At 46.1% G+C, this 71,925-nt stretch overlaps 2 protein-coding genes and 1 long non-coding RNA gene across 4 annotated transcripts; all 3 read right to left on the bottom strand.

The window, feature by feature from the left end:
• Positions 1-38,836: 38,836 nt before the first annotated feature.
• LOC123094810 (uncharacterized) lies at positions 38,837-42,427 on the bottom strand. Its single transcript, XR_006445987.1, has 3 exons — positions 41,797-42,427; positions 41,500-41,594; positions 38,837-41,409 (listed from the first exon to the last, which is right to left on the bottom strand). It is a non-coding gene; the product is annotated as an uncharacterized lncRNA (long non-coding RNA).
• Positions 42,428-44,930: 2,503 nt separating this feature from the next.
• On the bottom strand, positions 44,931-67,294 carry LOC123092101 (arabinosyltransferase XEG113). The gene is made up of 10 exons (XM_044513782.1): positions 66,467-67,294; positions 65,329-65,585; positions 65,027-65,162; positions 55,248-55,342; positions 55,090-55,143; positions 54,821-54,934; positions 47,653-47,751; positions 47,443-47,562; positions 45,618-45,704; positions 44,931-45,529 (listed from the first exon to the last, which is right to left on the bottom strand). Exons 1-10 carry the CDS (start codon positions 67,182-67,184, stop codon positions 45,359-45,361), a joined length of 1,851 nt encoding a protein of 616 aa, XP_044369717.1. The 5' UTR covers positions 67,185-67,294; the 3' UTR covers positions 44,931-45,358.
• Positions 67,295-68,320: 1,026 nt separating this feature from the next.
• Positions 68,321-70,282, bottom strand: LOC123094809 (uncharacterized). 2 transcript variants are annotated; one of them, XM_044516702.1, is made up of 4 exons: positions 70,021-70,282; positions 69,721-69,927; positions 69,338-69,415; positions 68,321-68,970 (listed from the first exon to the last, which is right to left on the bottom strand). In XM_044516702.1, exons 1-4 carry the CDS (start codon positions 70,047-70,049, stop codon positions 68,871-68,873), a joined length of 414 nt encoding a protein of 137 aa, XP_044372637.1. In that variant the 5' UTR covers positions 70,050-70,282; the 3' UTR covers positions 68,321-68,870. The 2 variants fall into 2 exon arrangements, with proteins under 2 accessions (XP_044372637.1, XP_044372638.1); XM_044516703.1 differs by having other exon boundaries at positions 68,321-68,939.
• Between the last annotated feature and the right edge of the window lie 1,643 nt (positions 70,283-71,925).

Below are 71,925 nucleotides of genomic sequence, written 5' to 3'. Positions count from 1 at the left end.
ATCATAGATATTTGAATTTGGGCATTTAAAATAATATAAAATATTTAAATGCTCAAATATCTCCAAACTAAAAGGTTTCATGTTGGAAATAATCCAACTATGAGCCAGGAGTAGTTTGGTGATTTTTGGAATTGCCTAGGTATTTTATTTAATTCAACAAAGTTGCAGATATATTAAATAAAACAGAAAACAGAAAAGAAAGGGGAAAGACTTACCTGCGCGGCCCAGCCAGCTGGCCGGCCCAGCTAGCAGCCGACCCAGCCCAACACTGTAGCTCCCCGTCGTCTTCCTCCCCACGCCCCGAAGCTGCTGCGTGCTCGCGCGCGCGCGGCCGCGCGGCCACCTCCTGCTTGTCGACGCCCTCCTGGCCGCGTGGACGACGTCCGCAACCCGTCCCGATCCCCCCTGCTCTCGCTCACTCTCCCTCGTTTCTCCCTCGCTCTCTCTCGCTCTCGGCCGAAGATCACCGTCGCCGCCGTTCGCCGTAGCCACTGTCTCCGGCCACCCCTCGCTCCCCCGAGTAGCTCAGAAGCTCCGCCACAACTCCCTCTTCCTCCCCACCGCTCCACGAGTCCCCGGAAGCCCTGCATCGTCGCCACGTCGCTGTTCCCCTCTTCGGGCTCCGACCACCGTCGCCGACGAATTCGCCGTCTCCAGCGCGTCCCCGAGCCCGCTTCGACGCCCACTGCAACCGCGGTGAGCCCCCGAGTCGTTTCCCCCTCTCCTTCCCCTCGTTCCCTCACCGTAGCTGCATCCCCACCACGGCCGAACCTCCGCCGTCGCCGAGCTCGCCGTCGACGCAGCTCCGGTGACCATTTGGTCACCCCGGCGAGTCCAACGCGTTCACAGAACCCAGTAGAGCATCCCTAGCGCCTCACTTTGCTCGACTTCGAGCTCCAGCACCACTCCCGTGCACGACCGAACCCCGGCGGCCGCAGCCGAGCTCGCCGCCGTCGACTCCGGCCACCCCGACCCCAACTGACTCCGCCAAGAGCCGCGGGTCGTCCTCAGCTTCACTCCGGTGGTCGCCGCGTTCCATTTGGTGGCCGAAACGACCAAAACCACTATCGCCGCCGCACTGTTGGTCGCCGCCGGCCAGAACTCCGGCGAGCTGACGTGGCCTAGTTGATTAACCACTAATCCACCACCTACTGACGCTGACAAGTGGGCCCCAGGGCATAGTCAAAGCTAACCAGCCCGGGGTCAACGCGGGATTAGCCCCTGTGACACTGACGTGTGGACCCCACACGTCAGGTTTGACCCGAGCCAGCCCTGTTGACCTGCTGATGTCACTGTGATGTCAGACTGACGCAGTAATTGAATTTCTGGATTTAAATTAAATCAGGAAATTCCAGAATATTATTTAAACTTCAAAAATTCATAACTTTTATTCTGTAACTCCAAATTGGACAAATTATATATGAAAAATGATCAGAAAAATCCAATCTATCCATCTGTACTATTTTCATGCATGATCAAACAAGTTAACTTGATGTTTTAATCAGAATAAGAAAAGGCACTTTAAAAGGCCATATTTGAATTTGGAATTTGAATCTTTGATTCAAATTTTCTCAAACCCTACTGGCTTTAGTTGCATTAGCCCAACACACTCATATTGCCATGTTTCATGCATGCATCATATTGTTGCACATTGTTTGGTGATGCCTGTGTATCGTTATCCTTTGCGACAGGATCTGTCCCCGAGGAGTATCGTGATTACCCTAACGAAGAGTCGTATCCGTGCAACGAATCATCAGGCAAGCAACCAACCATTTGATCATATCGATACAATCCCATGTTCTCGCTCCTGCTCTATTTTACTGCATTAAGACAACGCGATTCAAACTGCTGTGTGCTACGGTAGTTGAACCCATTTCCTCTGCATGACCTGTCATTGCCACAGTAACTAGATGAAACCCACTAGCATGTGTAGGAGTTGATTGAGCCATATGTATGTGTTGTTCCTACCTTGCTATGCCTGCTATGCTTAGAGTTGTGTCAGGTCTGGTTCATCTGGGTGATGGGCTAGAGTGAAATGATTATGTCGGTAATGGGAGTGGTGTGGTGAACACGATTTGGTAAAGGTATCGATGAGAGGCCATGTAGGAGTACATGGTGGGTTGTTTCATTGAAGCCGACCTTAAGCACTGAGATCTGTATGTGTGATTTAAGAATCAGCTACTACCATACATTGGGCCCTGAAATATGACCCCGCTCGACTTCTTATTCACCCTAGCTCTCTGTCCAGGAGTTGCAAGTAGTTTCTGGTGTTTGTAGCCTACTGGAGGCCGTGGACAGCGCTGACCGTAGGGGTGGGCTGTGATGCGGTAGGTACATGGCACGGTGTACCGAATACCCGTTAGGTATCTCGGGAACCCTGTTCACATCGTTCGGGGCCGTATGGGAAACCTCGGCCGGACTCCCTGCGGATGGAACCTGAATAGGCGATAAACCTGGACTAGAGGCTTAAGTGTTTAGGTAGGTCGTGGTCTACACCCACGTCGGCTTTCGCTTGAAGTCTGCCGAGCACATGTCGTGTGCAGACGCTAAGTGGTGGAAACATGTATGAAGAAGTACACCCCTGCAGGGTCAACATGATCTATTCGAATAGCCGCGTCCGCGGTAAAGGACTACTTGGTTGCCTATACAGTTCATAGACAAGTAAATGGAAACTACTAAAAGCCTCAAGATAAGTGTGAGTGCCGAGGATGGCTCTTCCGTAGGAAGACGGAGGTGGATCCTCGGTAGTGTATTGAAGTGGTGAATAGTGGACTCATGTGCGCAAAACTATTTCAAACTGGAGTATCGTAGGATAGTCTAGCCAAGAGTCAAAGCTGGCTTGCTGCAATAACTCCACCAACCCTTCTTGATACTATGCATGTATGTAGGATCTGATGTAAGTCTTGCTGAGTACCTTTGTACTCATGTTGCTATAATCTACATTTTACAGAAGACCCTGCAACCCCTTCTGATGGGTTCTATGTAGACGTTGACATCAACGAGTAGGCTAAAGACCCAGGTGGTGACCCTGAGCTTGTGAAGGACCACATAGTATAGCCAGGCTTTCCAAGAGCCCGCTTAGACGCCCACTGCAACCGCGGTGAGCCCCCGAGCCGTTTCCCCCTCTCCTTCCCCTCGTTCCCTCACCATAGCTGCATCTCCACCACGGCCGAACCTCCGCCGTCGCCGAGCTCGCCGTCGACGCAGCTCCGGTGACCATTTGGTCACCCCGGCGAGTCCAACGCGTTCACAGAACCCAGTAGAGCATCCCTAGCGCCTCACTTTGCTCGACTTCGAGCTCCAGCACCAATCCCGCGCACGACCGAAACCCGGCGGCCGCAGCCGAGCTCACCGCCGTCAACTCCGGCCACCCCGACCCCAACGGACTCCGCCAAGAGCCGCGGGTCGTCCTCAGCTTCACTCCGGTGGTCGCCGCGTTCCATTTGGTGGCCGAAACGACCAAAACCACTATCGCCGCCGCACTGTTGGTCGCCGCCGGCCAGAACTCCGGCGAGCTGACGTGGCCCAGTTAATTAGCCACTAACCCACCACCTACTGACGCTGACAAGTGGGCCCCAGGGCTTAGTCAAAGCTAACCAGCCCGGGGTCAACGCGGGATTAGCCCTGTGACACTGACGTGTGGACCCCACACGTCAGGTTTGACCCGAGCCAGCCCTGTTGACCTGCTGATGTCACTGTGATGTCAGGCTGACGCAGTAATTGAATTTCTGGATTTAAATTAAATCAGGAAATTCCAGAATATTATTTAAACTTCAAAAACTCATAACTTTTATTCTGTTACTCCAAATTGGACAAATAATATATGAAAAATGATCAGAAAAATCCAATCTATCCATCTGTACTATTTTCATGCATGATCAAACAAGTTAACTTGATGTTTTAATCAGAACAAGAAAAGGCACTTTAAAAGGCCATATTTGAATTTGGAATTTGAATCTTTGATTCAAATTTGCTCAAACACATCTGGTTTTAGTTGCATTAGCCCAACACACTCATATTGCCATGTTTCATGCATGCATCATATTGTTGCACATTGTTTGGTGATGCCTGTGTATCGTTACCCTTTGCGACAGGATCTGTCCCCGAGGAGTACCGTGATTACCCTAACGAAGAATCGTATCCGTGCATCGAACCATCAGGCAAGCAACCAACCATTTGATCATATCGATACAATCCCATGTTCTCGCTCCTGCTCTCTTTTACTGCATTAAGACAACGCGATTCAAACTGCTGTGTGCTACGGTAGTTGAACCCATTTCCTCTGCATGACCTGTCATTGCCACAGTAACTAGATGAAACCCACTAGCATGTGTAGGAGTTGTTTGAGCCATATGTTTGTGTTGTTCCTACCTTGCTATGCCTGCTATGCTTAGAGTCGTGTCAGGTCTGGTTCATCTGGGTGATGGGCTAGAGTGAAATGATTACGTCGGTAATGAGAGTGGTGTGGTGAACACGATTTGGTAAAGGTATCGATGAGAGGCCATGTAGGAGTACATGGTGGGTTGTTTCATTGAAGCCGACCTTAAGCACTGAGATCTGTATGCGTGATTTAAGAATCAGCTACTACCATACATTGGGCCCTGAAATATGACCCCGCTCGACTTCTTATTCACCCTAGCTCTCTGTTCAGGAGTTGCAAGTAGTTTCTGGTGTTTGTAGCCTACTGGAGGCCGTGGACAGCGCTGACCGTAGGGGTGGGCTGTGATGCGGTAGGTACGTGGCCGGGTGTACCGAATACCCGTTAGGTATCTCGGGAACCCTGTTCACATCGTTCGGGGCCGTATGGGAAACCTCGGCCGGACTCCCTGCGGATGGAACCTGAATAGGCGATAAACCTGGACTAGAGGCTTAAGTGTTTAGGTAGGTCGTGGTCTACACCCACGTCGGCTTTCGCTTGAAGTCTGCCGAGCACATGTCGTGTGCAGACGCTAAGTGGTGGAAACATGTATGAAGAAGTACACCCCTGCAGGGTTATCATGATCTATTCGAATAGCCGCGTCCGCGGTAAAGGACTACTTGGTTGCCTATACAGTTCATAGACAAGTAAATGGAAACTGTTAAAAGCCTCAAGATAAGTGTGAGTGTCGAGGATGGCTCTTCCGTAGGAAGACGGATGTGGATCCTCGGTAGTGTATTGAAGTGGTGAATAGTGGACTCGTGTGCGCAAAACCATTTCAAGTTGGAGTATCGTAGGATAGCCTAGCCAAGAGTCAAAGCTGGCTTGCTGCAATAACTCCACCAACCCTTCTTGATACTATGCATGTATGTAGGATCTGATGTAAGTCTTGCTGAGTACCTTTGTACTCATGTTGCTATAATCTACATTTTTACAGAAGACGCTGCAACCCCTTCTGATGGGTTCTATGTAGACGTTGACATCAACGAGTAGGCTAAAGACCCAGGTGGTGACCCTGAGCTTGTGAAGGACCACGTAGTATAGCCAGGCTTTCCAAGCCTCTTTTGTTTTACTAGTTGTCTGTACCCAGACAAGTTACTTCCGCTGCTGGCTTGTATGACTGCATGACTTGTATGTTGGGTCGTGAGACCCGTACCTTTGTGTATGATATGTATGGCTCCCTGAGCCTTAAATAAAGTACTTGTGTCGTAGAGTCATGTTGTGATGCTTCGTTGTATTTGCACATATCGAGCATATTGTGTGTATGATTGAAATGCTTGGTATGTGTGGGATCTGACTATCTAGTTGTTTATCTTTAGTAGCCTCTCTTACCGGGAAATGTCTCCTAGTGTTACCGCTGAGCCATGGTAGCTTGCTACTGCTCTGGAACATCTAGGCTGGCCGGCATGTGTCCTTCTTCGTTCCTGTGTCTGTCCCTTCGGGGAAATGTCACGCTTTGAGTACCGGAGTCCTGTTAGCCCGCTACAGCCCGGTTTACCGGAGTCCTGCTAGCCCAGTGCTACAGCCCGGACCCACTTGCTGATGACCGACACGTTCGAAGCTGGGTCATGGATGCCTGTCCCTGTAAGTCTGTGCCACTTTGGGTTTACGACTAGTCATGTCAGCCCGGGCTCTTTATCATATGGATGCTAGCGACACTATCATATACGTGAGCCAAAAGGCGCAAACGGTCCCGGGAAAAGGTAAGACGACACCCGTGGGGATACCGTGCGTGAGGCCGCAAAGTGATATGAGGTGTTACCAGCTAGATCGATGTGACATCGAGTCGGGGTCCTGACAAGCAGCGACAGCGGCAGCAGGGGCAGGAGGCCTTGTGCACCCACCGGTTCAAGTTCTGTCTGGCCTGTTTGATGCACTAGCTGTACTTATGGCAGAGGCCAATCCGACGGATCAGGAGGCCCATGACGCAGAGGTTGCAAAGGTGAGAGAGCAGATCGCACAAGCCAAAGCCGACCTGGCAGCAGAGAAGGACAGGATGGCCGCAGAGCGGGCCGCTTTGGACGCCCAGGCCTATAAGCTCATGCTCGACCAGAACGCATCACAGGAGGTCTTGAAGCGGAAGCACAGATCACGCATGTCGTTAGGGTTCGACCCTCGAAATCTCTTTCACACTCCGGGAGCTAGAACCAGTAATCCGCCGGGGCACCTGGAGGTAAACCGGGTCGAGGCACCAGGGCCAGGAGCGACGGTCCAACCCTGCCTGATGGAACCTCCTCGGCAGAACATTGCGATTCCTCCGCCGGTCCAGACACCTCCGGGTCATTATTCTAATCCTATGGACAATCTTGTCGCAGCTGCTGCGCGATTAGAAGCTATCCCGGTCGAAGGAGACTCTCCGCAAGCAATAGAGACGCGCCGGGTTAAGGAACTTCTCCGGAGCGCTTTGATTCAACAGGAGGCATATTCATACAGCCGCGATCGGATTCATTCCACACCTCGTCCAAGCCGGAGCTATAGTAGGTGCCTAGATGAACCGGCCATATCAAGCAATGCGCGGGGCCGTGAAGCGGCCCGTGGCAATAACCCGGCCGGTGGTGTTCACGATACTCAGGATGTAGTGGACCGGGCCCGGGCACGAAGGGAGGCCGAGTTAGCAGCACAGAACGAGGCGGATCAGCTTACACACGTTCGTCCTACCACCTCTGCCGGGCCAGGGGTCACATCTAGCTTGGGAGTGCCCTGTTTAGTCCCCGCTTTACGCAATGTACGCCTGCCCAAGGACTTCAAGGGCCCACGCAAGGTGCCAAATTACACCGCTGATTTATCTCCAGAAGCGTGGGTAGAGAGTTATGAGATGGCAATGGAGATGCTGGATGTGGATGAGACCGCGTGTGCAAAGTACTTCACCATGATGCTTGAAGGCACAGCCCGTACTTGGTTGAAGAGCCTGCCGCCTAATTCTATCAGTTCATGGGCCCAGTTGCGGACCCGGTTTATCCAGAATTTCAAAGATACGTGTAAGCAGCCTAAGTCCATAGTAGACTTGGCGGCTTGTGTTTAGGAGGACGGAGAGTCAACAACCCATTGGGTACGCCGCGTTTCTGAAGTCTTGCACTTGTCTGACAGGATCAATGCTGACTCTGCGATCTTAACCCTGGAGGGCAACTGCCGGTTTAAGCCTCTAAAGCAGAAGTTGGGGCGTATGAAGCGGTTCTGTAATGACATGGGAACTCTCATGGCCGCTTTAGTGAAGTATGCTGATTCTGATAGTACCAAGGATCCCGAGACTGACGATGACGAAGCAGGGAAGGGGAAAAAGAATAGCAACTCTAAGGGGCATCAATACAAACCGGCGGGCCATGGAAACGGAGGCAAGCGTAAGGCGGATGGCAGCATGGACTTTGTGGCTAACACTAATGCGCAGGACAAGGGTCAGCGGCGCAGAGGTAAAGCGGCGAATCGTAATGGGCTCCAAATCCTAACCCGGATCGCTTAAACTATTTGCTGAATCAGCCTTGACCAAAACACGGGACGAAGGAGGCGCCGGCTAACCACCTTTGGAAGGATTGTTACATTATGCAGGAATTTAAAAACTCTAATGCCTTCCGGTATGATCGTGGGTCAGGTGGTGGCTCAAGATCCGGTTTCCATGGGCCGGGTCACGATGGAGCTTCCGGTTCAGGTTTCAATCAGGGCGGTAATAATAACCAGGATAATCAGAACGGTCAAGGGGGTTACAACCAACAGCAGCAGCAGCAGCGGTCGGGTTATCAGAGCCAGCCAAAACAGTTGAACAATGGGCAGTATCACGTTTTCACAACTAGCTCGGATAAGCGCGACCGGAAACTTCATAAGCGAGCAGTGAACTCTGTTGAACCGGACGTACCGCGTTATTTACGCTGGTCGGAGCAGCCTATCGTGTGGAGCAGGGAGGATCACCCCCCCCCCCCCGGGTTGACAATCCGGGCCAGTTGGCATTAGTGGTAGACCCTTAGGTGGGAGGTTATAAATTCACCAAGGTGCTCATGGATGGAGGGAGCAGTATTAACATCCTGTACTATGAGACATTCCGCCGCATGGGGCTAACAGACAAGGATCTCAGACTGTCTAATACGGTGTTCCATGGTGTGGTGCCTGGCAAATCAGCATATCCTGTTGGTAAGATAGCCCTGGAGGTGGCTTTTGGGGACGAGCATGATTCCCGATCCGAGACACTAACCTTTGAGGTGGTGAAGATCCGGAGCCCGTATCATGCCTTGTTTGGGCGGCCGGCTTATGCCAAATTCATGGCACGGCCCTGTTATATCTATTTACAGCTCAAGATGCCGGGTCACAAAGGGACAATAACGGTTCATGGGAGCCGCAAGATTGCTTTGGAATGTGAGGAAGGTGATGCGGCCTATGCAGAGTCGGTTTGTGCCACGGAGGAGTTGAAATATTATAGGGACAATGTTGATCCGGCGGACATGACCCCTTTGAAGAAGCCAACTACGGAGCATGATTCAGATCTGAAGTTCAAATCAGCGGCTGAGACCAAGCTTGTTGACTTCGTGCCCTGCGATTCGTCCAAGCAGTTCACTGTCAGTGCCAACTTGGACCCTAAATAGGAAAGCGCGCTCATCGAGTTCATCCGTGAGAATCGGGACATTTTTGCATGGAAGCCTTCTGACATGCCAGGTGTACCGAGGGACTCGCTGAGCACACTCTTGATGTTGATCCCAAGTATAAACCGGTAAAGCAATTTCTCCGCCGGTTTAACGAAGAGAGGCGCAAAGCTATTGGGGAGGAGGTGGCCAGGCTCTTAGCAGCTGGTTTTATCATTGAAGTGTTCCATCCAGAGTGGCTTGCTAATCCGGTGTTGGTTCTTAAGAAAAATGGCACTTGGCGTATGTGTGTGGATTACATGGATCTTAACTAGGCTTGTCCAGCGGATCCTTTTGCCCTCCCTCGCATTGACCAGATTATTGACGCCACGGCGGGTTGTGAGCGTTTGAGTTTTTTGGATGCGTATTCTGGGTATCATCGGATCAAAATGGCGGTTAAGGACCAGGAGAAGATGGCGTTTATTACTCCCTTTGGAGCCTTCTGCTATGTATCTATGCCTTTTGGGCTCAAGAGCGCCCAAGCCACTTATCAAAGGTGTGTACAGAATTGCCTGCATAAACAGATCGGCCGCAATGTGCACGCCTATGTGGATGATATTGTAGTCAAGTCAAGGCAGAAGGAGACGCTGGTTGATGATTTAAAGGAAACCTTTGACAACTTGCGGGTTTATAAGATGATGCTTAACCCTGCCAAATGTGTCTTTGGTGTTCCGGCAGGCAAGTTACTGGGCTTTCTTGTGTCCAACAGAGGAATTGAGGCTAATCCGGAGAAGATTACGGCTATCACCTCCCTGGCTAAACCGAAGTGTATCAACGATGTTCAGCGGTTGGCGGGTCGGATCGCTGCACTGAGCCGGTTTATCAGCCGCCTCGGAGAGAGGGCCATCCCTTTATACCAGATGTTGAGAAAGACAGATCAGTTCATCTGGAGTCTAGTTGCTGATGAAGCGTTGGAGGACTTGAAGCGGCAATTAGCCAATCCGCCCGTTCTTGCAGCTCCGGTCGACAAGGAGCCGTTATTGTTATACGTAGCGGCCAATGCTTGCGCAGTTAGCGTGGCTATTGTAGTAGAACACAAGGAGGCGGGCAAGGAGTATCCGGTTCAGCGGCCGGTTTACTATATTAGCGAGGTGCTTATTGAATCCAAGCAAAGATATCCGCATTGGCAGAAGCTGGTATATGGAGTTTTCATGGCAAGCCGGAAGTTGAAGCAGTATTTCCAAGGGCACCCTATCACAGTGGTCAGTTCAGCTCCCTTGGGCGATATCATACAGAACCGGGAGGCGACCGGCCGGATTGCCAAGTGGGCTATAGAACTTGGGCCGCACGGATTGAAGTACGTACCCCGGACGGCGGTGAAGTCTCAAGCACTTGTTGATTTCATCAATGATTGGACTGAGTTGCAAGCACCAGAGGAGAAGCCGGATCACACATATTGGACTATCCATTTTGATGGATCCAGGCAATTGGAAGGCTCGGGGGCTGGAGTCGTGCTAACTTCCCCACGAGGTGATAAGTTTTGTTATGTTCTCCGCTTAATGTTCCCTTGTACTAATAATGCAGCTGAGTATGAAGCCTTGCTCCATGGTCTCCGGATGGCTAAAGAGATGAATCTAAGTCGGGTTAAGTGCTTCGGTGACTCGGACCTTGTAGCTCAACAGGTGTCTGGCACTTGGGATTCTAAAGACCCACTCATGGCTGCATATCGTCGTGAGGTGGATATTGTTGCAGGTCACTTCAAGGGTTATCAGGTGGATCACGTGGATCGTCGAAAAAATGAAGCGGTGGACGCTTTAAGCCGGTTGGGCTCTCAGCATAAACCGGTCCCGCCTAATGTCTTTCTTGATGTGTTGCACAATCCGTCAGTCAAGCTCCTAGGTGAAGCGGATTTGGCTATTCCTGATCCGGAGGCTCAATTGGTGGCAGCCATGCATGTTATACCGGATTTGATAGTTCCTTATCTTGCGTACATGAACCGAGGAGAGTTGCCAGAGGATGAGACTCTAGCCAGGCAGATAGTCCGGCGATCCAAATCTATGACAATTATCAATGGCGAATTGCATCATTGCAGTGTATCAGGGGCGTTTCAACGCTGCGTCTCTCCTGAGGAAGGTTGTGAAATTTTATGCGAAATCCATGAAGGGGATTGTGGTCACCACGCCGGTTCAAAGTCTCTGGTGGCTAAGGCGTTTCGTCACGGGTTTTACTGGTTGACAGCTCATGCTGATGCGGAGGACTTGGTTAAACTGTGTGATGGCTGTCAGAAATTTTCAAGGCGTGCTCATGTGCCGGCTCAAGAATTGAGGATGATTCCAATTACTTGGCCATTTGCAACATGGGGGCTAGATATGGTCGGACCTTTTAAAAGATCCAAGGATAAGAAAACCCACCTTTTGGTGGCAGTTGACAAGTTTACCAAGTGGGTTGAAGCGGAGCCTGTCAGCAAGTGTGATGCAGCTACAGCGGTGCAGTTCATTAAAAAGGTGATTTTCCGGTTTGGCTTTCCACACAGTATCATTACCGACAATGGTACCAATTTATCCAAGGGTGCTATGAAGGAATTCTGTGAACGTGAGCACATCAGACTTGATGTATCATCAGTGGCTCACCCCCAGTCCAATGGGCAGGCAGAACGAGCTAATCAAGAGATCTTGCGAGGCATCAAACCCCGGCTTATGGTTCCATTGCAAAGAACACCGGGATGTTGGGTTGAAGAGCTACCATCTGTGCTATGGAGTATCAACACTACGCCCAACCGATCTACAGGATACACACCGTTTTTTATGGTCTACGGAGAAGAGGCGGTTCTCCCTAGTGATATCCGGCACGATTCGCCTCGTGTGGCGGCTTATGTTGAAGCAGACAATGAGACAGCACGGCAAGATGCTTTGGACCTATTAGATGAGGAGCGTGACATAGCGGCTGCCCGCTCGGTGATTTATCAACAAGATCTTCGTCGCTATCACAGTCGCCGGGTCAGAACCAGAACTTTTCAAGAAGGAGATTTGGTGCTTCGGCTCATCCAAGATCAGACGGATATGCACAAGTTATCCCCACCTTGGGAGGGACCTTTCGTGGTCAGCAAGAATCTGCACAATGGGTCGTACTATTTGATTGAGATTCGAGAGCATAAAGACTCACGCACATCAGAGGAGGAGACCAACAGGCCGTGGAATATAGCTCATCTTCGGCCTCTTGAGCCATCGGCTCTATCTATGTACATATTATGGCAGTGTATATATTATTATTGATATAATAAAACCGGAACCTCAGCTAAAGCGGGGTCTCTGTCCTTTCATATCATGTGTGGTTACATGGAGTGGTTCTGTTTTAAAGCGGCCTCCGGTTTACCCCTTGAAGTTCGCTTTTCAAAAAAGCTTTGTGATATCACTTCGGGCTTTGGTCGTGTCCGAACCAATGCAACACCTTTTGATAGGCGAAAGCCACCAGATCACTTGGGGACATGGTCAAGTCTGAACCAGTCACGCCTCTTGATCGGCCTAAGGCCACAGAATCACTTGGGGGCTTGGTCGAACCCGAACCATTGCCACGCCTTTTGATCGGCATATATGCCACGGTTTCATTTGGGGACCTGGCTGACTTGAACCATTGTCACTCCTATTGGGGGCTTGGTCCTGTCCGACCGTGGTAACACCATCTGATCAGCTCAGTAAAGCATGTTTTTGCAAACGGTTTTTATCATTGCCTTTGCTTCCATATTTCTTTTATGACTATTCTTCAATTTTTGTTGTGTTTCCCTTAAACCAACAACACTTTTTTACCGGTTCAGCTGACGGAAATCGGTTCATTTGACTCCGGAGAAATATGCCCGGTTTAACTTTCTTGTTAACATCATGAAGTAGCAGGGGGGCTCATAATGACCCAGCACGGTTTACATGGGAGTTGTTTTCTCCCCTTTGATTGTAACGGTTTATAAAACCTCCGTTTCAAGCATGGCTAAGCCAACTTTATGCCCAGCGATGGCAGCTATTCTGTATCGCATATTTGATTATATGTTTTAAATACATTGATATATATATATATATATATATATCAAGGTTATAAACCGGTTGGCGGTATAACCGCCACCGCAGTTCAAGATTTTCTGATTGCAGGAAATATAAATTGAGGATTTCAAGCAAAAGCATCAAGTACGTATGCACGAAGGCATATTTAAAGTAGAAGTATTGGCTATTCTATTACAAGGCAACGCGGTGCCCAAATAAAGATCATTGTTATTTTGGCAAATCATAATAAGGCAGTTGTTTAAACCGGCTTCCGGTTCAAGCCTGCTCATCAAACCGGTCTGATGGTTGTGGGTCGTCCCGCGCCGCTTCAGCTTCCTCATCTCTATCCATTGGCTGGAAATCAACAGTGGTCCAGTCGATTCCCATTAAAGCTTGAAAGACAGCCTCTTCATGGATCAGAGAAGACGGTTCAATATCAGGAGCGTAAGTATGCTTACGGATTGGAGGAATCAGATTCTCCGCTTCAGGAGTTGGTGCAGGCACTCGTTTGTTCTGATCATTGTACTGAGCTCGATAATGCGACAAGTCGGCCTCTTCAGCCAATTGACAAGCCAGAGGGCGTACTGCACGGTTTATCGCCCTCAAATCATCTTCATTGAACTCTGAGCCATCTTCCTTCAAGCTGGGATAGCCTTGAGCTGCTTCAACAGGATCGAAATCCGGCACCCATGCTTTTGCCCGGATTAAGGCGTTAATGGCTCCGGTTCGAGCAGCAGATTTTTTCAGTTCTTCAATCCGAGCAGGAAGCATTGACAACCTATTCAGAGTATCTTGGATTAAAGTGGGTGCCGGATTGTTATGAGATGCAGTGGTGATGATCCGCTGCGCTCCGGTGTACAGCTGTTCAATTAAAGTATAGGCAGCCTTCAACTTCTTCCGAACATCTGACCCTAAGTGACCAATGCGTGTACCTGCAACAATACAGGAAAGATCACAAACCGGATCTATTATAAGCAGGCCAGAGTTGTCCAGGAAACCAAAAGGAGCTTACCAAAGATAGCAGCGGTCAGCTCATCTACCACCGGTTTAAGGGCAGCTTCAGCGTTTTTAGCTCTTTTTATTAAAGCGGCCTTTTCAGTGGCCCAATCAGCCCGCTCCTCCTTGAAGCCCTCCTTCAGCTGCTCTGTGATGCTCAAAGCGCTGGTTAACTCCTCCCTGGTTTTGTCGGTTTTGGCTTGTTGGGTTTTCAAAGCTTCCTGCAGATCAGTAATCCGGTCCTCTTTGATCCTCACTTCAGCCTGCATAAAGACAGTGCTTGGCTTTAAACAAACGGTACAAGAATTTGAAGTACCAACCACATAACAAGTTATACGCTTGATACTTGGGGGCTAATGCACCTTCAATTTTCATCTATTGCTAAATCGCAAAGTCCCAAGCTCAATACAGGTATTCAACTTGGCACTTGGGGGCTAATGGCTATTTGCTCGGTTATGTTCTGATGTTAGAATCTTTATTGGAGTCCCGGTTTAATTATACTAAGTTGAACCGGCCCTTGGGGGCTACATTGATGGATTTCAAAGTATTGAGGACTATATTCAAGTCCCGGCTTGAAGAAGGTTACAAACCGGCCCTTGGGGGCTAGGAGGATTAATACAGTGGCAGTAATTAAAGAAAGAAGAAGCACAAGGAAGTTACCTCAAATTTATCTCTCATCATCTTTATCATGCCAGCTTCATAGTCACGACTAGTATATAGCCGGTTCAAGTAACCAGAATGGAGATCTTGGGCACTCAGAGCAGCATATGTTTCCAGATCAACATCCCATTTGCCTTTGTTCATGGCAGAAAAATCTTCTTTCACAGTATGCTTGGCCAAAGTGACAGGATTCCCTGGTTCAAAGCGACCTACGTCGGTAATTACAACGTCATCATCCTTGGACTCGCCGGTTTGCGTTGGCGCGGTCGGTTTATCGGCAGGCTTTGAAAGACTGCGGGATCTATCAATCCGGGCGGAGCTGGCAGGCTGGTCAATAGGGACTGAAGTATTGGTAGGCCTTTTATCAGTAATAGCATCATCTTGCAAGGGAGGATCATTGGGAATATCTTCAGGAACGAATGCTTCAAGATCTGGTGCTTTATCATGTTCAGGGGCAGCATCTTCCTCGGCCGCTTTATCCAGGCAGGCTTTTTTGCTCGGTTTAGGTTTAGCCCTGAAAGAGAAACAAAGAGTCAAGGAACAGCATAAGTTATAACGTGGTATACCAGAAGCATATGTTCAGTCTAGCTTACCCAAGAACCGTTTTCAGTGGTGGCAGCTGAGTGGCCGACGATTCACCAGAGGAAGAATGGGAAGTAACCTGATAATAGGAGTCGAACGGATTAAGAGGTTGACGGATGAAACCCGCTTTAGGATGTAAATTAATAAAAAGGTCGGAGACCTCGGAGCGGCATTTTCGAACCGGACTGTTTGGTAAACCGGCGGAGGTAACTACCTGGCCGCTGTGCCGGGTTGTACGGAGAGCTTCATGTTGCTGAGTCTTCATAAGAAATTTGGGATCCAAGTAAGCAAGAGGATGAGAAAATTTAACTTTCCGGTTTGCCTGGCGAAATTTTGGCAAAGGCAAAGGATCTGAATCGGAAGAGAGAATAGTTACCTCAGCGACATCAGCATTACTGGCTTCAGCGTCGTCCTGACAAGTATCATCATCAATAAGGCGTGTAAAAAGTAAGCCTAGTGAATCGAGTTCTACCTCAAGGTCCGAGTTACCCACATCATCATCAACAGCCGGATCAGATGAAGCAGTGGTTTTCCTCTTTTTAGCAGGCTTCTTGATGACCTTGGTCTTTAGCCGGGTTGGCCGTTCTGTTTTCTCCGGTTTGTCTTGTGGAAGCTTCTTACTCCAAAACGGATTATCACCCTGGTTAAGCAGCAATTGATGTCAGACAGAGATAGCAATAACAGGTTCAGTAAAAAGTACAATCAAAGTCTTACAGCTGGCGGTTTGTTGGTAGCACAGAAAGGGGGTAGGCCGGTTTGAGCGCAGAGGTGCTCCGGTTCGTTCAGCATTTTCTTCACAGCCTCTGTGACTTCATCATCGGAGAGCTGGATGTTGGTGTGTCGGAGTGGGTCATCAACGCTACCAGTATACTTGCACATTAAACCGGAGCGCCGGCTGAGAGGCAGTATGCTCCATGATATCCAACAGCGTGCGAGATCTACTCCTGTTAAATTGTTGGCCATGAAGGCTCGGAGCTTGGATAATTGCGGAGCGTATTTACTCCTCTCCTTGGCACTTAACCTTTGTGGGAAGGGGTGTGTATTGCTGAGCCGCTCCAGACGAAAGCCAGGCAAAGGATTTTCATCATCAAGGGAAGTATCTTTGCAGTAAAACCATGTTGCATTCCACTCCTTGGGGTGACTCTGTAGTCTGGCATGGGGATAAGTGATTTCTTTCCTTTTCTGAATTACCATACCGCCCAATTAGGTATTGGGACCATCAGTGAATTCTGTGTGGCGGTTTAAGTGGAAGCAGTCTCTGAACAATTCAACTGTGGGTTTCTCTTGAAGGTATACCTCACAGAGCACTTGGAAGTGACATAAGTTGGTAACAGAATTGGGGCCAGTATCTTGCGGGCGGAGTTGAAAATTGGCTAACACATCCCGGTAAAATTTAGAGCCGGGCGGTTTGAAGCCCCGGGCTAAGTGATCCGCAAAAATCACAACCTCTCCCTCTTGAGGTGTGGGAGGGCATTCATCACCAGGAACCCTCCAGTGGATAGTATCTTTGCTGGCTAAAGCGCCAATCGAAACTAAATCATCCAGCTGAGTTTCTGTGACGCGAGAAGGAACCCAGTTGCACTCATATACTTGTTTGGCCATGATGAGATCTACAAGAAATAAGTGATTCCGGTTCAAGAATGCGCTGGTATGAACAATGTTAAACCAGAGGCAGTACATTTAAACCGGATTTCTATGAGGTAGCATAATAAGACTGAAGAAGTCTGGCGGTTCAACAAGGGGACTAATGGTATATACCGGTTTAATAAAATTTCCTATATTAAGTTAAACCGCCTGATCTAAACATTGAAAGCAATTGAGGTTTCGGATGGCTAAGTAGGCAGAAACAGGTTTCACAAGGTCCTATTGTAGTAATGGATCTGAAGTAAGTTCAGAAAAACAGAAAATATTCAAAAGATTATAGCAGAACGGAAGTGAATCAATGGGCAGGTATGTAGATGAGATCTATGGACTTGAGCGTGAAAACTACAGGTGGATGCTAAAAGGCTACTGCTAATCAGAGCAGGGTTTCACAGATCTATCCAGGAGTCTGGGTACGAGCATGAAAAAGTGAGGAACACGGCAAGAACACGAAACCCTAGAACAGATCTATGTTAAGAAGAGCAGAAGGCTTACCAGAGTCGAGGAAGACGCGGAAAGCTACCGCAGTGCTCTGGAGCGTTCAGGTTGATGCAGCGGCCCAAGACGGTGCAGAGGTCAATGGCGGTGGCGGAGCTCCGAGGCTGGCGACGCGAGGAAGACGAAGAGAAAGAGATGAAGGGGAGAAAAGGAAATGACCCTTCGGTCCTATTTATAAGGCAGGGGACGTGTGTCAGGCGCGCGAATCCAGGAGCCACAAGATTCAGAAGTGGAGCTGCTGCCTTGGGTATCGCAGATCTATTAATAAAAGAAGGCGTCATAAATGTTAACTTCATGATGACGTCATGCCGGTTTACAGCAACCAGAGATGATGACGACATGGCGGTTTACCAATTACCAGAAGATGTTGAAGACAAAGATTTTTGTGAAGGATTGACATGAACCAGTTCAAATCAATCTGGGGCCTAATGTTGGGGATATTACCACTGGGCGTGAACCGGCCTACTTGGGCCGGGTTAGCTTCATTAGTAGTTTAAAGGTGATTAAGCAGATGAAGGCCCAAGGCCTGTAGTCGGTCTAGAACCTGTAGCCGTAAACCGGCTTGATATGTAAACTTGCATTGTAAGTTAGGAATAGAGAGAGACCAACCGGGATACGAGTATGAACCGGTGTGGGACTCTGTGGACCGACGGGCGTCACCTGTGTATATAAGGGGACGACCCGGCGGCGGTTCAAGGACAGACAACAGCAACTCGAGCCTAGGCGAAGCTTGTTTGCTCCCTAGCCATCGAAACCACATCAATTCCATCACAACTAGACGTAGGATTTTACCTTCATCGAAGGGGCCGAACTAGTATAAACCCTTGTGTCTTTGTGTCCGCTTTAACCCCTTCAAGTTAACCCGTAGCGATGGCTCCACGACTAAGTCCTTTCACGAGGACATCTGCCGTGACAAATCCACGACAGTAGGGATGACATCCTCAGTAGCTTTGAACTTGATGGATTCCTCAAGTGACATTTCATCTAGCACAGGAGGTAGGTGCTCTCTTTGCGAGCCATTAGTTTCATAGAACCGCACATCTACAGTTTCAACAACCTTGTGATGATTGATGTTGAAGACTCTGTAGGTGTGTGAGTCCTTTCCATAACCAAGCATAAAACCCTCATGTGCTTTCGATGCAAATTTAGAGTGATGATGAGCATCTCTAATCCAGCATTTAGCACCGAAGACTTTGAAATAACTTACATTGGGTTTCTTGTCAGTGAGGAGTTCATATGAGGTCTTTTTGAAGAATTTGTGAAGATATACCCTGTTGATGATGTGGCACGTAGTATCAATTGCTTCAGTCCAGAAACGCTGAGGTGTCTTGTATTCATCAAGCATAGTGCGGGCATCTCAACAGGAGTCATGTTCTTGCGCTCCACGACGCCATTCTACTGGGGAGTATAAGGAGCAGACAATTCATGAGTAATACCAAGCATATCGAGATATTCATCGAGGCCAGTGTTCTTGAACTCGGTTCCATTATCACTCCTGATATGCTTGATCTTCACACCAAAGTTGGTGGAAGCCCTTCAAGAAAATCGTCTGAAGACTTCCTGCACTTCATTTTTGTAAGTGATGATATGCACCCATGTGTAACGAGAATAGTCATCAACTATGACAAAGCCATATAATGATGCAGAACTAGAGAACATGGCATAATGAGTAGGGCCAAATAGATCCATATGAAGTAATTAAAAGGGACGAGAAGTTTCATGATAGTCTTCGAGGGATGCTTGGCTCTGGTAATCTTTCCAGCCTCACAAGCCCCACAAAGATGATCTTTGAGGAAACTTGACACCCTTGATGCTGCTTCTTCTTCCCGAGTGTATGCAAGTTCCTCATCCCAGCATGACCAAGTCGTCAATGCCATAACCAGCATTCTGAAGCTTTTGCAAGTAGACATGTGGCAGGCTGTGGTCCTGCAGGGAAATCAACAATATACAAGTCTCCTTTCCTAAAGCCTTTGGAGACTTTGGAGTTGTCAGATTCCATTAGCACAAGGCAACGAAATTTGCCAAAGACAACAACCATATCAAGATCACAAAGCATTGAGATAGACATAAGATTGAATCCTAAGGACTCAACAAGCATGACCTTGTCCATGTATTTATCCTTTGAGGTTGCAACCTTACCTAGACCCAATACCTTGCTTTTGCCTTTGTCAATGTAGGTGATATGCTTCAGATGAGATGGTGACAAATCAGTGTCCATCAACAAGCTCCTGTCACCAGTCATATGATTTGTACATCCGCTGTTGACGACCCACTCAGTACCTTTGGGTTGTTCATCCTACAGATGAATTAGTGCAACTTACGAACCCATATACTTCGTCAGTGAAGAATATGATATCAATTTCATCAATAGTAATAGATATAGAAATATGAGGACGTGAGAAATGAATGATTCATTTCTTCATGATTAGCTTGTGTCCTTTCAAGCACATTCAAGTCTCCAGCAAATTCTTCAGAGGATTAAGCTCGTCTAGAGACCTGACCCTGCATAAGAGATTAGTTCTTTTTCTTCACCACCCACATCTGGAGGGGTGGCAAAGAGTTCATCATTCTACGAGCTCCATAAGAAAAAGATGACATAGAGGCCAGTGCACTTTGTTTCACAGAAAAGTGGTTAGGATAAGCATATGAATAAGCAAAAAAATTCTTCGAGGACTTATGAACATAATGGTTTGAAGAATAATGCACATATTCATAGCCTTTAGACTTTCCCTGCAAAACAGAAGTGTTAGCACGATGATGTTCACATGAGGATTTTGATCCATGTGAAGATTTTGATCCACATGAAGAATTTGGTCCATATGAGGACTTGGATCTATAAGAAGAATTTGGTCCATATGAAGAATTTGATCTGGGGTTCCTATTCTTAATTGGTGGTGTCATGATGACATTCACCTGAAGATTTTCAAGGCATCTTTTAGGAACCCAGATTTTCTTCATAGGGGGACCGTTCCTGTAGTTAGTTCCAACATATCGAGAAAATACTTCACCATTCTAATTCTTAAACAGTTTATAGTTGGAGTCAAATGACTCATCAGAGGAATATGAAGAATCAGAGGTAAAGCCAGATAAAGTGCATGGATCTACAGGAGGTCCTTTCGCAGCAACCCATGAGGTTTTGGGGTACTGCTCAGGTTTCCAGTAGGTCCCATCAGCATTGAGTTTCCTCTCAAGGGCAATACCCTCTTTCCTAGGGTTCCTGTTCAAGATTTTCTTTTTGAGCACATCACATAGAGTCTAATGCCCTTTGAGGCTTCTGTAAATGCATGTCTCCAGCCCTGCATTATCGTTAGTGATACATGTGGTATCCTCATATGAGGAATTTGTAACCACAAAGATAGTTGAAGAATTTGCAGCAATAGAAGCATTTGAACATTCAGGTGATGAATTAGCAGATTCACGCTCAATGCATTTCATACATGGTGGAACAAATTCTTCCTGAGCGGAACTGATCTGTTGAGCAAGCAATGAATCGTTTTCCTTCTGAAGATCTTCATAACTCACTTTTAACTTCTCAAGATCTTGCTTTCTCTAAAGAAATTCAGAAGAAAGTTTCTCATGATTAGTTAAGAGGGTGTTATGATGATTTTGAAGGTTATCAAACCAAGTTTGAAGTCTCTCAAGATTATCTGTCAGAGTCTTAGTTCGATTCAATTCCTCACCCAACATATCATCGCTTTCATCTAGCATGTTTTGAACTTTTTCAAGAGCTCTTTGTTATTTAGTGGCAAGGGAAGCAAGTTTGGCATAGCTGGGGCCAAATTCATCACCTGATTCATCATCACTAGATTCAGAAAGGTAGCATTCTGTTACCTTGGCACCCTTTGCCATAAGGCATGGTGAAGAGGATGATGATTAGGTGTGAAAGTCATCTCCTTGAGTGATTCCTTGAAATCCTCAAATTAAGGATCATGACGAGTAAGATGGCCTTCGTAGACCTCAGAGAGTCGGTCCTAGATTAGCTTCGCATGATTGAGATGCATGATGTTCCTGAACTGATTTTGGGACAAACAGGAGCAGATGACATCTTTCGCCGTGAGGTTGAGTAGAGTGTACTTGCAAATTTCATCAGCCTTCGTCATCTTGCAGAGATCGGCGAGACCAATCTCAGTGACGGTCCACATTTCACTATTCATCGCCATGAGTCGCTTCTTCATCATGGCCCTCCACTTGGGATACTCAGACCATCAAAGATGGGGCATGTCACTTTCTTCATTCCTGCAGTCGACATAACTAAACTCTAGGCAGTTAAACCAAAATCACATAGAACAAGGGAGTACCTTGCTCTGATACCAATTGAAAGTGCGTTATGTCGACTAGAGGGGGGGTGAATAGGCGATTTTTATGAATTCTTCACTGAGGAATTTCAGGGTGAGGAAATTCCTAAGCGAAGAACTACTTGTATTGGAATAGGTACTCAGGTATAAGCATAACAAAGCAACATCATAGTCATCATGATGAAAATGAAAGACAAACACAGAGTACAGAAAGCGTGAACACAGGATAAGCAGGACGAAGACAAACTGACTGAAGAAATAGGATTGAGGAATTAGAGAAAGTCTTCAGTCAAATTCTTCAAAACAGTAATGATCAGGTTCATCAACACATAACTGAGGAAATGAAAGGGTTGAGGAAATAGAACCAGTAGGCTTGGTGAAGAAAATAATTTGGTAGACCAGTTCCAACTGATGTGACAGTTGTACGTCTGGTTGGAGTGGCTGAGTATTTAAATTCGAGGACACACAGTCCCGGACACACAGTCCTCACCGTATTCTCCTTGAGCTAAGATCACACAGACCTCGCCCAACAGTAGTGGTAAGTCTTCACAGGTGACTTCCAAACCTTCACAGACTTGGTCACTCGGCAATCCACAATTCCTCTTGGATGCTTAGACCATGACGCCTAACCGTCTAGAGGATACACAGTCCTCAAAGGTAACAAGCGTCGGTTCCACACAGGAACAATCTCTTCAGTGATGCTCAATCACTTTGGGGTTTGTAGGTTTGGGTTTGGGATTTGGGTTTTCCTCACTTGATGATTTTCGCTCAAAGTCCTCGGAGGATGGGATGCTCTCAAATGACAAGTGTCAGTTTCTCTTGGAGCAGCCAACCAGCTAGTGGTTGTAGGGGGCGGCTATTTATAGCCTAGGGAGCAACCCGACATGATAAGACATAAATGCCCTTGTGTGATATGACTGTTAGGTGGTAGGATATTTTGGACAGCTGGCGCGTGGCACAGCAACAGTCGGATTTGAGGTTCGAATTCCTCAGGGCTATTGATGCGGAGCATCCCTTGGTCATCCCCATGGACCTACCATCGCCTCACCAAGCCTCAAGAGGACCCATGACTAGAGCACGTGCTAGAGCTCTCGAAACCGAGGTGACTTCTCTCCTAAGTGATATCTCATATGATCCTCTCGAGACATGGCTACCACCTAAGTCCGATATAATATGCATGATTAGGTGTCAAGAAGAACCTCCCAAGGATGCGCGTGAAGACGGACAAGCTGCCCACTCCGCGGATGAAGAGAACCAGCTGACACGGACAAGATCACCTTCCAGGCCCCGGACATCCGGCCCAGGCCCCGGACATCCGGCCCCTGGAGCTTCTCCATCAGCAACAGCCAAGTCTGTCAAGTCTCCAGGGCCCGGACATCCGGCGTCCAGCCCGGACATCCGGCCTCAGCCCGGAAATCCGGCCAAAGCCCCGGAAATCCGGCGCCTCGCACCAGGAACCACAGAAACCTGCACCTCCAGCCCGGACATCCGGCGTCTCGACCCGGACATCCGGTGCCTCCGGAAGCCCCGGACATCCGGCCCGACGCCCGGACATCCGGCTCTGCCTGTGTGTGAACAGTGAAGGGCCGAAGCCCATGTACCTCTTCGCCCCCCTAGACTATATATACTCCTTCCCCTTCCTCTTTCTAGGGTTAGCATTGGATTAGCTCATTTTGTGTGAGAGCCTTAGCTCATCCACTTGGATACTTCTCCTCAGAGTTCACGGCCTCTTCGGAGAAGATCCCCAAGCGGACTCAAGACCCCTTTCTAGGGAAGAACATCAAGGCATCCTCTTGGAGAAGAACGGTTCTGTTGTATCCTTTCCTTTGTTGATCTTGAACCTTGTGCTACCTTATGTGTGTGATGATCTAGCACTCGTGTGATTGATTCTATGTCGGTTTAGTGTTTTTCTCTTGTTTTCCCCGTGTTCCCCTTTGTGATTTCCGTGCGTTCTTCGTGTTCTCCCGTAGGATCCCCTCCAAACGTGAAAGATTGACGTTCTAGGATTCCACCCTACATCAGCTATCATGTTCCTCACTGTGTAGGCAATTCGCACTAGCGAATTCCTAACTCCTCAGTCAGAACAAATTCCTTAGAGAGCAGAAGATCTTTGTCTCTGTCACTGAAGAAATTGACTGAACTGATATGAGATTTTCAAATGCTTCACTCGAAGGATTGGGTAGGTGTAGGATTTTGAGATGTGCATCACTTAGTTTTACCTCGACCCCGTTTAACAGTACGGTGTTTCCTATGACTCAAGAAAGATAAAATGAAATTACGAAAACAAAAGTCTTCATGCTTCAGATTCCTCGCATGAATATTGAAGTCTTCAAGGTCACACCAATTTCTTCACTTTCAAAGTCTTCAGGAGAACCAAAGTCTTCAGCCGAAGACATTCATTTTTAAGGGTCGACTTTCACTGTAAATATCAAACTCCTCATTGACTTATAGAGCATGTGTACACTCAAAAAAATATTAGTTCCTTAACCTATAAGTCTTCAATACACCGAAATCACTAAGGGGCACTAGATGCACTTACACTTTGCATGATCATAAGATAGCTAGCATGATATTTTCATGGATTGTCCATTTTTTGATATCTTTGCTACACTAGATCATTGCACATCCTGGTACACTACCAGAGTCATTCATATAGAGTCATCATGTATTAGTTTTAACGAGTTGTAAGTAAATAAAATTGTGATGATCATCATTATTAGAGCATTGCCCCAGTGAGGAAAGGATGATAGAGACTATGATTCCCTGAGAAGTCGGTATGAGACTCCGGACAAAAGAAAAATAGGCCAAAAAGAGCCCAACAAAAAAATAAAGAAAAGAGAAAAAAACTAAAATGAGAGAAAAAGAGAGAAGGGGCAATGCTACTATCCTTTACCACACTTGTGCTTTAGAGTAGCACCATGTTTTTCCTATAGAGAGTCTCCTGTGATGTTACTTTCATATACTAGTGAGAATTTTTCATTGTAGAACTTGTCTTGTATATTTGGATGACGGGCTTCCTCAAATGTCTGAGGTCTTCATGAGCAAGCAAGTTGGATGCACACCCACTTAGTTTTCAATTTGAGATTTCATACACTTATAGCTCTCAGTGCATCTGTTGCATGGAAATCCCTACTCCTCACATTGACATCAATTGATGGGCATCTCCATAGCCCGTTGATTAGCCGCGTCGATGTGATACTTTCTTCCTTTTTTGTCTTCTCCATATTATCTCTATCACCATACTCTATTCCACCCAGAGTGCTATATCCATGGCTTGCGCTCATGTATTGTGTGGCAGTTGAAAAAGCTGAAGCGCGTCAAAAAGTATGAACCGATTGCTCGGCTTGTCATCGGGGTTGTGCATGATAAATACTTTGTGTTAATAAGATGGAGCATGACAAGGCTATATGATTTTGTAGGGATAACGTTATTTAGCATTGATATTTTGAAAGACATGATTGTTTGTTGGGATGCCTGAGTATTGATGTCTTCATGTCAAATGATAGACTATTGCTTTGAATCACTCGTGTCTTAATATTCATGCCATGATTAGATTATGTGATAAAGATTATGCTAGGTAGCATTCCACATCAAAAATTATTTTTTTATCATTTACCTACTCGAGGACGAGCAGGAATTAAGCTTGGGGATGCTGATACGTCTCCGTCGTATCTATAATTTTTAATTATTTCATGCCAATATTCTACAACTTTCATGTACTTTTGGCAACATTTTATATTATTTTTAGGACTAACATATTGATCCAGTGCCTAGTGACAGTTCTTGTTTGTTGCAAGTTTTTTGTTTCATAGAATACCCATACCAAACAAAGTCCAAACGTGATAAAAATTTACGGAGATTTATTTTGGAATATTTGTGATTTTGGGGAGAAAGAATCAATGTGAGACGATGCCCGAGGGGGCCACAAACCCTAGGGGCGCACCCCCTACCCAAGGCATGCCTGGCAGGCTTGTGGCCACCCGGTAAGGCGGTTGGTGCCCTTCTTTCGCCGCAAGAAAGATAATATCCGGATAAAAATTGTGTTAAATATTTAGCCCAATCAGAGTTAAGGATCTCTGAGAATTTAAGAAATGGTGATAGGCCAGAAAAAAGGAAAGCGAAATAGAAGAGAGAGAGAGAGAGAGAGAGAGAGAGAGAGAGATCGGAGGGGCTCTTTCCCCTCCGCCGCCATGGAGGCCATGGACCAGAGGAAAACCCTCCTCCCATCTTGGGGTGAGGTCAAGGAGAATAAGGAGAGGGCTCTCTTCCCCTCTCTCCCGTTGGCGCCGGAACACCGTCGGGGTCATCATCGTGATGGCGATCTACACCAACAACATCGCCGCCGTCATCACCAACTCTCTCCCCCTCTATGCTGCAGTGTAACCTCTCTTTTACCCGCTGTAATCTCTACTTAAATATGGTGCTCAACGCTATATATTATTTCCCAATGATGTATGGCTATCCTATGATGTTTGAGTAGATATGTTTTTTCTTATGGGTTGATTGATGATCATGATTGGTTTGAGTTGTATATTTTACTATTGGTGTTGTCCTATGGTGCTCTCCGTGTCGCGCAAGCGTGAGGGATCCCCACTGTAGGGTTTGCAATATGTTCATGATTCTCTTATGGTGGCTGGCATGAGTGAGTTAAGCACAGATCCGAGTAAGTAGGTTGTTTGCGTATGGGAGTAAAGAGGACTTGATACTTTAATGTTATGGTTGGGTTTTACCTTAATGATCTTTATTAGTTGCGGATGCTTGCTAGAGTTCCAATCATAAGTGCATATGATCCAAGTAGATAAAGTATGTTAACTTATGCCTCTCCCTCATATAAAATTGCAATAATGATTACTGGTCTAGTTATCGATTGCCTAGGGACAAATAACTTTCTTGTGACAAAACACTCTCTACTAAAACTAACTTAGTTGTTTCTTTATCTAAACAGCCCCTATATTTTATTTACGTGTTCTTTATTAGCTCGCAAACCTATCTCTTTACACCTACAAAGTGCTTCTAGTTTCATACTTGTTCTAGGTAAAGCGAACATTAAGCATGTGTAGAGTTGTATCAGTGGTCGATAGAACTTGAGGGAATATATTTTTTCTACCTTTAGCTCCATGTTGGGTTCGACACTCTTACTTCTCGATAAAGGCTATAATTGATCCCCTAAACTTGTGGGTTAGCAGTACATTGTTAGGAGAGTAACATGTGCCTCTTCACCCTGGGTCAGCAGGACCTTTAAGATAAGATACAACTAACTCAGTTATGTGCTCCAGTGGGGTTCTAGCAGCAGCAAAGTACTACTCTAAGTTCTGAATCCAAGAATCTAGGTCTATTCAACCTAATTCAGAGATGTTCAGCTTTGCAGATTTAACAGTTAACACATTTCTTCTGTTATCCACATGGGTAATTGGTCTCTGCCTTCTGTCATAGCCATCAGGCCATTCTTCTTCAGTAAGTCTTCTACTTGCACTTGTTGTTAAGCCACATGGGCCACTTCTTGAGGAGCATTAAATTTGGTGTTGCCAAAGTTAGGGTGCCTATAAGGTACCTTTGGTGTTCCATCTAAATTCAACTCTTACCATTGTGATCCCTTAAGGTAGCAGATACTGCCACAGGATAAGCATTTTTATCGACCATAGCAATAGAAGGAGGAGTTGGAATATGCACTTGCTTAGGCCTCCTAGGTGCATGCATAGGTGATTGTGTCTCTACGGTTTTGTGTTGGACATTGCCTTGCTCTGCCTGCTCATCCACTTCTTCCTTGGGATCAGGCTCTAAGAGCATGCTCTTGAAAAAAATTCTGGATCCTGTCAAAAAAATATGCATCATGAAAAAGTTCTTGCTGACTGTCACTTGGAAGCCCTGAAATTCCTTCACGGTTTCTGTGCAGCATCTTAATGTCTAGCTCGAGGGAATCTAGTTGTAGATTATCGTGTCACCTGATTCCGTTACTCTAACCATGATCTTGGCTATAGATAGTGATGTACGGTGGAACCCTAATAGGTTGATCTTTTCACACTTGGAGGGGGAAAGAGGGAAAATCAAAGAGAAACACAAGAAGAACTATCAAATATACTTGATCCAATCACACATGTGTTAGATCCACATACACAAAGAGGTAGCAAGGGTACAAATCCAACAAAGGGGGATACAAAAGGGGCACTAGTTCATCTCAATCCTAGGAGGAAGGATGTCTTGAATCCATGAAGGATCTTCCCACAAAGGGGTCTTAAATCAACTTGGGGGATCTTCTCCTAGGAGGCATTGGTCTCCAATGGAGTAGGTACAAGTGGATCAGCAAAGCTCTCTTTCCAAAATGAGCTATCATAATGCTAACCCTCAAACGTAGGTAGAGGAAGAGTATATATAGTCTAGGGGGTGATGAGGTACATGGGCCTCAGCCCAGATACACTGCGCGCAGGCAGGAGGGGCCAGATGTCCGGGCATCTGGCCGGATGTCTCGGCCTTCACGTCAAGACAGATGTCCGGGGCTGGGGTCGGATGTCTGGGCTAGCGGGGGTCGATTTCGGGTGCTCTCTGTATAGGAGGGGCCAGATTTTTGGGGTTGGGCCGAATGTTCGGGCTGGTCGGGCCGGATGTCCGGGGCTGGGCCGAATGTCCGGTGCATGTAGGTGGTCTTCGGCTGAGCTGCTGTTGTGGTTGACATCTCCAGGGGCCGGATGTCCGGTTCATGTAGGTGGTCTTAGGTTGAGCTCCTGTTGTGGTTGACATCTCCAGGGGGCAGATGTCCGGGGCCTGTAGGCCTTCTCCTGATGAGGACATCAATACCATTGTTACACCCACAGCCCCTACTGCTACATATACTGGACCAATTACTAGAGCTCGCGCACGCCAATTAAATTATCAGGTACTTCCGTTTCTTGGTAATGATTCTAATGTTCATGAGAATATGATGCTACCTAAATTGGATACATTTCTTTTGCTTACAAATGAAGGGCCTAGCTTGGAGAAGGATGAACATTGGCGCAAGGGGAACAAGAACGGAGTTACAAGTGATGATTTCAGGACTTTGAAGCCACCATAATGAGTGCATGAAGCCTTGGACGAAATATACAAGATGCCACTTCATAAATTTCGTCCAGAGGCTATTCTAGGTGCTGCGACACCTTATTATTGGGCCAAGCCCATATAATTTCGAAATACATAAGTATAGGCTATTTTTAGAGTCCGTATGTGTGGGGAAACAAGAGATAGGGTTAGTTTCGGACCCCTCTACCAAGGGCCACGAAATTCACCCCCTCTTCCTCCATATATACAGCCCTTAGGGCACCGTTTAGACTTTGGGTTTTGTTTAGATTAAAAGTTCGCCATAGCTGCAACTTCGCGTACTTCGTTTGTGTTCAACGACCAGACAAAGGCGTCATAGAACCCCACCTTGATTAATAAAGCTTTCCTCTGTTATTCACAATATCCAGATTGCAATCTTAGTTTCTTGCTTGTTCTTCGTTTGCTTGCAGGAAATAGACCTTCATGGTCAGGTTGATCGTGCTCCGGCGTGGTCAATAACCTCTCGGAGTTGGTTTAGTGATTGCTAAGGCTCGACGTCTTCGCACGTTCGTAGTCGGATCGTCAAAGTCGACTTCCACCAAAGCGATATCCATCATCTCATTGAAAGACGGGACACCTTTGCCTCTATCAAGTGGTATCAGATTTCCAGGTTGCTCGGTGAGATTTTACAGTTTTTTGTAGTTTAGATCGAGTCTGTTCTTCATACCTACAGTCCACAAAAAAGCCACAAAAAAATTAGGGTTAGTTCATCATATCCGAACCAATCTGAGCCTTTGCATAATCTTTTTAGGGTTTTGCTTTGTTGAATTTGCGGTTGCATCATCGTGTTTCGTTGCTGGTCTTAGCGTCTAGTCTTTTAGAGTTTTGAGTTCTGGTCATAAGTTGTCACGCCGCCACCGCACCATCATCATCGCCCCTGCCATCTACCACCACCGCTCTGAATCCGTATCCATATACCACCACCAATCCGTATCCATATACCACCACCGATCCATATCCATATACTACCACCGCTACCACCACCATATATCCACCACCAATCCGAGTTCCTTGCATATTAGGTTTGTTTTGGGGATCCATCTAATTTCCGATTCGTGTTTCCCTGCCTGAGTAGGTTACGAAAAAAAAGAGTCCGGAAACCACCCTCCGTTTAGGCCCAAAATTTTCCAAAAACGCACTTGACAACAAAAAATCTGGCTATCCTATTTTTAGGTGTTTCTAAGCCTATTGAGACAATCGCCATTATAGAAAGATTTTTTTGACCCGTTTCCAGTTTTTGGGTCCGGGCAGTCGAAAAAAAAATTAGTCGAAAAAATTTCGTGCCTATCCTGTTATCTTGACTTGGGAAGAGTTTTGAGACACTCGCCATTATAGTGATTTTCGAAAAAAAAGGAGCGCAAAAAAAGGAGCGCAAAAAAAGGAGCGCAAAAAGAAAGAGTGAAAAAATTCAGAGTGTGCTTCTCCCTTGTTTCCGTGCAGCGTCGTGATTTTGTTAGTGTTCTAGGCTCGCGTCTCTAGCACAGTCTATCCTAGGACCAGCACAGTACCGTCGTTGAGCGTTTATTCAACTTTGCATCTCTGAATTGATTATTGCTGACCCTTTTTGCTACCATATTATAAGCCTTCCCAGCTCCACAAACATCTACGTCGTGTGTTTGACTCTCCCTGGTAATCGCTCTATCCAAGCTTTGAGCGTTTTGACTACAACGGTTGCCGATCACCACCTGCTGCTGGATAAGAATTTGAGATTTTCTTGACGGGTTTGTGATACACCACCACCACTTCTTAGTAGTCTGTAGGATCATATTCTTGTGTGTTTCTATTTGCTGCTAACCATGGTAGGATCACAAGCCGATGAGACTGATTGGGAGAACCTGACAAACAAACAGCTACATGATAAATTTCAGCAAATGATGAGTGGACAGGTTCAAGATGTGCTAAACAGATTTGATGAGGCCATGGAGAAGATAGATGGCATTGAGAAGACGTTGGAAACAAAGCTTGATAGCAAGTTTAATGAATTGCTCGTGCGTTTTCCACAACCACCGCCGGCTGCACCTAACGCACCTCTACAACAACAACGACGACGACTACCTCCACGTCGCGGAACAGCCCTCCGCCAAGCAAGCCGTGTTCCTCTTGCGTTTGGCCAAACTGTTGGTGCTACTGTTGATACTTTTGTGGCTCCTGCTGCTGATGCGGAGGAGGAGAATTATGTGGGAGATTACGAGGATGAGGTTGATCAAAATCAGAACTACGTGCAACCACCTGCACCACAACCACCAGGTCGTCCACATGCAAATAATCATAATGGTAGGGCTCTCCCTCAGGTACGAGATCATGACCATCTTCCTAAACTGAAATTGAATATTCCACCATTTGAGGGTAGATATGTTCCTAATATATATCTTACTTGGGAGTTAGAAACTGAACAACGATTTACATGTTTACAATATCCTGAGGAGAGACGGGTTGCCGCTGCTGTTTGTGCTTTCACTAGTTTTGCATGTGTATGGTGGTCTGAACATTGTAGATTATATTCTATTCCAACTACTTGGGCTGCTTTGAAAACGGCTATGCGTACGCGTTGGGTTCCACCATATTATCAACGTGAATTGCTTCAAAAATTGCAGCGCTTAAGACAAGGGAAAAATTCTGTAGAAGAATATTATCAGGAATTACAAACTGGCATGATTAGATGTGGTATTGTTGAGGAGAAGCTATGCTTGCACGTTTTCTGGGTGGATTAAATAGAGAGATTCAGACCATTCTAGACTATAAGGAGTATACTAATATCACTCGTTTATTCCATCTTGCTTGTAAAGCTGAACGTGAAGTGCAGGATCGACAAGCATTGGCGTGAACTAACTTTTCTGCAGGCCGACCTTCATCATGGACACCGCGTGCATCTTCTACTTCAACTGCACCAGCACCTCCATCAGGTGCCACCTCCAGCCGTGATACAAGAAAACAGGCACAACCACCATTATCTGCCAAGAGCGCACCTGTCGGGCCTGCACAGAGTTCTTCTTCTTCCATGGCATCAACAGAGCACACAAGTGATATTATTTGTCGTCGTTGTAAGGGAAGAGGTCATTATGCGAGAGAATGCAAATCTCAGCGTGTGATGATTGCTACCGAGGATGGTGGGTATGAGTCCGCTAGTGACTATGATGAGGAGACTTTGGCTCTTATTACACGTGAAGAACATGGTGGAGATGATTCTGATCATGAGACGCAATACATGACTCCTGAAGACACTGACAGGTATGAATGTTTAGTTGCTCAACGTGTTTTGAGTGTGCAGGTCACACAAGCTGAGCAAAATCAGAGGCACAATTTGTTCCATACCAAGGGAGTTGTGAAGGAACGTTCTGTGCGTGTCATCATAGACGGAGAGAGCTGCAACAACTTGGCTAGCATGAAGATGGTGGAGAAGATTTCTCTCACCAAAAGACCACATCCACATCCTTACTACATCCAATGGTTCAACAACAGCGGCAAGGTTAAGGTAACACGTATTGTTCGTGTGCATTTTAGTATCTCTACATATGCTGATTATGTTGATTGTGATGTGGTACCTATGCAAGCATGTTCCTTATTACTTGGTAGACCATGGCAATTTGATAAAAATTCTGTACACCATGGTAGTAACAATCAATATACTCTTGTTCATAAGGATAAAAACATTACTTTGCTTCCAATGACTCCTGATTCTATTTTGAAAGATGATATTAATAGAGCTAATAAAGCAAAACAGGAGAAGAATAAGAGTGAAAATCAGATTGTGGCAAAAGAATTTGAGCAACAAATGAAGCCTAATAATAAACCATCTAGTGTTGCTTCTGAAATTAAATTGAAAAGTGCATGTTTATTTGCCACCAAATCTGATATTGATGAGCTAGATTTCAGCAAATCTGTTTGCTATGCTTTTGTGTGCAAAGAGGCATTATTTTTATTCGAGGACGTGCCTTCCTCTTTGCCTCCTGCTGTCACTAACATTTTGCAGTTCGCTGACGTCTTTCCACAAGACGTGCCACCGGGATTACCGCCTATTCAAGGGATTGAGCATCAGATTGACTTAATTCCCGGTGCTTCACTGCCAAACCGTGCGCCATACCGTACCAATCCAGAGGAGACGAAGGAGATTATGCGTCAAGTACAAGAGCTTCTCGACAAAGGTTATATACGTGAATACCTTAGTCCTTGTGTTGTTCCTATTATTCTAGTGCCGAAAAAGGATGGTACATCACGTATGTGTGTTGATTGTAGAGGCATTAATAATATTACTATTCGTTATCGTCATCCTATTCCTAGGCTAGATGATATGCTTGATGAATTGAGTGGCTCTACAATATTCTCCAAAGTTGATTTGCGTAGTGGATACCATCGAATTCGTATGAAATTGGGAGATGAATGGAAAACAGCATTTAAAACTAAGTTTGGATTATATAAGTGGTTAGTCATGCCTTTTGGGTTAACTAATGCACCTAGTACTTTCATGAGATTAATGAACGAAGTTTTATGTGCTTTCATTGGACGATTTGTGGTAGTTTACTTTGATGACATATTGATTTATAGCAGATCTTTGGAAGAACATATGGAACATTTACGTGTTGTTTTTATTGCTCTACGTGATGCATGTTTGTTTGGTAACCTTGGGAAGTGCACCTTTTGCACCGACCGAGTATCTTTTCTTGGCTATGTTGTTACTCCATAGGGAATTGAAGTTGATAAAGCCAAGATTGACGCTATTGAGAGTTGGCCACAGCCCAAAACGGTCACACAAGTGAGGAGTTTTCTTGGCCTCGCTGGATTCTATAGGCGTTTTGTGAGAGATTTCAGCACCATTGATGCACCTCTCAATGAGCTTACAAAGAAAGATGTGCCTTTTCTTTGGGGTACCGCACAGGAAGATGCCTTCACGGTATTGAAAGATAAGTTGACACATGCTCCTTTACTCCAACTTCCTTATTTTAATAAGACTTTTGAGCTTGAATGTGATGCTAGTGGAATTGGATTAGAAGGTGTGTTATTACAAGATGGCAAACCTGTTGCATATAATTCTGAAAAATTGAGTGGGCCTAGTCTGAATTATTCTACTTATGATAAAGAATTATATGCTCTTGTTCGGACTTTAGAAACATGGCAACATTATTTATAGCCCAAAGAATTTGTTATACATTCTGATCATGAATCTTTGAAACATATTAAAAGTCAAGCTAAACTGAATCGTAGACATGCTAAATGGGTTGAATTCATTGAGACTTTCCCTTATGTCATTAAACACAAGAAGGGTAAAGAAAATGTTATTGTTGATGCTTTGTCTTGTCGCTATACTATGCTTTCACAACTTGACTTCAAAATATTTGGTTTGGAGACTATCAAAGATCAATATGTGCATGATGCTGATTTTAAAAATGTATTGCAGAGTTTTAAAGAAGGGAGAACATCGAACAAATTCGTCGTTAATGATGGATTTGTGTTTCGTGCTAACAAGCTATGCATTCCAGCTAGCTCTATTCATCTTTTGTTGTTGCAGGAGGCGCATGGAGGGGGATTAATGGGACACTTTGGCATGAAGAAGACGGAGGACGTACTTGCTACACATTTCTTTTGGCCAAAGATGAGACGGGATGTTGAGCGTTTTATTGCTCGCTGCACTACATGTCAAAAAGCTAAGTAACGACTCAATCCTCATGGTTTATATATGCCTTTGCCTGTACCTAGTGTTCCTTGGGAGGATATATCTATGGACTTTGTTTCAGGTTTACCTCGAACAAAGAAGGGGAGGGATAGCATATTTGTTGTCGTGGATAGATTCTCGAAAATGGCACACTTTATACCATGTCATAAAAGCGATGATGCCGTTAATGTTGCTGATTTGTTCTTTCGTGAAATTATTTGTTTGCATGGTGTGCGCCCAATACTATTGTTTCAGATCGTGATACTAAATTTCTTAGCCACTTTTGGAGATGTTTATGGGCTAAATTGGGGACTAAACTGCTTTTTAGTACTACTTTTCACCCCCCAAACTGATGGACAAACTGAAGTAGTCAATAGAACATTGTCTACTATGCTTAGGGCTGTTTTGAAGAATAATAAGAAAATATGGGAAGAATGCTTGCCTCATATTGAATTTTCTTATAATCGTTCATTGCATTCTACTACTAAGATGTGCCCTTTCGAAATTGTGTATGGTTTCCTACCTCGTGCACCTATTGATTTGTTGCCTCTTCCATCTTCGGAGAAGGTTAATTTTGATGCTAAACGAAGTACATGAAGTTGCGTTGGCTAATTTTTAACTAAACAAATCCCAAGGGAAAAGCTACTAGATGGATCTACTTATATAGGAGCAAGGGGTGGAGGCCAAGGAGGTGGGAGGACGTCCCAAGACAGCCTAAAACTAACCTAGGTCGTACAAGGCCAATGGGCCCAAGTGGAGGTGATGTAACACCTTTGGACTTGTAGTTTGACTTGGATTCTGCTGCAGCATCAGATTGTTTCGTCCATAACTCAACGCTCCGGATAAATTTGAAGGTGAATCCAACTGGGTTGGAAAGTGCACGAAATCTAGTTTCCAACAAAAAAAGAATCACCCAATTCGGAGTCCGTATAAAAAAGTTGTTGGCGTTTTGAGTCAGGTATGTCTGTGTAGTCCGAATCTGAATCCAGAACGTGAGAGACTTGGACTCTATCTTTTCTTGGCCCAAAAGTGACGTGAGAGAACTTTTTGAACAGAACCTAAACTTCTACTTTTCCCTTATCTTCATATGTGGATTGTACAAATGTCCCATACACCTGCAATTAGACAAAACACAAAAGTGTGTGAAGTATTTTTGTTCTAGATAACATAAATAGATTATTGAATAGTTTGCACTAGAAATCATCTGACAAATATGCATGTATGCAATATTTTTGGTCTTATCCAAGGTAGTCATGTCCTCATCATCCTCCCCTTCTTGAAAACAAAGTCGTCCTCGGCGTTGCTTAATCTGAAATGTGGCTAACAAAACAGACAAGGTGTACATGTTGTATATGTATATGTCATCCATTTTTACTTCCCTTGATTTTTGCGCATATGACACATGTATATATGAGGAACCTTCATAGATTATAAAATATAAAGCCAAAATATTATCATAAGTAGAATGCATGAAAATATTGCACCTCGGTTTGCACATATAAGTGAAGCTCTTATTCATATCAAAAGATTGACAATATTCATCATTAAACCATCCCAACATTGGTGAATAAACCTTACGTGCATCAAATTTACATGCTACAACATGCTTAAATAAGAAAACATGCAATAATTCATTTGACACAGAATGATCACCAAGATTAGAGGTCATATCAAAATGATTAAACATTGACACAATTATTTTAAAATGTATTTGATCCAAATCTGATTTATTTCCTGATTCACATGGTTCTTTGACATCAACAGTTAATTCAATGGGCGCACTCAAAATTGTTGGTATTTCAGTTGTTTGATCACATGATGCATTCATGATAGTAACATGATTCTCTAAACTAGGTGGCGTGCTCAAATCAACAGATAACTCAACGCATGATGTATTCAAGTTAACTAGGCATGCATCATTCTCATGTGAAAGTGGAAAATGTGTACCTTTGTCATTACCTCTTATGATCAACTCAGATGATGCAGGCACCCTCGATGGTGATGTGTCACATGGTGGAGATGACGTAGTCCTCGCAACAACGGATGTGGTTGTCATAGTACGCCTAGTAGTTGAAGAAACATCTGTATCAACAGTTAGAATGTGCACCGTGCGCTTGTTCTCCTTGTGGGCAACACGTCGTTTTATTTCCTATTCAGCTTTACAAGCAAGACGAAACAAATGGTCCATAGGATAACACTCTTCATGAATTAGTATCTCCTGAATATCATGGTTTAATCCTCCCCAAAATCTATCCATAAAATCTTCTTCACTTTCTTCTAAAAACGAGTGCAACAAGGTAGTTTGTAAATCGTCATAATATTTTGTTACAGTGTCACTACCTTGTTTTAAATGTTCTAATTTTTTAATCATGCCATAAGTATAATAAACATCGATGAATCTATCTCTCATGACATGTTTTAAACCATCCCAAGCCGCAGGTATATAATCATGGTTTAACCGACAGTATTCACTCCACCAAACTAAAGTGAAGCTACTAAAAGTATTAACCGCAACTTGAAATTTTTCATGCTCATCAAAAGTGTAGGAAGCAAATATAGCATTCATTTCGTACTCCCATTCAATATATAAATCAGGCCTAAAACGACCAGTAAATTGTGGCATGGAAACATTAACCTCATGTGCATTCTGATGTTGTTGCTCCTCTTGTGACGGTTGTTGTATTTTCTTAGGTGATGGCAAATCTCCCATGATCGATGAAGCCCAAGAACTAACAACTCCGGAACCTGCCATAGTTAGTAGAAAACAAGAAACAAAATCCAAGAATAATGTTCCTATGAACTACTAGGATGTGGTGGTAAAACGCTCACAATATAGCAAATATCAATATCTTACAAGTTTTTACCATGCAGCAGGTAATGACAGGCAACCAGCGGTGTCAAATAACTCTGACGATTGTGTAAAGCGATTGCCAGGGAAACGTATGTATACACGATGTAGAAATATGTGAAGCTGGGTTGGCTATATATGGTAGCAAAAAATTAGCAATAATCAATTTAAAGATGCAATGTTGAATAAACGCTCAACGACGGTACTGTGTTGGTCCTAGGGTAGACCAGACTAGAGACGCAAGCCTAGAACACTAATGAGGTCACGGCGTAGCACAACTAGCATCAATGAAGGATACTAAGTAGCTCTGGACAGCAAAATATAAGTGAAGATCACAACGACAGTAAAAATAATGATGAAAAACAACTGCCAAGCAGGATATACAACAACTCTCTCTCCAACTTTCCTCTTGAAAAGTTTGAGCCAATTTTCTGATAATTTTTTTCAAAGAATACTACTAACTCAAGCTTTCCAATGCAAAAAGAATCACTCAATTCCGAGTTGATATGAGGAGTCAAAAAATTCTAAAATTGGCTTGAAAAACTGGAATAAGTTGTGTTCGCGAACTTCAGAGGGTAAAAAGACCTATTTAGAAGCCTATTTTGAGGTGCCAAATATGGAACTAGCTTATACAACTATTTAGATGCGGCTTGTCGCTAGCTTTCATTTGAGTACTCGCGGAGCCAAAACGGACTTCGTATGAGAAAGTTAAGCCCGTTTTACTGAACAGTGCACAAAATAGATTCCAATCCGAATTCAACTACGAGATTGAGTCTAGATAGATCCGAATTTTGGTTTTTTTTTCTTCTCTTTTTTTCCTCACACTTTTTTTTATTTTTCTTACTCTCCTTTTTTTCCTACATTTTTTTACTTTTTTCTCTCTTTTTTTCTCTGTCTTTTTTTTTTTGCTCCACAACAAATTTTTTTCGAAAAAGTCTACAAATGGGGATGGTGGCTATCGTTTTGGAGGAAGGCGACTTTGACAATCCGACTACGAATGTGTGAGGACGTCGCGCCTTAGCAATCGTTAAACCAACTCCAAGAGGTTATTGACCACGCCGGAGCATGATCAACCTGACCACGAAGGTCTATTTCCTGCAAGCAAACAAAGAACAAGCAAGAAACTAAGATTGCAATCTGGATATTGCGAATAACAGAGGAAAGCTTTATTAATGAAGGTGGGGTTCTGTGATGCCTTTGTCTAGTCGTTGAACACAAACGAAGTACGCGAAGTTGCAGCTATGGCAAACTTTTAATCTAAACAAAACCCAAAGTCTAAACGGTGCCCTAAGGGCTGTATATATGGAGGAAGAGTGGGGAATTTCGTGGCCCTTGGTGGAGGGGTCCAAAACCAACCCTATTTCTTGTTTCCCCACACATACGGACTCTAAGAAGCCTATACTTATGTATTTCGAATTTACATGGACCTGGCCCAATAAAAAGGTGACGCGGCACCTAGAATAGCTTCTGGACGAAATTTATGAAGTGGCATCTTGTATATTTCGTCCAAGGCTTCATGCACTCGTTATGATGGCTTCAAAGCCCTGAAATCATCACTTGTAACTCCGTTCGTGTTCCCCTTGTGCATGCCATCATCTCCATGATTATTCTTGCTCCAATGTTCATCCTTTTTCAAGCTAGGCCATTCATTTGTAAGCAAAATAAATGTATCCAATTTAGGCAGCATCATATTCTCATGAACATTAGAATCATTACCAAGAAACGAAAGTACCTGGTAATTTAGTTGGCATGCCCGAGCTCTAGCAATTGGTCCAGTATGTATAGCAGCAGGGGCTGTGGGTGTAACAATGGTATTGATGTCCTCATCAGCCTTGTTCGGTAAAGGTGCCCCGGGGATGAGATCGATGCAGTTTTGATGCCTCGTAGTGGAGGTAGACCCACAGGTAGCTCATCGGGGAATACGTCCTTGAATTCCTGCAATAGATTAAACAACACTAAAGGTGGGTGGTGAGAGGTGTTAGTTCTTGTCGCTCCGTCTTTGCACACTAGGACATAGTGTAAAACACTCGATGGGTTCTCACACACTTCTCCCATGTATCTTTTGGTAGCAAAAAGCACTAAGTTATTCTTGTTGCTCATCGTGGAAGCACTCATTTTGGGCTTGTGGCGCACAGTCTCTTTTTGGTGGCTCACTCCCTCACTATTCTCTCCGCGATGGGTGAATGTCTACTTGTCAGCGATCACCTAGCTTGGCGACATAGGTCGTAGCACGTACTCCTTTCCCTTCATCTTGAAGTTGTAGTGATTGTATGCCCATTGTGGATGATGCCGTGGTCAAATTGCCAAGGTCATCCAAGTAGGAGGTGGCAAGCGGACAAGGGAACCACATCAAACTCCAATATGTTTTCGTATGCTCCAATCTTGAAGAGACTTGAATGGTGTGCTCCACTTGAATGGTGTCGAAGTCGCTGATCCATTGGACCTTGTAGGGATGAGGATGCTTCATCTTGATCAATTGTAGCTTGGAACATAGCTCTTCACTTGCCAAATTGTGGCAACTTCCTCCGTCGATGATGACCTTCACACAACGTCCATTGATGCCCGCTTTGGCGTGGAAGATGTGGCAACGTTGGTCTTCGTCTTGTTGGTGTTGAAGCATCAAGACCTTGGAGACAACAAGAGCGGGACTTGAATCATTGTCACAAAACACTTGGTCATCTTCGTCTTCATTCACTCGCCGGTGCATAGCCACGTGCTCAAGTGCTTCCAATTCTTCCTCACTCATGGGGTCATATGTGTCGTCATCATTGGCGATCATGGTGCACCGAGTGGGGCACTCAAATGTCTTATGGCCTCGGCCTTGACATGTGAAGCATTTGATGGAACTCGTCTTGACGGTCTCATCCGTTGGAGTTGGTGATGAAGCTCTCGGCTTGAAGTTGCTTGTAGTAGGAGGATGACTTGAAGATGTCAAAGTTTTCTTGTAACTTGACTTGTCGTTGTTGCTTGGTGTAGCTTTCGTCGAGGTAGAAGGCGTTGTAGTCGCTCAAGCTTGATCGTATGAACTGTAGGTCCTGGAAGAGTACTTGACGTACTTGTAATCATATTGCACTTGTCACTCCGCCTTGGTAGCTTGGTGCACTAGCTCGAGTAGGTTCGAATACGGTTGGAAATCCGCAATCTTCTTGATAGGATGGTTGAGTCCATTCAAGAATAGTGCCATAGTTTGCATCTCATCTTCTGTGACATTGGTTCAGATCATGGCGATTTTCATCTCCTTGTAATACTCTTCAACGGACTTCATGCCTTGCTTGAGGAGTTGCAACTTTTTGAAGAGATCTAGGCTATAATATGTAGGCACAAAGCACGCTTGCATGACATCCTTAATTTGGTTCCATGTTGTGATGGGTGGGTCATCTTTTGCTTCTCGTCGCTCAATGACTTGGTCCCACCAAATGAGGACATAGTCTTGGAACTCAAGCGATGCCATGGCAATTTCCTTCCCTTCTTCATAGTTGTGTAGAGAAAGATCTTGTCGACCTTCAATGCCCATTAAAGGTAATTCGGGATCGTTGCTTTCGGAGAACTTTGGCATGTTGAACTTTAGCTTGTCGTAGGTTGCTCTTCGTTGTGTTGGTGGTGATGGCAATGATGCTCTTGTCATGGAGGAGGATCTTTGAGCGGTTGCTCCTTGTGCTCCTCTTGATTAGCTTGACGTTGAGGGCATGGAATTCTTGAACGGTTCTTCAACTCTTGGCACTCCTCAAGGTCTCCAATGGAGTAGGTACAAGTGGATCAGCAAAGCTCTATCTCCAAAATGAGCTATCACAATGCTAACCCTAAAACGTAGGTAGAGGAAGAGTATATATAGTCTAGGGGGCGAAGGGGTACATGGGCCTCGACCTAGATACACTGCGCAGGCAGGAGGGGCCGGATGTCCAGGCGTCAGGCCGGATGTTTGGGGCTACGGCCAGATGTCCGGGCCGGGGGGGGCAAGTTTCGGGTGCTCTCTATATAGAAGGGGCCGGATTTCCGGGGCTGGGCCGGATGTCCGGTGCATGTAGGTGATCTTCAGCCGAGTTGTTGTTGTGGTTGACATCTCCAGGGGCCAGATGCGCGGGGCCTGTAGACCTTCTCCGGTTCCTTCCGTCGTGCTCCTTCGTCCATGTACTTGGGGACTTGTCCGTCGTCACAAGATCTCCGAGAGGGTGTTCTTCATACCTAATCATACATAGCATTTCGGCTTTAGGTAGTAGCCATGTCTCACGTGGGCCATACCTAATCACACATATCACTGAGAAGAGATGTCACCTCGGTCTCGAGAGCTCTTGCACATGCTCGTGTCATTGATCCACTTGCCACTTGGGAAGGTGTAGATAGGTCCATAGGAATGGCCATAGGATGCTCTGCATTAGATAGAGTACCTTGTTAGAGACAACATGGCTGGGTTGGGAGGGTTGCTGATGTTCCTCCCGCTACTCCTCGGTCTACCGCCGCCTGCACCGCCACCTTCGCCCGCCGCCGGTGATGCACGATCAGAAATCAAGGGCTGGAATTTTACTACCAAAGAACTGTTCTCCAACAACTAGACTGAAGGACTAACTGCACCTGAACAACGCCTCTCCGGCCGCCACGGAAAGATCTCCGCCACCTGAACCCGAGCTCGAGCAAGGATTTTACGAGAGATCCCAACCTCCTCTGCACCCCAGATTCACCCGCCTGAGAGTAACCTGTGATACCAAAAACAAAATCTCAAATATGCACGGGTGTGCGTATCATATTTTATAGAAAGAGGGGAAGGTGTAGAACCCAAACCACCATCGATTACAATACAATTACAACTACAACGTCGCCTACAACCCACTACTCCACACGTGGTTTGCATTAATGAATCACTCGCATCTCGCTCACCCGACAACATAGCTACCAACAATTGAAGTTAGCACTTGTATTCGAACCGATAATCCTTAGACGCACGGATTATTACAGGGCTTTATGGATTTTTCTCTCAAACTAATCTCTCTTCCCTTGATTTTCAGCCGGGGTGGGGCCCATCCTCCCCTCTTCTCCAATCCCAATCTCCCACATTTGCTAGTCTGTGAGTCCCGTAATCCTCCCCTCCGTGCGTCTAGCATTACTCGTATTCAAACATTCAGAGATATTGTGGACCGAGTTCGAGAATGGGAAAGTAGGTACAGCTCACCACCGGCGGCTAGGGTTACAACCCGATTACAAATCACATGCCCTCTAAGGAGAAATGGGGGCTTTATAGCCCTTAGAGCATTACTAGTAGAGCCCTCAAACCCTCAAACCCCTAAAAATAACCGCTTTTTTACAGTTTTCGCGGAAAAAACGCCGTAGACTAGAACCTCTAAACCCTCAAACCCGTAAAAAAATTTAGAGGTCCAACCCTCAAACCAGTTTGCAATCTGTAGAAGTAGGGGTTGAGAGGAAAATCGCCCCCCAACCCGCACTCCTCCTCCTCGCTCACTCCTCACTCGTGCGGGAGCAAACTGCTCCTCCTCCCGGGCTCCTCCTCCCGCCGCCTCCCGCCGCGCCGGCCATGGAGGGCCCCGCCGCCGCCGCGCCCGCCCCGGCCGCCTCGGCCGCCCGCCCCCGCCCACCAGACCGTGGCCGACATGGTGGCGGCGACCCATGTCGGGGCCAAGCGGCGGCGGGCGGGCCTCGCAGCGCCTCCTCCCGCCTCCTCGGCTCCCGCCCTGGCCCCCGTCCCTGCCCCGGCGCCCGCCCCCGCCGCCGCGCCCGCCCCCAAGAAGAGCCGACCGAAGGCGGCCGGTCGTGGGCCTCGAGGGGCTTCCTCCAAGGTCGTCGGCTCGTCCCCGGCCGTGAAGAAGCCGCGGAAGAAGCCCGCCCCCGCGGTTGCGGCCCCGCCCGCCGCCGTCGCCGAACCTCCTCCCGCCGCGCACGAGGTGTTCGAGGAAATGGCAACCCCATCCTCGCTCATGGACCTCCTCCAAAACGCGGAGGTGGACCTCGGAGCTCCGCCTCTAGACCCCTTTAGGGTTGGTGACGACTTGGAGGAAAAGGAGGAAGATGAGGAGGATGAAGGGGAGGAGGTGGCCGAGATAGGGGAGGAGGCATTCACCGCCGCTTCCCGCCCACAGCGCGGTCGACAAACTACACCGAGGCGGAAGATGTCCTCTTTGTTCGTGCTTGGGCAGCTGTGGGAATGGATGCAACCACCGGCACCGATCAAACCGGTAAACTGTATTGGCAAAGGATCGAGGACGTCTATTGTAAAATCAAGCCGAAGAATAGTGGGTTCATCCATCGCACTTTTCGGTCGCTTCAAGGCCGGTGGGAGTTGATCAAGCCCGCTTGTGCTCGTTGGAGTGCTGCCATGGACCAAGTGAGGGATGCATCACCTAGTGGAACCGTGGAGAGTGACTATGTGAGTACATATTTCTTCACTATTTTGATTATGTGTGTGCACTATGCTATTGGTGGGTTCTTATGTGATTTATGTGTGGTTGATAGGAGACAATTGCCGGCATGAGGTACATGGAGATGGTCGCTTCCAAGGGCAAGGCATTCTCATTTAAGCATGTTTGGTCAATTCTTTAAACCTTTGACAAGTGGAAGTTGAGGGATCAAGAGACCGCACCCAAGAAGTCGGCAATGCTAAGGATGGATGATAGTGAAGATGAGGAGGAGAGGAACTTGGGCAAGCCCGAGGGAACCAAGAAGGGCAAGCTAAGGGTGAAGATGGAAGAAGAGGTGTCAAGCCTAAGGGAGAAGATGGACCACATGATGAAGGCAAGAGAAGAATTGACAACGAAGACATTGGAGACGAAGCTTCTTATCACCGAGAAGAAGAAAGAGGTCAAGCTTGCACAAGTTGAAGCAAAGCGTGAAGAAGCAAAGCGCAAGGCCGAGTTGGAGAAGAGGATGATCAAGCTCAAAGAGGCAAAGGTATGGAAAGAACTCATGGTGGAAGAGTGGATCAAGACCAATTGCAATGGTGGAAGGACTACAAGGAGGACATCGCGGAGAGGAAGAGGATGTTCGGTGTTGCGTCCTCTACTTTTCGAGATGACACTCCCATGAGTAGTTGTGGTGATGGCGGTGTGTACGACTCCACCGGTGTCCATGGAGATGCTTGATGGAGCCCGCTTGTGGTCTAGGAGATGGCGCCGAGGTGCAACTTTTTGATGATGGTGCCAATGAGAGGAGGAAGATGATGATTTTGTGATGTAAACTATTAAACCATGCATCAATGATTGTCATTTGGTAGTTTGTTTGGAAGTTGATTGTTTTTTTGTTGTCATAAATTGTGAGATGTCAAATGATAGATTTAAAGGTTGGGGTCGAGGCAAAGACTAGAACCCTCAAATCCAATCCTTAAAGCAGTTTAAGGGTTGGGTTTGAGGGTTCTAGTATTTGCCCCTATTTTTTCAACCCTTAAAAATGTCAAAAAGTGGCACTTCTCAACCCTTAAAACTGCTTTAAGGATTTGAAGGTTTGAGGGTTCTACTAGTAATGCTCTTACACACAAAGAGTGGTTGAAAAGCTAAACAAACTTAGTCAAAAGTATCAGACAAATAGCAGTGACCGGGAACGGAGGACAGCTGTTCCATGGATGATGGATGACGAAGATAGTTCCCCAACAAGTGAAACGTTATCTACAACCGTGTGCCTTAAAATGGACAATGTGCCTTTACATGGACGATCGACGTCTCAGAGCGCATCCAAAACACGAGAACAGGGGAAACACAGCCAACTGTAGTTATCTTCAGTATGAAGAGCCTGAGAGGGCTATGAACATGATGCCATGCTTTTAGTCAAATCATTACCTTAAATGTTGTCTCACGCTATATCATGAAAACTTTTCTGGACATATGTGATAAGTACTCCCTCTGTAAACTAATATAAGAGCGTTTAGATCACTAAAAAGTGATCTAAACGCTTTCATATTAGTTTACAGAGGGGGTACAGGTCAAGGGGCAGACTGAACAGTAGTGAATTAATCTACAGAACAGGCCTACAAAACTGGAAGTCAAATGTTTTCTCAAGTAAGCAATTTTTTCCAACGGATAGGAGCAGCCTGCTCTGGAGTTAAAAATGAACCTGCAGTAATGCGGGACCTATCTTGCCTTCATCACAGAATGTCATCCCTTTTCATGGTTGATCTATTGTCCGACCTCAAAATTCAGGCCCAAGGTGGATGGTCCTCTTCCCTATTCTGTGGGGGGTGTGGCTTCCAACCTGGTTTATCATCCCAGTACATGTCATAGTATATGTGCCCAATTTCACGGAACTCGACACAACACCATATGCCTGTATACCTCTTCACGCGATTCCGAAACTGCGTCTCCACAGCCTGGTTTTTCGTAATTAGACAAAATTTAAGAGTGCAAGCTTCCATCCAGAAATTTAATCAAAACTGAGGTAAATGATCAGCAGCTTACCGCATCAGCAAAACCTCTGAAGCCATCAACCATAGACGAGAAATGTATGATCTTGACATTCTTATACGATGAAAAGACATCCAAAAGCTGCAAAACAGAAGGGGGGTGGGGGGGCTTCAGCATAAAGCTCTTAATTAAACCCTGTAATAGATTTTGTTCATTATATATGTTAGGACCCCCAGTCTGTATCTACAGGAATGTTAGGTGTATCAATCTCTGTACACCTTTATATGTACTTCTTTCCAAAAATATGTATGCCACTTTCCTCACTGATGGACTGATAGTGAAACAGAAAACCCATATCAGCACACCTTGAAATTATAGCAGTAATCCCGAGTTAGCAGGAAATGCATTAATTTATTTGCTTCAATTTTATATTAGCTTTTTCCTTGTTTTCATATTATTTTAGATGACTTTTTTTTTGAAACAAGGCAAAAGATTTGCCATTTCATTGATTAAGAAGAAGGTTTAGACAGGCCACGAAGTGGCAAGAAATAAAATCTACTCTCGCGGCATTACAACACTCAAATGCTTGGCGCCCGCCAACGCCCAAAGCGACACCTCCTCTTTTATCTTACTAATGACGACCGTCGTAGGTGCGGCCGTGTTGCGAAAAACTCTAGCATTGCGCTCCGTCCAAATTTCCCAGGAGATAAGCATCATTAGTGAGGCGAGCGTCTTGGGGGATTCAGAACGAAGATATACGTTTCCATTCCACCATTCCCACACCGAGCCCCTCGCTGACCTAGTAGTAGCCTGAGTGTGATCCATGCCAAGCCAGCGAAGAATATCGTTCCACACACGAAGGGTGTAGCGACATTGGAACAGTAAGTGGGCTGCCGTCTCAGGGCTTTGCTTGCAAAGCGGGCATAGCCCGCAGTTGGGCCACCCACGTCGAGCAAGGCGGTCCGATGTCCAGATTCTATCTTGAAGTACAAGCCATGCGAAAAATTTGCACCGCGGGGGAGCCCACACCTTCCACACCGATAGGACCATGGCCGACGTAGTTAGGCCCTCAAACTGCGCCTTGTAAGCCGAGGAAGCTGAGTACGATCCGTCCTTGGTGAACTTCCAAATAATGGAATCCTCCACGTCCTCATCCAGAGTGACCGAGTCAATCTTCTCCCAAAGTGTGACGAACTGGTGGGCATGGTCTACTGTGAGACCGTCGGAGAAGTCAATATGAGAGATCCAAGTGTTGTTTGTTAAAGCCTGTTTGACCGAGCAGTTTTTCCTTCGGGAGAGGTCGAAAATGCCAGGCGCTAGGTCCCGTGGGCGCATGCCATCAAGCCAGGAGGAGTTCCAGAACTTAGCCACATGCCCATTGCCAACCGTGACGGAAGTGGCAGCTGCAAAAAAGTCCCTGTCTTCATCAGTGCATGGCGTACCCATACCAATCCACGGTCTTGTGGGCTCTTCCCACTCGAACCAGAGCCATCGAAGCCTAAGAGCCTTAGCAAACTTGTCCAAGTTGAGCACACCTAAGCCACCGTGCTTCTTAGGCTTGCAAACAAGGTCCCAATTGACTTTGCATTTCCCACCAGAAACCTTGTCGGTGCCCGCCCAAAGATAGGCACGACGGATAGAATCAATCTTCCTAAGGACCTATTATTTTAGATGACTGATCCATGCATATGCATACAGAATGCATAACTCTCCTAGAAAGGAAAATAACGATTCGTAAAGGAGTTGATTGGGAGCAACTAAATCAAACAAGATTAAAGGAAACATATGGGACATTTTACAATGTGACAAGTGTGACCAAGTGAATGATGTGTTGCGCTGAACTGAAACCAGACACAACAGTAGGTTCCTCATAATTTACCATTTGTTCGGTGCTATTCCTTGGCAATAGAAGGGCTCTGTGTTTATTGGTTCCATTGGCTGTGGAGCATCTGGTGCTATGCTCATTGCAGAGCCGCACCTCAAGAAACGACTCTTTCACCTAAATCAATACTCCAAACAGAAACTATTAGGGAACAAGCCATCTTGTTTCAGGATAAAGGTGAAATGCCTGCAAAGAGCATAGTGTTACCTGTTTAGGCAATGATGGATTCTCAAGAAATGTATATTCTCTGAAATCAATACGTGGCCCAAATTCCTCCTCAGGCAAGTCCTTCAGCATAACATGTACCTATACATGTAAATCACTGAGCTGAAGTAGGAAAATGTTGCTTCATGGTTGATGTACAAAAATAAGTTAGATACCCCCTCCGTTCCAAATTAATATAAGTTCTAGGCTTGTCCAAAGTTAAACTTACTGAAGTTTGACCAAGTCTATATTAACATCTGCAACACCAAATTAGTTTCATTAGATTCTTTATAAAATAAAGATTTGTAGTATAAATATTTAATGTTGTAGTCTTAGCAGATTTTTCATAGATTTGGTCAAACTTTAAAAGTTTGACTTTGGACAATCTTAGAATTTTAGTTAATTTGGAACAGAGGGAGTACCATATAGAAGCAACTCTAGCAGATTTCCTAGACTCCCCCACCCTTAAAAAACTGCCAATATAAAGGTTAGAGGGCAAAAAAAACCTGTAGTAGATACCCTATATGGCTATATCCCCAAAAGTTAGGGTGCACTCGAAAAATCCCACCAGCCTTAATACTTAAAGGAGGGAGGGGGTACGTTATCCTCCCAGATTTTGGCGCGAGGGAAATGTCACCTCCCGCCCATGGCTATCCGCGATATTCTCCACCGCCAGACTAGCGTCCCCCCCCCCCACCCTCGCGTCTGCGAGCGTGCTCCTCCCCCCTTTTCCCACCTCCCAGCAATATTAAAGAACCGGTGGGCTTCACATGTGAGTGCCCAATGAGGCTCAAAGCCGACGGCTTCGAGCAGGACAAAAATCTTGTTGCGGGTTCCGCTTAGTCACGGCCAGCATGACCACACCGTGTGGTGATGCCCAACGTCCGTGCGTATGCCGGCACCTGGGTCCCACACATCCCCGACTCCAGACCTCTCCCACCAATTCTCATTACCCTCAAAGACGTCCCGGATGTCGTGGCGCCATCTCGTCTCCGAGATGTCGCTGCACTCTCGAAGATGATGCGGCATGGAGGTGCTTGAGAGCTCGCACATCCACCTCGTGTGTGCTTGCGAGCCACGCGGATGGCTTGGATCGAGCCACACGGATGGCTTGGATCGAGCGGCCTGGATCTTGACATCCCGGAGCCTGCAAAGGCCGTTAGGGCAGCAGGCGTCGCCACCATCGAAGACAGGGAAGCTGAGGGGCACCTACTCGCCTCGGAGACTGTAGGCGGAGCGGTCATAGGCCTGGGCGGCCATCTCCAGCAAGTGGCAGATGCCGAGCCACACGCACATCCAGTTCTAGGGAGCCGGATCTCCGCAACCCACTTGCCCCACTGCCGCTACACACAATGTGGTACATCTGAACCAACGGTGTGGTGGTGGCTCTGCAAGCTGCATGGCGGCGAAGTTGCTAGGGACGTGGCTTTGGCAGTAGTACACGCTGGAACCAATCGGCGGGATGGTGACAAGGTGCACCAGATGGGAGTAGACAGTGTTGAGCGCATTGGCGCTACCGGGGGAGCGCAGTTGGGACAACACCGCTGAGCGCACCTCCCGGGGAAGCTGACCGGAGACGGTGTGTAGAGGCTGGCGTAGATGGATGCCAGAGTTCAGGGTGGGCTGTTCTGGGTTTTCACGGGCGGGGTAGGAAGCTCATCATCAAAGGACATCATATCACCCTTGCTCAGCCTTCTCAAGGAGGGACATGACATCACGGTGTGCATGCTGTCAGATGCCGCTACGGATCGACATGGAATCGAGGTGGATCAAGAACAAGAAATTGGGGAAAAGTATGAAAATCACCAAGAACAGTGAGGAACTTGTGTATATGGTGTATGTATGTAAAGGTATTGTTGTATTGATAATAACCAATATTTGGCTGAATAGTTGATCGATACATCTCCTCTAGTTACCACACCTTATATAGCCTGAGGTTACAGAGAGTAACTTGAATATAGAAATAATAACAAGGACGGAAATGAATAAACGTTGACAGCCGTAGCTGCCATTGAATTTCCTTTTTATCCTGGCCATTCAATCTGCCATGACACAGCAAGTCCTCCTCTGACTAGTACCTGACATTCCATCCCTCTTGAAATCACACTTGTCCCCAAGTGTGGTGTTCCCTCGAGTGAGTTGAGAGCAGATTGGAGACGTCCAACATATGATTTCAAGATGTTTGAGCTTCTGACACTTCCTTTGTTGCACTGTAGCATAGCATTCCCCGGATTGCATCACCATGTTGACATGAACAACAATGCCAATGGTGGATCTCCTGGGTCAAATTGCTTGTACACCCAGATATGTGATACAAGTAGCGGCAAGGTTGAAAATGCAGGGTTTGTTTCTAAGAAGATACCATAGCCTGCAGGGTTATAATCCTCCTTGCCTGGACTTGTAGCAGTAACAAAAATGTACTTGAGTTCTCTCAATAAACTGCCCCTGCTCTTGTGCTCCACATACTGCATGATGTGACCAAAAAGTGATGTCCAGGGAGGGAAACAATCACTGACCCATGAATGTAATGCATGAGATTTTTCATGCCTTTCAGAGTAAGGCCATCCGAGTATCAGAGCCAGGTTAATGATAAGAAGATTCATTGCTCGGTTGTACTCCTGAATGGTTCAAAGAACTCCAGGGTCCCATGTTAAAGTTGGTTCCGTCGAGTATAAGAATATGAATGGACACCATTTAACTTGCTGAGAGATAATGCCACTAAAGTTCCATTCCCAAAGGTTTTCAAAGAAAACTTTATCTTGCTCAAATAGCACAAATGCAACAACTTTCTGAGCAAAAAAAGTTTGATTGCTGCGGTGCTTGACTGATGGTCATGATAGTATCGCCCATGCTGAGAATAATCAGAAGTGGTATAGTCTGCGCTCTGTAAATGCTCACAAACAAGGGTGGAAGCCATGGTGGTTGCAAGCTGAAAACCACACTGGTACTAGACTTACTATCCCTGGTGCTATACCTTGTAGCAGCAACCATTATCCGTATCATGGTTAATGTCTCCATTGAGATTTGATCAGAAGGACATTTAGGAAACACTCGTTGCTTCAGATGAAAGAGATCTTCATGAGATAGATAATCTTGGTATGAGAAAGTGATGCCCAACAGGTCTATGAAAGATATGGGAATCGTCTCTTCAGTATCCTCATACCAGACTAAAATGCCAGGGTTCCAAGGAAATTCCGTTAACTGGATAAGGCTGAAGCAATTTATAGCATAAACACTATTGTTGATAAGTTCTGAAATAATCTGTCCCACAGTTCCAACAAGTATCATGGCAGAAAATTGCACTGATTGGTCATGTTCTCCGGGATCCCATGGCAAAAACAGCTTGAACTGAGGTGCAGTATATGACAGCAACAAGAATTCATTATTCGTTTCACTTTGATCATAGAAATAGAAATCAAGAGGTGTTTCTTTGGATTTCCAGTGTGGACTTGTACTTTTCTCTTTGTTGTACATCTGATTCTCACGGTCAACTATAGCACTAGCACCCGAAAGACAAAGATCAACAATACCTCTGATTACTATCTCTTCTTTTTCCTTGCTGAGTTGGTTACGCCAGTTTGGAAAATTGACATGGCACCAAGACACTTTACCAGTAGAAAACAATTCCTTCTCGGGACCAATTAACGGTTGATGTTCCAGTTTCCAGTATTCATTCTGCATCAAAGAATTACTGAACAACATTTTGCCCCAGAGAGTGAAAGCACCTTCAATATATAGATCACCGACCCCTGTTGGGTTGTTTGCATCGTTTTCTGCAGTAGCTGCACTTTTAGGCTGCTCTTCCCAAAATTCAAAGGCACAAAACTGGGACTGTTTTAAAGGAAGAACACACTCATCAGTTGTTGCTGCTGTAACATTATTCAGTCCATTTTTTTCTTCCAACTCTGCATATTCCACTGTGTAGTAAGATCATGTTGGAACACACGCCAACGGTAATCAGGGTCGACCATGTTTCATACAAGTCGTAATACGGTAGGGAATGACCAGTAACATGGCAGTGATATTTCAGTAAAAACGAACCGCTTGAGGTGGAGCTGCTCAACAGAATATGCAAAAGCTAATATAACAGCATCGTCCATTACTCGTACATGATGTGGCTCAGCTACGGACTGTATGCCGGGGTTCCATGGCAATATAAGATTTGCATTGAATATCTTCTGAACTAGATAGCTAGCTCTCAAATGGCTGCTCACAGATCTTGTGCAGGTGTTGACCCTTGGGTACAAACAACCGACAGCCGAAGGCGGTGGTGAAACATCCGGCTGTGGTATCCCCTTCTCTTTGGTACACCAATCCTTTTGAGTGATCAGTGTGCTGCTGCAAACCAGAGGTGGTGGCCATGGTGGTCGTATCTCTACAGGAAGGAAACCGACGACAAGCACCTGACACACAGGGCTGATAGAAAATCGTGATAGTGGCGCCACAAAAGACATGTTCCTCTCCGGACTGTCCTTGTCGATCCATTCTTCAACGATGGCACTTGTCACCATGGACTGTATTGGGACGACAGTGACGATGGCGTTGAGCGCCGCTGACCTGGGAATGCAGATGGATTCATGGGCATCCAAGTGCGCAGAGGTGACAGGCATGACCAAAGTTGTTGGCAGTGATGACTCCATGATTTTAGTTGCTGACTTTGCTTGTATCGGATGTGTAGCGCTGCTCCGGAATTCAGTCGAACAGTGGGTAGGCGTCATTGCTGCCATGGTGGCCGTTGTAACAGGAGCGGTGGACATGACCTTTGGAGGTTCGATCTGAATCACGGTATGGCTTGGACACTCGGTCGAACAGTTGGTGGGCAGCTGTGTCAAGGCTTGCGCATATGAAGGAGACACTGCCCTGGGTATGTCAATCACTGAACGAAGGCTGCTCAGGGGTGCGCCGATGACACTTGCAGCTTTGGGGGTGGGAACGGTGGTGGTGAGGGTTGCAATAGAGGTGGTGGTGACAGTGGTGGCTGCTCGAGCACGCAGAACTTGTGACAGCGCACTTAGCTGCAGTCCCAAATCAGTGACTGCATTCTGGACCTTGCCCATAGCGTCGAACATCTCATTTAGTTTGGTGAAGTGAGAAGACGATGGGGGCGCTGAGGGCGTCATGGTGGACGAGCAGGGTGGAGCAGCTGCGGTGGGGCGGAGGTCGGAGCAAGCAAGGAATCAAGCCACTGCTCAGCCTTCCTCCTCCGTAATTGACCTTCCGCCCGCTTCCATTGATGTTCGAGTATCATCGTCGTCTCACGATCCAAGGAACATCCAGCAAGAGACGAGAATCGATCCCCGTGGCCTGGAACGCCATAGGGAAAATCCATCGCACAAACGCTTGATTTGGGAGGGTGAGATTGGGGATTTTACAGCGCCAACACAAACCCTAACCAGATCTCACCCAAATCAAGCCAATACCAAGGAAGGAGAGGCTCTGAATACCATTTGTCAGATCCCGCTACAGATCGACATGGAATCGAGGTGGATCAAGAACAAGAAATTGGGGAAAAGTATGAAAATCACCAAGAACAGTGAGGAACTTGTGTATATGGTGTATGTATGTAAAGGTATTGTTGTATTGATAATAACCAATATTTGGCTGAATAGTTGATCGATACATCTCCTCTAGTTACCACACCTTATATAGCCTGAGGTTAAAGAGAGTAACTTGAATAGAGAAATAATAACAAGGACGGAAATGAATAAATGTTGACAGCCGTAGATCTTCTGCCATTGGATTTCCTTTTTATCCTGGCCATTCAATCTGCCATGACACGGCAAGTCCTCCTTTGACTAGTACCTGACGCGCTTGGGCTGCGATGCTGAGAGTGTCGAGGAGCTCGTGCAGGCCGGGATTTGGTCAGCCTTCACCACCGCGCTCAAGGAGCTGCTCACCCAGAGGGGATGCCTGCAGGCCCATGTGCAGGAGTTTACGATGTGCAGATTCAATGGTGGAACGGAGGTTACAAGTGGGGAAAAGCCAAGCCCGGTGACAAATGGATCCGGCATGGCAGAAGCAATATAAAGGCTTTTTTTTAGGGTATCTGAGTTTGCGCGATTGCACGGCAACCTTAATAAGAACTTAAAGGGTGCTTGGTTGTAAAGGCTCTGAATTTAGGGAATCTGATAGAGTTGCTCTAATTCAACTCACAAGCAAAGCTAGCATATGAGTATATTTCTTCTCCAAAGTTCAAACTGAAGAGACATGTCCCCAGATATATCAACTGTTACAAACCACTTTATAGACATCCTGTAGTGCTCACTGCACTTGTTTGCCCTATTTATCATGTGAAGTACAACCAACTTTATTTCACTCTATTGTCAACTGGTTTGGTTGAAAGCACTATGTTCTATCAACACTTTCTCTGTTCAACAATATTTAGCATGCCTCCAAAGAATATGTTGCACTTCCACATTTGTAGGCATAATATTCAAAGGCTTTTTACAATGATAGACCCTCGATGATGACTGATTGAAAGATTAAAATAGTATCTTCGGATTGGGTTCAACAAAAAATGGTGCGAAATTCTGTAGTGTGAAGACACAAACTTATGTACTCCCTCCGTAAAGAAATATAAGAGCGTTTAGATCACTACTTTAGTGATCTAACCGCTCTTATATTTCTTTACAGCGGGAGTATTTGTAAAATGAAAAGTAGAAACCAACTGAGCAGCTACCGTGAAAGCTGTTATATTCTTGCCTGATAGTCATACAAATTTGTTTGCGGCAAAGTGTGAAGGATAATCCAGGTCATTTGACCGCCAGAGGCAGCCATATATGAGTAGTTCACCAGATCACAAAAGAAGGCATTCCTAAAATCAAGTTCTCCAAATCCAGAAGACATGATTGTAGAACTATCCTTTTGCTTTTGGGCAAATACTTTTGAGCAACCTTCTACGTCATCTATACCGAACTGTCATGTCATCACATGATACAATTTCACTTAAAACTATATATTTTTTACTCTTTTAATTACTCAGTTCAGTTGACCAACAGATGAACCTATTTGTGACTAGCTGTCTGAAACTGTAACTCTTACAGCAACTAGTTACGTAAGGGTAGTTAAATATAGCATACAAAATGATAAAGGGCAATAGGTACCTTCCTGACAGAATTCATACAAGTATAAAAAAATCATGAGAAACGATTTTTGTTCCTCGAGTAATTACCTCAAATACATGATCCATTGGACAGAGAAAAGGTTGTCTAGTCATTGTGCCTTCCATAACTCCAGGATGCCCAAACCACATCCTATCAAGCCTGCACCATAATGGAGGCATTACCTAAAAGTACCAAAAGTGGTCAGAAAAGGATGATTCACATGCTTGCACAAAGCTCAACAAACAAGATAATGCTATAAAAGGTCACACTGTAAGCCCTGAACTATTCGGTTTTGTTCAATCAAACCTGAGTAGCATCAAAAGGAAACTTCACTGACCAGGGTCCGCTTTAACAAGGAAGCCATAGCCAACGCCGTTCTTATTTGCTTCATCTGAAGAGTTTCAAGCAAGTGACTCCTCAGATAGTAAACAGACAACTTTTACCAATAGAAGTGCACCCATAGAATTGGTGAAATATAGATATGGCAGAAGATACCTGGTAATTGACCAACGCAAAATGAGATTCAATGGTATGGGCACCATCTAACAGCATTCGTTTGGGAATATTAGGCCTAAATGATAGGAAACCTCCTGCAACATGAGACCACATAATATATGGGCATGATAAAATTGGAATGAGGTAAAAATATATTATCTATGCAGTGGGAAATGCACCATCCAATGAACCTAACAATATTAATAAAAGCGAAAGTGATGTTTGAGGACTGAATCGTGATCTATGAATGATAATTGTCAGGGAAATAGCAACTTGTATTTCCACGAGGCCATAGGATGATATATATATACCCGTACAGGTGTGGTAAATATGCAAATAAAGACCTTATATGCCGGTTGTAGAAAGCCACGGTGCATATCACCTTGGTGCAGCATCGCCCGAACAGGAGGCCGACTAGTCAACGTCAACAATGAAGTCACGGCTGAAGTCTGGCATGTGCAAAATTATGTTGTACACAACGTCATCTTGAGGGCTTAAAAGGCAGTGTCGGCCTTCATGGACCAGCAGTAACCCTCCTTGAGGAGCTTTCTGAGGGGTGTCGCGGTGGTGCCCAAGTTTTGGATGAATATCCTGTGGTACCCCGAGAAGCCAAGGAAGCCAAGAAGTGCCCGCACCGGCTTGGGTATTGGCCAGTCCACCGCTTGCCCTTGCTACAGTCCATCGCAACATTGGCGGCTGACATGACGTGGCACAGGTATGCAACAGATGTTGCACCGTATGTGCACTTGGACTATTTGAGCAAGAGTTTGTGCTGCTGTAGAAGTTGCAACACTGCGAACATGTCGAAAATGATCAGCCCAAGATGGACTAAATATCAAAATATCATTGACAAAGACAAGCACGAAGTGGCGTAAGAAGGCCACAGCACTTCGTTTGTGAGAGCTTGGAATGTCAACGATGCGTTCATCAAGCCAAAAGCATGACGAGGAACTCAAACAAGCGTTCATGTGTGTGAAATCGCGGACATCATCGAGATGCATGCGGACTTAGTGATAGCCTGAGCAAAGGTCAAGCTTGGTGAAGAACTTGGCACAGTAGTCCTCGCAGAAACGGCACAACTTGTCGGGCTTCCATACCAAGAGCATGGACGAGAACTCAGAGTGGCTATGGCAGATCAGTCAAGGACTCAAACATCTCCGCGCACTGGCACTCAATCTCATACCTTTGGATGGTGGGGTAGCGATATGGACGGACAATGACCGAGCCAGGGCCAGGTTGCAAGTGGACGTTTGACAAGGGCTCGCACACATGCCACTGAAAGCAAAGTGAACTCACTCCTCTTAGAGATCCATATACATTTAGATGAGACTAGGCTACTACTCCCTCCGTCCCACAATATAAGATCTTTTTTGTTAGCTTGAAAAACGATCTTATATTATGGGTTTTTTGTTAGCTTGAAAAACGATCTTATGTTATGGGACAGAGGCAGTACCTCACAAAGAGACCCTATGTGGCATTAGGTAAATTAATGAACATCACGAAGAAGCGAGGAAGGAACACCAAGTCCATGAAGAGGAGCAAGAAGAACGCACGGAAGACAGTGCCCAGCAGCTGGAGGAGAAGATCAGCTCTCTGGACACCCCGTGCCCACGAGGCCCCAGACCCCATGTGCACCCATGTGCACGGGGCATCCAGAAACTCTTTGGACACCCGTACCCGCAGGGTCCTGGACACCGTGCGCACGGGCCACCGCTACAGCTATTGGACACCCCGAACGTTTTTTTGGGTATTGCACGGGGCTTGTATCGTGCCCACAAAACCCCCGTGCGCACGGCCCCTTTACACCGTGCGCACGGGCCTTGCCTGCGTGCAAAGATGAGAAATGCCCCTTGTACCCCCTAGCTCATCCCTTACCTCCAGCCACCTATACATTTCGTACCTCTCTCATTTGTTAGGGTTAGCCCTTTCACCTTTCTAGCCTAATTTTGTTTGTTCTTACCTAAATTCAAAAATTCCACACAAAGAATAGCCATACCAATTTCTTGCAATTTGTTATTCCTTGTGAGTTTTTGTTGATATCAATCCATGGATTTGGTATTTGGCAAGTGGATCTGGCCTCCTTTGTGTTGCTTTGGCCGAAAAAATTTCTTTCAATCTTGAATTTGTACAGCCACCGAGCGCCCATGCCGACGGCCTTGTACCGTGCGCACGACCACCATCCCCCCCCCCCCATGCACATGAGCCCTGGAGACCCCGTGCGCACGGCCCCCTAAAGAGTCGGCGCCTTCACCTTCTGTGTGGCATATTTGCCATTGGTGCAGCGGCATCTTCGCCAACATACTGGAAACCGAAACCGTGTACCACTACATCGACCATTTCCATCCTTTTAACACGAACACTGGAAGCAAGGACAGTTACCCTTCGACCTCGACGAAGGTATACATTCTGTTAACCACTATCTTCCCATGCCATTGAACTTGATAGCCCACCATTCTAGTGATAACTACCTATTTGAGACTAGCTATTTGAGAATTGTCGGGCCTCGTGACTTGTGCACCATAGTGATAGTACATCATCTTCTATGTTCTAAGTTACTCCGTGCATATCTTAAATATTAGTCTCGCATATTTGCTTGAGCATCAAGGAAAGTGGTAAAGGACAAAATATCAAAGAGAGAGAGAGAGAGAGAGAGAGAGAGAGAGAGAGAGACCAAAGGAAGATACAAAAGAAAGCTTTTAACCCATTGGCAAGCTTTTAACCCATTGGCACGGAGAAGTGGTATAGAAAAATGTTGCAGTGTTCTTGTAGGACGGTGCACAAGTGCAAATCTAGACCATGAGAGCAATCAAGCCAGCGTCTCTCCTTGTGTTTGTGCAGCAAGAGCTAGTCTACGCTAGGCCCAATTTTATATGCCCATTTCTTGTTGCACAAGCCCCATTATCCCACTGTGTACGTTCCTATTGCTCATCTCCTATACATTTATGATCTATTGCTTGGCATTTTGAGTCCTTTGAATTGATTTCAACTTCTACAATACCTTGGACCTCAATTTGCATGATTTTGTGCCACTAATCCTCACCAAACTACTCTACAAGCCTTGTTGTGTAGGTGTGAGATTGACAAGATTCGGTACCAATTGCACTCTCTTCGCATTCCATAGTGAGAGATCACTTAATCCATTCTTAACTTCGGGAAGAGGTAACTTTAGTATTGTTCTTTTCAATCCCTACTTACTCCAGTCTTTGATGACCACGAAGACACCAATCAACTCGTCACCAAGTCACACAACGTCGGACTTCAACGAGCAATGAATAACGCCAATGCAGTCTTGCATGAGTGCATTCGTAGTCTTCGATGCCAAGATGAACATTTCAAGTCTTCCTCATCTTCATCGTCAAGGAGTTCAAGTCAACATTCATCTGAGCTACCATCCAGCGCAAGTACACCACGACACCGTCATCATCTACGTGACGACCGTGAAGACCCTCAAGCTCCAAATCATTTCCATGGCAATGGGTTACAAGGGTACATTCTTGAGCATGACCGACGTTGTTGCGAAGAGCAAGAGCATCAAGATGCCTTCAATCGCCAATCGCGTGAAGATGATGAAAGACGTCGACAACAAGAAAGCCGTCTTCGTCAAGATGAAGAACGTCAGGCACACCGGCAAGAAGAATGTCATGTGGAGCAAGCTAATCTAGCGCACCAAGCTCCCCGTGACGCTACCTACAACCTCCAAGAGCGCAACCGGAGAGCACGCGAAGAGCACCAAGATGAAGAGGCTCGCATCAAGTAACGCCATGAAATGAGGCGTATAGCGAACGCACCTCGTTTCCCACGTCAAGCACATCATGAGGAGCGTGAAGACTTTCGACCTCCTCCGCGTCAAGAGCAACGCCAACCTCACAACAATCAAGAAGGTGGAGAACGATTTGGCAAGCTCAAGTTCAATATGCCAAAGTTCCCCGGAGGCACCTCTCATGGGCACTTGAAGTGGACAAAATCTTTCGCCTCCACAACTTTGACGAAGCGAAGAAGATAGATATGGCTTCGCTTGAGTTTGATGAGTATGTCCTCATTCGGTGGGAGCAAGTCACTGAACGATGACAAGAACAAGGCGAACCTCCTATCACCACTTGGGATGCCATGAAGCAAGTTACTGAGAGCAAGATTTGTGCCTACACATTACACGCGGGATCTCTACAAGAAGTTGCAAGATCTCAAGCAACGCATAAAGTCCGTAGAAGAATACTACAAGGAAATGGAGATTGCAATGATACGAGCCAATGTGAAGGAAGACGAGGAGCAAACTATGGCAAGATTCCTCAATGGTCTCAACTATCTAATAAAGAAGATTGTGGACTTTTAACCATACTCCAACCTTCTCGAGATCGTACATCAAGCATCAAAGGCAAAACAACAAGTGCAAGATGATATCAAGTACTCCAAGTTCTCCGCCTATCCTTGAAGAAACTTTGGTGCCAACAATACTCAAGCTTCTCCAAGTGCGGCACCATACACTCGAGCTACACCCACTAGTAGTGTGACGCCAAATTCAAGGCCACCGGCGACTAACTCAAGTCGTCCACCTACTACAGCAAGCTCCTTCAAGCCCCGCGCTTCATGAACTACAATTATTCCAACAGACTCCACTGACAAAACAAGTTGCATATAATGCTTCACATGTGAGGCTCTTACTCGAAGTCGCCACAAAACATTCGAGTGTCCTACAAGAACAATGATCCTCAACACGGATGGCAGGTATGACTATAAGCAAAGATGAATTAGAAGCACTGGATCATGTGGCTATGCACCGCCAAATAAATGATGCGGAAGATGGTCAAGTCATTTGTGACAATGATTCGAGCCCGGCTCTTGTTGTCTCAAAGATTTTGACACTTCAACAAACTAAGATGACCAACAATGCCATATCTTCCATACCAAAGCGGGCATATAAGGAAGATCAATCAAAGTCATAACCGATAGAGGAAGTTGCCTTTATTTGGCTAGTGAAGAGCTTTGTTCCAAATTGCATCTTATCAAGAAGAAGCACCCGCGCCCTATACAAGGTTCAATGGTTGAGCGACTTCGACACCATACAAGTGGAGCACAGCGTGAAAGTATCTTTCAAGATCGGCACCTATGAAGACACATTGAAATGTGATGTAGTTCCCATGTCCGTATTTCATCTTCTATTGGGACGTCCATGGCAACATGACCACTGAGTAATTCATAATGGACGCACAAACCATTATAGTTTCAAGTGGAAGGGCAAGGAGTATGTGCTTCGACCTATGACCCCAAGTCTAGTCACAACCGACAGACACCAATCTTCAAGCCATCATAAAGAAGAGCCAAAAATGGGTACCTCCATGATGAGTGTCAAAAAGATGTAGTTCTCTGAGCCACCAACAAAGATGAGGGAAGTGACTGAGCGCCCATCACATCTTCTTCACTTTGTACTCCTGTACAAATATGAGGTCATTATGACTAACAACTCACAACATCTTCCTAGCGCTTTGTCAAATGTTTTGTGGGAATTCGAGGATGTGTTTCCCTTTCAGCACCACCGAGACTACCTCCTCTACAAGGGAACACCGCATTGACCTAATCCCCGGCACACCCCTACCGAACCCCGAGGAGACCAAAGAACTACAATGGCAAGTTCAACACCTCAAGAACGGAGACATCTTGCATACACATGGAGTGCCAAAGACAATCTTCTCCGACTGCGACGTCAAGTTCTGGAGTTACTTTTGGAAGAGACCCTCTACACCAAGTTAGGAATCAAGCTCTTGTTCTCTTCGGCATATTATCCTCAAACCGATGGCCAAATGGCGGCCGTCAACCGCACGCTATCTACCCTACTTTCAGTACTCATCAAGAACATCAAGGAGTGGGAAGAGTGTTTGCCCATCACCGAGTTCGCCTACAGCCGCACAAGACACTCGACGATGATGAAGTCCCCTTTTGAGGTTGTTTATGGCTTAAATCCTTTGTCGCCATTGGACATCCGTTTCCACTACAAGAGCGCACCAATATGGACGCGAGTGCTCGGGCAATCTTCATGAAGAAGATGCATGAAGACATAAGGCACACCATCGAGCATCAAGTGCAAAAGCATACATCCAAGATCAACACCAACAAGAAGCCCATGGTGTTCAACCCCAGAGATACTTCGAAAGGACCATTTCCCGAAACAACGCAAGTCCAAGCTTCTACCCTGAGCCGATGGCCCTTCAAGGTACTAGAAAGGATAAACAACAACGCCCATAAGATTGATAAGTACTCCGTGAGTGACATGTTCAACGTCACCGACTTAGTCCCTTACCATGGTGATGTCATTTTTTATCCGAGTGGGTCTTCCACAAGAGGAGGGGGGAGATGGTGCGAAGCACCCCATGGACATCGCCATGGATCCTACACCAACACCTGCACCTTCAAGTGGACCTTTGACAAGAGCTCACGCACGTGCCATTAAAAGCGAGGTGAACTCTTCGAGCTCCATATGCATTTAGATGAGACTTGTCTACTGCCTCACAAAGAGACCCTATGTGTCATTAGGTACATTAACGAACATCACGAAGGAGTGAGGAAGGAACACCAAGTCCATTAAGAGAAGCAAGAACGCACGAAAGACGGTGCTCGGCAGTTGGAGGAGAAGATCAGCTCTATGGGCATCCGTGCCCACGGGCCTTGCCTGCATACCTCTCTCAGTCCATGGCATCCTCCAAGGTGGCCGGGAATTTTAGCCAGATGTTCGTTCGTAGGGCCTTCCTCTGGGCTCTCCCGTTCATCATAAGTGTGCGCTTAGTCCATGGCATCATCCAAGGTGGCCGGGTATTTCAGCAAGATGCAAAGAAGGCCGCAAAGCAAGCTGTGAGTGAACCAAGGGGTCGAGCATATGAGGACCTCTACCAGCGGTTAGACGCGAAGGAAGGCGAAAGGGACATCTATAAGATGGCCAAGATCCGAGAGAGGAAGACGAGGGATGTTGACCAAGTCAAATGCATCAAGGACAGAGCAGACCGACTCCTGGTGAAGGACGAGGAGATTAAGCATAGATGGCGGGAGTACTTCGACAAGTTGTTCAATGGGGAGAATGAGAGCTCTACAATTGAACTGGGCGACTCCTTTGATGATACTAGCATGCGTTTTGTGTGGCGAATCCAGGAGTCAGAAGTCACGGAGGCTTTAAAAAGGATGAAAGGAGGCAAGGCGATGGGCCCTGATTGTATCCCCATTGAGGTGTGGAGAGGCCTCGAAGACATAGCCATAGTATGGCTAACTAAGCTTTTCAGCCTCATTTTTCGGGCAAACAAGATGCCAAAAGAATGGAGACGGAGTATATTAGTACCAATCTTCAAGAACAAAGGGGATGTTCAGAATTATACTAATTACCGTGGAATTAAGCTGATGAGCCATACAATGAAGCAATGGGAGAGAGTCATTGAGCACCGCTTAAGAAGTATGACATGCGTGACCAAAAATCAGTTTGGTTTCATGCCTGGGAGGTCGACAATGGAAGCCATTTTCTTGATACGACAACTCATGGAGAGAATCAGGGAGGAAAAGAAGGACATGCATATGGTATTCATTGACTTAGAGATGACCTACGATAAGATACCGCGAAATGTCATGCGGTGGGCCTTGGAGAAACACAAAGTTCCAGCAAAGTACATTACCCTCATCAAGGACATGTACGATAATGTTGTGACAAGTGTTCGGACAAATGATGGCGACACTGATGACTTCCCGATTAAAATAGGACTGCACCAGGGATCAACTTTGAGCCCTTATCTTTTCGCTCTGGTGATGGATGAGGTCACAAGGGATATACAAGGAGATACCCCATGGTGTATGCTCTTTGCGGATGATGTGGTGCTAGTCGATGATAGTCGGACGGGGGTCAATAGAGCTATGGAGACAAACCTTGGAATCCAAAGGTTTTAGACTTGTAGAACTAAAACCGAGTACATGAGGTGTGGTTTCAGTACTACTAGGCACGAGGAGGTTAGCCTTGATGGCAGGTGGTGCCTCAGAAGGACACCTTTAGATAATTGGGGTCTATGCTGCAGAAGGATGGGGATATCGATGAAGATGTGAATCATTGAATCGAAGTCGGATGGATGAAGTGGCGCCAAGCTTCTGGCATTCTTTGTGACAAGAGAGTGCCACAAAAGCTAAAAGGTAAGTTCTGTAGCACGACAGTTCGACCCTAATGTTGTATGGCGCTGAGTGTTGGCTGACTAAACAGCGACATGTTCAATAGTTAGGTGTGGCGGAGATGCGCATGTTGAGATGGATGTGTGGCCACACAAGGAAGGACCGAGTCCGGAATGATGATATACGAGATAGAGTTGGGGTAGCACCAATTGAAGAGAAGCTTGTCCAACATCGTCTAAGATGGTATGGGCATATTCAGCGCAGGCCCCCAGAAGCGCCAGTGCATAGCGGACCGCTAAAGCGTGCCGATAATGTCGAGAGGTCGGGGTAGACCAAACTTGACATGGGAGGAGTCCATAAAGAGGGATATGAAGGACTGGAGTATCACCAGAGAACTAGCCATAGACAGGGGTGCGTGGAAGCTTATTATCCATGTGTCAGAACCATGAGTTGGTTGTGAGATCTTATGGGTTTCACCTCTAGCCTACCCCAACTTGTTTGGGACTAAAGGCTTTGTGTTGTGTGTGTGTGTTGTGTATCCGTCCGGAGGGGATTGTGGAGGCCAGCCACGAACAACTCCACCTTGTGCTGCTCAGCGTGTCCTTCACACCTACACATGAGGGTGAGAAATTTTTCTTCATACTCATCTGCCGTACCGGACTGCTGCAGGTTCTTGATTGTGCCAAGCTGGGTGTTTCAGATTTTAGGTTCAAAACGGTGGGTGACGCGTTCAGCGAACACAAAGCAGGATAGGGCGTTGTGGGAGATTTTGCAGTTGTGGTACCACAGCGTCGTGTGACCAGCCAGCTGATATGAGGCCAGCCACACCTTACCCCACTCAGGTGTGCCCTGCCCTTTGAAAAATTGGTCCACACGGGTTAGCCATGGGAACACATTTTTCAAACCATCGAAGGTCGAAATTTCAGCTTCTGGAATTTGGGAGCACCTTGCCAAGCATCATCATCAATGTTGTACCACTTGCAATCACGAGTCAGCAGCTCGCTCGCCTTCGTCGCGCTCGGCCCACCTTGTGTTTGGCACAATTTGGTCACGTCTTCCGTCAGCTTGCGGAGATCGGTCTTGAGCTCAAGAGTGTCGGTAGACAAGGCAGTAACTTGGTCAACAAGGCCGGCAAACTTGCTGCTGACAATGCCCTCCACATCATCGCGGACAACGGACAGCAGTGATCCCATCTTCCTGCACGCGCGTGGCCTAGTAACTAGGAACAAGAGCATATCCGTGCAGATCCTTGTGCGGTGTAGGCGCAGGGAGGTTAGGGTTTGGGGATAACTAGAGGCAAGCCTCATCTTTTCTTCTTTATTGATTCTATGATGCCCACGTACTAGGCCTAGGTCCCTTCATATATAAGGTCGGGCCGGCTGATACAAATTCAACTTAATTTTCCAATTAAAACAATCATTATCTATGGAAATAATTAACTAACTTGACATACAAGCAAACTAAAGATAATGCCTCTCGCTAGGCAGATTTGAGACCCTCCTTGTTCATGAGCTTCAAGTGCTGGTCCCACATGACACATATACAGAAGAGCATACGAACACTAGGACACACCACCAAGAACTGCTAGCCTGAACTTTATTTCCAAAGGTCGACTATTGTAATATTTATGGTGGGATAGGCAGTGAACAAACCTGGTGAATCATAATAAGATGGTTGATCAAAGAAAAGCATTGCCTCCCTTAATCTATGGCGCTTTCCTTCAGTACCTGCATACTGGAAAGTAGTGTGCACGGCATATGGTTCTAGCCGAAGCTGCTGATGCATGCCCTGTCAATTAAACAAGAGTATACGGAGCAGTTAGATATCAATAGCACTATGAGTTCTAAGTACAAAATGGTGGCACAAAAGAGTAATACCCAAGAATGGAATAACATAAATGAAACTAACAAAAAATGATTATTAGTCACCAACCTCAAACAAAAAATGCTCCTACCTGCACAAAGTAGGTATGGCCACTGCAGAATATACTTGCTGGTAGGACTCCAAGCTTCAATTTTCCATCATATGAGTAGACAAGTTCATCTTCTCCTTGAACAGGTTGTCCAAAAACTTTGTGTACGAGATCATTAAAAGCATTCTGGTCCCATATCTTATCATCAGATATGACAAGGTCTTTCCAATCTTTTGCCAGCCTTTTAGCAGGTTCAGTGGGTCGCCAATGGAAAATACCAATATTATATGCCCCAGTTACTGTGGATAAGGACACGGACAAATAGCAATGAATTATATCCTTAAGTTACGAGTGTCAAACTCTTTATAACTCGGAAACATTAAGATACCTCATGTCAAACTGAAACAAATTGCTGGTAACTGATGCTAAACAAAAAAAGAAGGTACTGTAATCTTATTAAGGTGAATCGCAGCAGATTTCCGTAATGATATGAGAAACCCTGTAATGAGAGTACTATTGTAATTTGTGTCCTTGTTCTCTGAGGATTTGATGATATATGTTGGCAGGCACGAATATCTTCAGCAATGGTATTACACGAACTAGACCAATATAGTGTGAAAAGGTATTCGCTGACATTTTCCAATAAGCTAGCTAAGTGAGTTCCTCCTTTCTTTCACTGACAAAATCTTGTTTAATCAAATGTTTGGATTACAAACACTGAAATATTAGTTTCGTGGTTGAACTAAATTCATTTGAATTTCAAGGGCGAGGGGTAACAAGAGAGATAATAGATCCCACATATTTGGCAACGAGTATAGTTTTACAGCATTTAATTTAATAGTCTGAAAAGCGCAAGGAGACACTTCTCACTGATGCTCAGTTTTGATAGTACTAGCGGGTGGGATACAACATCTTTGACAGATCGCTATTAGCTTATCATCGGATGAAAATAAAAAACCATGTCTCTTCATGACATTCATTCTTAAATGTAATTGCAACCTGTTTTTTAGAATAACAGGGAGAGCTCCCCGGCTCCATTTTCATAGAAAAGAAGCCTGATAAAACAGGTCCACATCACCATTATTACAGCAGCCTAAGTCTGGGACAGAAAACAGTTTTAGCTAGGAAAGAGTTAGAAGCTAAAATGTAACTGCAACATGTCAGTGTGCGGGTAGATTACCTTCCCTCCAGTTCTCCAGGCTGTCGTCGGTGACTGTGGGTATGACCTGGTCGCTGGAGGTGAGCAGATCCGCACTGGGGTAGCGGGCGAGATATGGCAACGGGTTCTTGAGCCACACCATGTCCGTGTCGCACATGAGCAGTTCGTACCCGAAGGGCAGGAGCTCGTTGATGAGCAGCACCTTCTCCCTGCCCATCTTGTGGAAGGTGGGGGACCCCCAGCCAACGTCCTCCGTGACCATCCTGCTGCCCATGTCGAAGACGGGCACGCCCGTGAGGTAGAGTTGCCGGAGTAACTTGGTGTCCATGGCGCCGACAAGGAGATTGTCTACCCCGAGGCCTGTGAGGTGGCGCACCCAGGTGAGGATAAAGTCCATGAAGGCGTAGTTGCCAAAGGTGACGACGATGACCCCATCGCGGGCGCGGGCGCGCACCATGTCGCGGGTGAGGCGGAACGCGCGCGGCGAAGGCATCCGCGACCCCCGAGCCGGGGATTTCCAGATAGGGCGGTTGTACATGGTCTCCGGCTGGGCGGGGGTGGAGAGAGCAGAGAGGTTGGTGGTGGTGGCGGTGACGACCGGGAAGGGGAGCGCGGGGGCGGTGATAGAGGAGAAAGAAAGGAGGAAGAAAACAGCGGAGACGGCGAATCCGCCGACGATGGCGCCGAAGATCCCGATGAAGGCCGGCTTGGTAGATTCGGCAGGGCAACACGGCGCCATTTCGCCGCCCGGGAGAGGAGGGCGGGGGATCGGTGTCGCCGGAGCAGAGGGGGTCAACTGGCGGTGGGGACGGGTGCTCCAGTCATATCTATCGCGTGGGGCAGCCGCGGAGGGGAGAAAATGCTACAGCTTTCCTGGCACTTTGCTCCTGTACCACACCTTTTTTTTCATTGGAGTAAATAGCACATCTTTAATTGATAGTTGGACAAAATACCGAAAGTGTTAATGTGATCTCGAGCACAGGTACGCCCGGTATCTATGCCCTTGCTTCCCTCGAGATGTCCACCGCTGCTAGTATAGGCCCAGGTATAAGTTGCGTATTTGTTTTTTTATTCTGACCGGTGGCCCACATCTGACCCGCAGCAGACGTTACCCTGTCAGTCACGCACACGCCGGCTCGGATGGAAGTAGACGATACAGTTCGTCTCACCGTAGATTGTGGACTAACGCCGTCACCCAGCAAATTTATGGCATCTAGCGTCTAGCCGTTGGAGCTACCAATCCTCCCTACAGTACACGACTCGTCTTGCACTCTGCTTAGACCAGCGGGCCTCGGCCTTCTAAAACCACCGCACGCTCACTACATCAACATCTCCAGCATCGATCCCCTGCAAAATTTGGCTCCTAAGTACTCCGGTGTTCATTCACGAACTGCATCAAGATTACAGACGCTTACGTCGTCAGGCACAGAAGAAAGGCTAGATGATGAACTCCTCGCCACCTCAGATGGCTTCCCTTGATTCACGGACGCCTCAGAAGCTTCACCGTCCTGGACATGGTAATCATCTCAAACTGAAGAAGATCACAGTAAGGTAAAACAGAGCCACACACAGATTGAATCCAAAGTACTTTCACTGAAAGGACACCTCCCCTAGAGCATTATTCAGTTCGCGTGACTGCCGATCCAGCGCTGGAGAGGACAGATGGAGCCATAGCGTCTCCTTGTAAACAGCTGCACAAGAACCTCGCTTCAGCTACGCGAACCATGGTACAGCCTTCACAGTCCTCCCACTCATGGAGTTCAAAATTTGAATGCATGGCTAGGGCCGTCTCCACATATACAAAAGGATGGATACAGCCGTATAAATGCAGCCCTCTTGATTGACTGTTGTATTAATTTTTTTGGCTCATTCATCTAGCAAAAGTAAGCAGGACTGAATTATTATGTTGTCTTTTAAGTACCAGATCAGGCAACACAGGTAAGTGTTTCTCTATACAACGACTCAAACGCCTGAGATCAGAAGTACCCCTAAAACACCGTCAGTACAGGCTCATGATGAAATGACTTAATTGAACTAAGTTTTTTCCCTCATACTTTACACACCAACCAACTAATTAAAATACTAGTACAACACAACTGAAAATTGTTGAAACATAGAGCGTTGGAATTATCTTAAACAGTTTCACTGACTACTTTGTCTGCTCATGCTTTATTGAGTCTAATAAGTTCCGCTGCTTTGTGGCAGTTGTTGCGACGGTGACCTTCAACTCCACAATTCTTGCAGCGTGCTGGTCTCCGAACTTGCTTTGGGACATCTCGGCGATCTGGGCAGGTTGCCTGCTTATGCCCCTGACACCGACAAATGGTGCTGAATCTTGTCCTTATGCTCAAACCCTCGTACAACGCCTTCTCTCTGCTTGTAGGCCTTCCCATCTCCTTCCTCTTTGCTGGAGGCAATAATCCCACTAGGCTATTCCCTGACTCATTAGCTGAACTGTCATCATTGTTAGCTGTGGCACCATGCACTTTGTCTCCTGCAACAACCATAGCACATTCTGGTTGAATCTGGTTGTCAACACAGAACCAGGGCGTACAAATGATTTTCAGCACAGTTTTTTCACAAATCATGCATACATAAACCCAATAAAACTACAGTGCTACTTTTACTACTGTGGCATCAACACTCTCATTAATTTCCTAATTTTTCTTGGTGCGGCCTTGTGTGCTTTTATCATACATGAATAATCCCTCCTGACTAACAATTTAGCATGGCTGAAGTACCACCCAGGCACAAGCAACATACAGAAAATCAATTGTTTTTTCAAATCCCCATAAGCGTACTACCAGCTACATTTTCTCCTCTAAACACATATCACCAACTATGTCAAATCATTCTTCCAAACTACTCCCTCCATCTCAAAATAAGTCTCACCTTTGAACAATTTTCTCCAGCCCTGATATCCTATCAGCACATGGGGCTCTGCCTAGCTCAGCTGCCCCAACCCGGACCCTGCATTTGCGAGACAATATGTCAAACTAATCAGTCCCTTATTACATCTTAATAATCCGCATACACCACGCTATACATATTGAGCAGACTTATTTATCTTTAGCCAAGGCCAAGCTTGGACATACAGTTTTATTGATCTGACAACAGTTTGATTAGCAGAATGTCTCCTAGTCACGTTACATATAAATTTTCAGAGACTTCATAACAAGAACAGACGTAGTGCAAGTCAGTCAATGCAGACAGAAAGCTAGTTTCCATCACTAATTTTCATAGCTTTGCGTCCACCCAGGTGTTTTTTGGTCAACCTGCTCGATGGAGTGCTCTGAAGCTTGAGGTTGTCTGCACTGCCTGCCCTTGGAACAGCGCCCTCAGTGCAAATCTGGTCGTTGGCGCTTGATTCCGTGTTGGCCGGCAACTCCACCACCGGCCGCGTCGTCATAGACTCACAGGGTAATGAAGAGGCTCCATGTTCATCTTGTTCTCGTTGACCTCTTCTATTAGAGTCCTGCTGCCTACAAAAGATAGGAACCAGACCAATCAGATCTCTGTCAATGACCAAAATAAAATCGGTGGCGAATGAGCAGCACTAACAAGCAGATCCGTACCTATTTACGGGCTGCATCAAGAACTCCATGCCTACCCTAGCACGCAGTCGCCTAGTCGCTGCAGATTTTTCCCACCGGGTCGCCGCTCTCAACAATCGGGTAACCTAGGGCTAAAGGTAGGAGAAAGATGCTCCCAACGCCCCTGCCCCCCCCCCCGCCCCCCGCATTTACTGCAGGCAGTGCCGCCATTACCGAAGAGCGTCGGATCTGATCCACGGATCAGGACGCCGGCAACATGTCGAGCCACGGCTCTGCCTCGCTCCGTCCCCGGTGTCAAACGTCAGTGCATTCAAGGACCCACATGTCTGGTCAGTATAGCTTTGTATAAGTGGATTTATCTGTTCCAGATGGGACCCTCAGCATTCAATTCTTCGAATCATGAAGCTAGACTGGACGCCTGATATTCCGAGCTCATGTGAGCTCGGGATCACATACTCCACGTTCGACAAAATACCACAAATTCAAAAAAAAATCTTTATTTTCCACGCCCAGACCTACAACAAATTTGTGCAGGACGGGTTTACCCTCAGGCCATTTCCACGATCAATAATCAATAGATCAAAAAAGGAAGAAACGATCAACTCAGCAGACTAAAACGAAACACCGCGCCGCCGCCTCGCGTTGTCGCCCCGCACCCGCTGTACCTCCTCCTCGGCGAGCCGCCGCCTCAACGTGCTTCCTATCCCACAACACTATATCGTCGTTCCTCCTTCCCCCTTCCCGGCGCGCCGCTGCCTCGCTGTGATTCATACTGCTTCTTCTCCTCCCATGCACGTACGTTCTGCCACTGCCCAATAGGTTGCCACTCCTCTCTCTCTCTAAAATTTAGTCTAACATGTGTATTGAGGAATCCTAGACCATGAAGGTTATGATGGAGGAGCAGAGCTAGTAGGCATGCTTCAAAAGTACGTGCAGAATGTTGATGAATACTTACGCCTAACCATTAACTCTCTTCGAAAAATCATGTAATTTTGTAGGGAAGAAGGTCCGGAAAATGCTGAAAAATATAGAGGTCATGCCAAAATTTTAGGTCAAAATGCTGTCAAATTTTTATTATATTCATATCAACTAAACTAAATATCAAAACGTGTTACATCAATTCTGTAACGTCCGACTAATCATGCTACAGTAATCTCACGTTAACGATGCCATGTCACCGCGGTTACTGTTGCTAATCCCGCTTTAGTTCAAACGATTCAAATTCAAATTTGAGTTTTTGTCGAACCTCAAAAGTTTTCAAAATGTTAAACTAAAATGTTCAGAGTGTGAAAATAAATGCCTATGTATTTATGGTGAGGGAACCATGCTTTTATAAATAAAAATATACTTAAAATGAATTAAAACATAAAAGAAAATAAATAAGAGGAAAGAAATAAAACAAAAGACAAGAAAAACACCCCCCCCCACTGGGCCAACCGTGGCCCAGCTGGCCAGCCCAACTGGGCATCCAGGCCACCAGGCCGGCCCACCTCTCCCCCCTTATCCCCACCCCGACCAGAACCCTAACCCACCACGACACCCACTCCTCTCGCTCCCCTTCCCATCCCTCGCGCCGCCACATGCCTAGAGGCGAGGCGCCTCATGCCCGAACCTCCCCCCTCACAGCCTCTCCTCCCTCTGTCCCTCCTGCTTCGCCCATCGTCGCCCCTGCTGCCCTCACTGACGGCCTGCTCGCCTCCCTGTCTAGCCTCGACCGACGCCAGCCTTACCCGTCCTCCTGGCCAAGCTGCTGCCATGCCCCGGTGCCGCCATATGCTGTTGGAAATATGCCCTAGAGGTAATAATAAATTGGTTATTATTATTATATTTCCTTGTTCATGATAATCGTTTATTATCCATGCTATAATTGTATTGATAGGAAACTCAGATACATGTGTGGGTACATAGACAACACCATGTCCCTAG

The sequence above is a fragment of the Triticum aestivum genome, chromosome 4B (assembly GCF_018294505.1).
Source record: "Triticum aestivum cultivar Chinese Spring chromosome 4B, IWGSC CS RefSeq v2.1, whole genome shotgun sequence".
Lineage (NCBI taxonomy): Eukaryota > Viridiplantae > Streptophyta > Magnoliopsida > Poales > Poaceae > Triticum > Triticum aestivum.
This window is presented reverse-complemented; position numbering and strand designations above follow the sequence as displayed.

What these genes read in the sequence shown, in the direction of transcription:
- LOC123094809 (XM_044516702.1), bottom strand. Translation starts at nt 70,049, where the DNA reads ATGGAGTTCTTGATGCAGCCCGTAAATAG. An exon ending in CAGAGCACTCCATCGAGCAG is followed by an intron (nt 69,416 to 69,720) that starts GTTGACCAAAAA and finishes TCGCAAATGCAG; the next exon opens with GGTCCGGGTTGGGGCAGCTG. An exon ending in CTGGAGAAAATTGTTCAAAG is followed by an intron (nt 68,971 to 69,337) that starts GTGAGACTTATT and finishes GTTGACAACCAG; the next exon opens with ATTCAACCAGAATGTGCTAT.
- LOC123092101 (XM_044513782.1), bottom strand. Translation starts at nt 67,184, where the DNA reads ATGGCGCCGTGTTGCCCTGCCGAATCTACCAAGCCGGCCTTCATCGGG. An exon ending in CCTTGTTAAAGCGGACCCTG is followed by an intron (nt 54,935 to 55,089) that starts GTCAGTGAAGTT and finishes TGGTACTTTTAG; the next exon opens with GTAATGCCTCCATTATGGTG. An exon ending in CAATGGATCATGTATTTGAG is followed by an intron (nt 47,752 to 54,820) that starts GTAATTACTCGA and finishes TTACATGTATAG; the next exon opens with GTACATGTTATGCTGAAGGA.